Source organism: Apium graveolens, chromosome 6 (genome assembly GCF_009905375.1).
Source record: "Apium graveolens cultivar Ventura chromosome 6, ASM990537v1, whole genome shotgun sequence".
NCBI classification, from domain to species: Eukaryota; Viridiplantae; Streptophyta; class Magnoliopsida; order Apiales; family Apiaceae; genus Apium; species Apium graveolens.
Window position 1 is genome coordinate 225,359,740 of NC_133652.1, and position 72,089 is coordinate 225,431,828.

Sequence of the window (72,089 nt, forward strand, 5' to 3'; positions counted from 1 at the left end):
GTATTTTGTTTCTCCCGAAAAATTCGTAATATTTAGCTAGTCAGATATAGTATTAAAGCAGTTTCTCTTAAGATTCCTTTTTTGGATAAATTCCTCGGATTTTTTTAAATTAATGAAACAAATAAACATGACTAGACAAATAGGTTGTGGCATTTATGATCTCTTAATGTTATTCTCTTGTATCTTCTCTGTTCAAGCGATATTTGAGTATTACCGTAAGACTTTCCCTTGCACACATCTAGCAGCTAATCTATTCAATTGAATTCCTTTGCAGAAAGGAGAGCTGCTCAGTCCCAACAGGCGCCGTAGGAGTGGTGACACAAAGGTGTTGTACAGCTAACTGAGGGTACTTTGAGCTAAAACTCATTTCATATGTAGTTGTATTGAAAATAAAGTTGTTGCTTGTACTAGAAACTGTACATTCCGTAGTTCTAAACATTTAAATACATAGCAGAATCTAGTAAACCGAGGGTCAGATATTGAGTACAACTGATGCCCATGCAGAGGAGAGATATATTGACATATACTAGTTTAAACAGTGTAAAAATTGATAAATGTGAGTTAGTGTCTGTATCTCAATGTGAGTAAATAAATGTTTCCTTGTGAAGAGTCAAATGTTGTTTAGATGAAACAGATGTTTGCTCAATGTAACAGGTCTATTGATTTTTTTTATTATGCGATGTTGTTGCCTTGCTGGTTCTGTTATTTGTCTATATAGGGTGCTTAAGATATCTTATTTAATTTTTCTCATTACATTTGAAACTATACTTGTCATCATGAATACTGTTAATGTGCATCATGTGAGATATTTACCCCCATTGTTCGTTTTTCATTCAAGATTATAGTATTAAATGTTTTTACTTTTTTTGCAATTTTTTTGGATTAGAGACCTGTGACAATACACATCTAGCAGAAAGCCTAAAGCAGATCAATGCTAGTTTTTTCTTTTGTCAGACAGACCAATGCTAGCTTAAATACATCATTTCATAATTTTGTAATAAAAATAGTATACAACTATAAAATAGTTCCCTATTAGTCGGGTCTTGGCCAAAGCACTCTTTTCAGTCGAACTCTGAGCACTTGTAGTAGGTTACTTCTGGAAGCTTTAACTTTTCAGGAATAGAAGAAAACCAAAATCTGGCAGCGCGACCACAAGCAAATAGGAGACTACTATTGTCACTAAACTTGGACACCTCCAATGCTTAACAAGTTCTTGAACGTATTGAAAGCATCCCCTGTTCCAAAATTCTGCTCAAATCCATATATTATTCTAGTCCAGGAAACTACACCAGGCTCCCAAATCTTGCATCAACTGTAAAAGTTTAGTAACAATTGATTCATGCTAGCGATAATCCAGCTTTTAAGGTAATCCATTGCACTACATTTATTTTTTCCTTGAATTGTTTCAGTGTGTTATACCCAAAATTTGGCATTGAATTGACTCGGGTCAAACGCGAGCTAGTTACAATCAAACTCAGTATTGCGTTGTGAAAGTGAGGACGCGTCCAAGTGTTCAAGACACGCCTGCTTGAGAAGGGATATGTTACGAGACGAGAAGAGTGCATGGTAAAGGAAGGACGCGCCCAGGCTTTATGGACGCGGCAAATTTATGAAAGTGCTTGGCAGATGAAATCTTATGACGATGGACGTTATAGGACGCGCCTACTTTATCAAGGACGCGCCTACTTTATCAAGGACGCGTCATGGGAGGTGAAATGCTGTGCATGATAGTTTAGAGGAGACGGTGCGAGTCTAATAAGGGTGAGGACGCGCCCTAACTTCTAGGACGCGTCCTGTGTTTGTTCTATGTGTTCCTAATGGTAACCTCAGGAAGAAGCTTGCATGGAGAGGAGCAATAGAGGTTATTTTTGCTAATGTATTTGTTGTAGGTACTCTTTGAAGAATTCCCTCTTTGAGACGGTCAAGGAGGGGGATGTCCGTGAAAAGCTTGAAGGCCTCCAGGGGTATGCCTGATGATTGAAGGCCCCCTCCTGTATTCAACGGGTGTCCTCGTTAGGGATGCGGGGTTAATTTTGGTGTGTGTTTTGGGAGCTCTGTTCTTGTATTCAACGGGTGTCCTCGTTGGAGAACTTTTGAGTCAACCTGCACTTTGCACCCAAGAGCTTGGGATCACCTGTCCTACTATCTAGTGGGTTATCCTCATTCGGGGGACAGGGACGCGTCTGGCATTTGGGGCGAACCGTGGCTATACCTGCGTTCGTAAATCAAGGGAGATAGCTGTAGTGGAGTGTTATTCTTGCGCAGGGAGATGTACTATCCGTGAAGTCCTACGATTACGGACGAGCCTTAGGCCTTCGCGGTTGGGCCTCATAGTTGGACATTCCTAAAGCTAGCGGAAGACGGATATTTGATGGGCTTCTACTGGGCTTAGGAGTAAGAAGTCTCAACTCATTAGACTTCCTGTTCTACAAGAACTACGTCAGGCTTGATCCCTATATAAAGGGTACGTAGGCACATTGAGAGAGTAAGAAGTTGAGAGCTGATAAGAGAGCCACCACTTACTCTGATCAATCTCAGCCTAAAACAACCACAATCAACCACACACCGCTTAAGTTTCCGGCAAAAGAACCACCGTCACAGATCTTAGTTCCGGCGAGAAACCTCAATCTTTGTTGTTACCAGATTCCTCCGTCAACAAATTGGCGCTAGAAGGAGGGGCTGCTAATTAAGGTCGAAATCTTAGGAGGAAAAGATGTCTTACAATCGTGATGGAAGTTCTTATGATGGAAGTGACAGCAGGTCTGAAGGAGAAGGCGGGGGGCGCTATACTCGCAACGAACCTTACGTTCCCAGAAACATGGCGGATCCACCAAGGGCTCCGGATGTGGGGGGGACACCTCCAGTTCTCATCAGCAACGCCGATATATTGGAGCAATTATATCGCATGGGGGATACTCTTAACAGTTTTAACTCAAGACTGAACACGGTGGAGCGTCGAAAGACGAGGAGAGGTTGTCGTTTCCCCCGTCATGGTCATGCCTTGGGAAAAGCCCCTGTAGCTGAAGGAGATGCCCAGGGGAGCGGGGAAAACCCGCGAATCACTCCACGGCGTTTGGAGTACTCGGATGATGTAGAACCTATTGTGGAGCTTGCGGATGAAGACACTGATGGCAGAGAAAGGCCTCACTTGGGTAACCAAGTAGTGCCACACCCACATAGGTCTGGGCGTACGATGGACGAGCGTCGTCGTGCGGAGAACACTCAAAACAAAGACGAGGAAGGAAGGGATCTTTCAGCCTTGAAAAGGAGGCTTGGCATAAGGTTGGAGGACGACGATTTGAGGATGTTGCTGGTAGAATGGCAAAAGGAAGGAAACGCCGGAGAAGCGAGGCCCCGTGACACGACGCGTGTGCCCCCCGCATTCCAAAGGGATGACGGGGCGCGGCATCGCGAGCACGAGTGTGCCCCTCCGCGAGGAAGGCCCGGGAATTACTACCGCGGATATCAGAGGAATGGACGAGGAAGAATGGGATATCAATACGGAAGAGCCCCTTACAATGGTAGGAGAGGTGGAGCACACTCCGCTGGAGAAGTCCCCGCCGTTATTCCCGTAGCTTCCCACAGCGTTACTGGTAATGGGTCTGGGGCACGTCCTCATGACCAAGACGGCGGGCGAATCAAAATAAGAATGCAGAACAATGATGAAATTCCGCAACGCGGTCAAGATGAACCTCGCGTACGAGAAAATATCCAGGACCAAAATGGTAACATGCCACCGCCGCAGCTTCAGGGCGAGGGGCGGCGAGGTCCTCCGCCACACCCGGGGGGTAATCAAGGGGAATTTCAACAAGTCGCAGAGCAACCCCAGCAGCCTAATGTTCAAACCATTCCTGGGGTAGGGACGTTTAATGTGAACGACCTCAAGAGGTTGCTCAACCATCTTGAGAGAGGAAGAGTAACGGCGACTGCGCAAGCTCCTTCTCCTTTTGCTGCTGTTGTGAGGGAGGCGCAATTGCCCGCGGGATACAGGAACACAACCAATGACTTGTGTTTCCACAGGAACTCTGACCCTGTGGAGTTCTTGGGGCGTTTCAACATTGAAATGGACGTATATCAAGTGCCTGATTTGGCTCGATGCCGTCTCTTGGCAGCCACTTTCAGAGAAGGCGCTCAGCAGTGGTTCCAAAAACTTGGTCCAGGTGTAATTACATCCTGGGAACAGATGAAAACTTTGTTTTTGACACAATTCCAAGCCGCGGTAAAGTACACACCACCTGTTACCACGCTGGTTAATGTGAAACAAAAGGAAGGAGAAAGTTTGACTTCGTATTTCAAGAGGTTTAATGCAGAATCTACTTTGGTGAGGGGTGCAACTGACGAAACATTGAAAATATTGCTTATAGCTGGGTTGCGTGTGGGGACGAATTTCTGGAAGCACCTATAAGGGAAGGACCCAGTATCGCTAGCTGATGTGCTTGCGCAGGCGGAGTCGTTCAAAGCAATCGAGCAGTCACTTGCAGAAACAAAAAAGAATGACAATACCCATAACTCTAAGGGGCGATCCAAGAGAAGGGACAGATCCTTGAGCCCAGATTATCGGTGAAATGCCAGAAGCCCTAACAGGGTAAATGCTGTGAGCTCGCGGAGAGAATGGAGCCCACCATCGAACTACGAGAGAAGAGTCAGCAATTATACACCGCTGGCAGCGTCCATTGATCATATCTTCGAGGTAAATAAGGACAGAGGAATCTTCAAGAAGCCCGACCGTCTAACTTCATGGCAGAGCAGAGACAAGAAGAAGTATTGTGACTACCATGAGTCTACTGGCCATGACACCCATGAGTGTCGTCACTTGCGGGATGAGATTGAGGAATTGATCAATGCAGGATACTTAGGAGAATGGATTGATAAGGTGAAGCGACGCAGGGGACTCGATGACAAGGGTAAGGATGAAAAACAGCCCCCGCGGGCGGAGGATGTTGAAAAAACAGCAGAGGTCAAGTTTCAGAGGGCTGGCAGTATCAGGGCAATTTTCGGAGGACACCCTTTTGTTGGTGATAGTAATCGAGCACTGGAGAAAAACGCGAGAGAAGCGCGACATCCACCGCTCACCAACATCCACAGCGTGGAAGATAGACCACCGAAGGTCTTTAAGGGAGAGTCCGCTGATATTACGTTCAAGGAAAAAGAATCTAGGTGGGTGCATCACCCTCACAACGATACGCTGGTGATTACCATGCTCATTGGGGCGATGAACGTACATCAAGTCTTCTTGGATAATGGGAGTTCTACAAACATCTTGTACTACAGCACCTACAAAAAGCTGGGTTTCCCAGAGAGTGACATGTATTTCGAAGATGCGCACGTCTATGGCTTTACTGGGGAAGCAGTGAGGGTTATGGGTTCTGTCAGGCTTCCCGTCACGCTTGGGGAAGGAGCTTTGACGGTTACCCAAATGATAGATTTCAAGGTGCTAGACCAGGATTCCGCGTACAACATGCTGGTCGGCAGACCTTGGTTGCGAGCATTCAGAGTGATAACCTCGATACACCACTTGATGATAAAGTTCCCAACGCCAAACGGAGTTGGCAGTCTGAGAGGGTCACAGTATGAGTCACGCGACTACTATCACAAGGCTGTCAAGGAATTTCGCAGAAGAAGGTATGAAGGGAAAGGTCTCCCATTTGAGGATGTAGAAGATATTCATATAAAATCAAGTGGAGAGGTCCATGGCCACTACTTCGTTGAAAGCCCCGGAAAGGAAGAAACCAATATCTCTGGGAACTCTTTTTTGACGCAGGGACGCATTTCGAGGATCCGTAGCGTGGAGGAAGTGGTGGTGAACTATACCGAGGTGATCATACAGAAAGAAGTTAACGGGGAAAAGTTGGAGGAAAGAAGTGAGATTTTGTGAGGTCTCGGGAATAACCTCAAGGTGGATGCTCCTCAAAAAAAGGACGCGCCCTTGAATGAAATTGAGGTTGATGCTTCTCCAAACGAGGACGCGCCCTCAGATGCGAAAATGGAAGTCGAAGACCCCCGAGACTTTGATTTCGATTTGGATCCCAGGATCCTTATGCCCGCCGAAAAGACGGGACCGGCCGAAGACATAATATCTATTCCAGTTGATAAAAATGATCCGAGCAGGGTTTTGAAAGTGGGATCCCAGTTGGATGATGAGATGAGAGGAAGTCTTGCCCGCTTTCTAATTGCAAATCTTGATGTTTTCGCATGGAGTCATTCAGATATGATAGGAATCGACCCGGAGGTAATGTGTCACCGTTTGAATATCCTCCCGAATTGCAAATGCATACGTCAGAAACGCCGCCCGATAAGTGGAGAAAGGGCAATAGCGTTAAAAGAGGAAGTGGACCGATTGTTAGAGGTGGGGCTGATCAAAGAGTCTTTCTACCCCGAATGGCTTGCAAATCCGGTACTGGTGAAGAAACCGAACGGGAAGTGGAGAACATGTATGGATTTCACAGATCTCAATAAGGCATGTCCAAAGGACAGCTTCCCGTTGCCAAGAATCGATCAGTTGGTTGACGCAACGGCGGGGCACGCGTTGTTGAGTTTTATGGATGCATACTCCGGTTACAATCAAATTCCGATGTATGGCCCCGATCAAAAACATACATCTTTCATTACTGACAGGGGGTTGTACTGTTACATAGGAATGCCGTTTGGATTGATTAATGCTGGCGCGACCTACCAGCGGTTGGTAAACATGATGTTCAAGGATCAAATCGGAAGAACTATGGAAGTGTATGTGGATGATATGCTGGTAAAGTCCAAGGTAGCGGGTGACCACATCAAGCACTTGATGGAAATGTTTGACATTCTGAGGAGGTTTCGTATGAAATTAAACCCGCAAAAATGTGTGTTCGGCGTGGAGTCGGGCAAGTTTCTTGGGTTCATTGTCAACCACAGGGGAATTGAGGCCAACCCCACAAAGATCAAGGCATTGATGGATATGAAGTCACCCACCAATGTGAAACAACTGCAGAGTTTGACTGGGAGAATCGCCGCGTTAAATCGATTTGTTTCCAAGTCGTCCGATAGATGCAAGGAATATGTACCTCGAACAGCGATAAAAAGGCAAGCCTTAGCCGATTTCTTGTTGGAATTTGATTCTGAAATAGATGATAAAGCTTTGGTAATACTGCATCCGTCTCATTCTGAGGAGTCTTTGGAAGAGTTTCCGCATCCTTGGTGGATCTTGCATGTGGATGGGGCGGTTAACCATGGAGGAGCGGGTGCGGGTATAGTACTTGTATCTACGGAAGGCCACCATCTGATGAGCGCCATTCATTTCAAGTTTTATGCAACCAATAATGATGCGGAGTATGAAACGCTGATTAATGGCCTGAAAATCGCTTTGGAAATGGGGGTGCGGAACTTAATTGCAAGAAGTGACTCAGAGTTGGTAGTGAATCAGGTGAACGGGGGATTTCAAGCGTGAGGCCCACGAACAGAATTATACTTGAGATGTACACAGCGCCTGATTGGAATGTTCAAAGAAGTTAGATTGGAATGTGTTCCGCGAGAGAAGAACAATAATGCGGATGCTCTGGCAAAAATGGGGTCGCAACAAGAGGCTGTGTTGTTAGGATCCATCCCCCTTGAAATCCAGGAGATTCCTAGTATCCCAGAGGTAGAAACTATGCAAGTGGATAAGGCTCCCAAGGAAACATGGATGACGCCCATTCTAGCTTACATTCGCAAGGGAATACTCCCCGAGGATAAGTTTGTGGCTCGCCGACTCCGCTATCAGGCTGCAAGATACGTGATATACGACGAAGTCCTGTACAAGAGAGGGTTCAACCAACCTCTGCTCAGGTGTGTTGAAGAAGAAGAAGGAAATTACATCCTAAGAGAGGTGCATGAAGGAATCTGTGGCAATCACTCGGGGGGTAGTTCGTTGGCAATGAAAGTTTTGTGCCAAGGGTATTATTGGCCCACAATGAGAGAAGATGCTACAAATTTCGTCAGGGCATGTGATCGCTGCCAGCGCTTTGCAAATTACTCGTCTATGCCGGCGACACTCTTGACGCCTATGGCAAGCCGGTGGCCGTTCGCCATGTGGGGAATTGATCTTATCAGGGAATTGCCGAAAGCTAAATGAGACGTCAAATATGCAGTGGTTGCGGTCGATTACTTTACTAAATGGGCGGAAGCTATGCCACTGGCTACTATCACCGCAAAGAAAATCAGAGATTTTATTTTCAACTCAATTGTATGTAGGTTTGGAATCCCTTACAAGCTTGTCTCCGACAATGGAAAACAGTTTGATAACAAGGAGTTGCGACAGCTATGTGAGGAGTTGAAAATCAAGAAGGAGTTTGCGGCAGTCTATCATCCTCAAAGCAATGGATAAACAGAAGCTGTTAACAAAATAATAAAGCATACCCTCAAAACCAAGCTGGAGGAACGTAAAGGGAATTGGCCTGAAGAACTCCCGAATGTAATGTGGTCATACAACACTACGCCGCGATCTACTACGGGAGAAACGCCGTTTATGCTAACTTACGGCTACGAAGCTATGGTCCCCGTGGAAGTTGGATCGGGATCACTTCGCAGAGATTGTTACGGGAAAGAAGATGCTGAGGTTAATCAAAGGCTTCATTTAGATCTCTTAGAGGAGACGAGGGAAAATTCTCAGCTAAGGCTAGCGGCATATCAGCAGCGCGCCGTAAGGTATTATAACAAGAAGGTAAAAGGACAATTGCTGAAGGTGAGGGATTTGGTACTTAGGAAAGTGATGCCCAATACAAAGAACCCCCAACATGGAGTGTTTGGAGCTAATTGGGAAGGACCGTACAGAATAAAGTCCATCCTGTGGAAGGGGACTTATCACCTTGAAGATATGGACGGGAAGCTAGTTCCGCGAGCTTGGAATGCGGAACATCTCCGAAAGTATTACCAGTAAGGCGTGGCTTTGGCCCCTTGCATATTTCTTTTATCATTTTGGGTTATGCCCAGATTATAGGCTAGAATTAAATAAATTCCTCCTAGCCTAGGGGGGTAGTGCATGTACTACTTACCTTGGAACTAGTTGAAGGGTCATTTTTTTATATTTTCCCCACGGAGCATAGTAGCCGTGTGACTGGTGCACTTTTGACACCAGAGCGTATTAAAAATAAAATTTTGAAACTTTCCAAAGAGTTATTTGCTTTGTTTGCTTGGTTGGATGGCGCGTCCTAGCTATAGGGCGCGCCCTGATTGATAGTTCTATATGAATGTTAACTGAAGTAGTGGCTGCTAAAAGGAACAATAAAACTTGAGTAAAAATGGAACTAGGAAGTGTACTATTTCCAAGGACGAGGAAGTGTACTATTTCCAAGGACGCGCCCAAGAAATATTGGTTGATGCTCTTTCAGTTGAATATTTCCTTAAAAAGTCCCTACCGAGGACGTGTCCTCCCTGAGAGAAAATATTTCTGAGAGAACGTTAAGGCGTGTCAAACAGTTAGGACGCGCCCCATTGTGCCTTGTGCCTTGGTTAAACACACAAGTACAACGTATTGCCGTGCTCATGCACTTTCCAAAACAAGCAAAGACGCGTCCAACTAGAGAGGACGCGCCCACAATGGATATTTGCTTGACGGGAGTAAAAATATTAACAAATTAGTCAAAGGTGACGCGCCCTAAACAGAAGGCGCGCCCATGAAAATGATTACTTGAGTAAAAAAAAAAGAGTGCAAGTGAATGAAGTTCAAAAATAGTCTTTACAACTTGCAAGGCTTCAAAGGGCCCGCGCCTTTAAAGATAGTTTAGGAAAAATACATGAAAAACATAGGACGCGTCCTAGGCAGGAGGCGCGTCTTGGGGCTTGTATTGGTCATCTGCAGGGGGAGGCTGAGTTTGGAGCGGAGCATGCTCAGGAGACGCGTCCTCTTCCTCTAAACCCAGAAAAATCCTTTTGTTCTTGATGGATTCTGCGGCCCTGACGCTGAAATTATTTACCCATATCTGGGTATCTGCATCAAACTTTGAGAATGTATACTCTGGGTCGTTGGCAATGAACCCAGAGCACCATTCTTCAAACCCAGCCTGGAAGCCGTGCTGGTAAACTAGCTTTTTCTCCTCTGTCCATCCGTGCAGCCTATCATCATTCAGGATGTCAAGCTCCAGCTGTATGGTGGAATTCAGGGTGATGACGCTGTCCATTTGCTTCTCTATTGAGGAGACATTGCCTTCCAAAATAGCTTTTCCTGTTTCTAGACGCGTCCTCTCCCCCTCCAGACGTTTGATCTCAACATCTTTTTCTTGGGCAAGCAGGGTAATGTATTTTTCCAGAGATTTAACTTTATCTTCGGCCTGGCTCTTCGCAGTATCTGTAACAGCAAGACGCGCCCTGAGCCTGGCGGCCATATTAGCACTCTGTCTGGCATGCAGGTGAAGCTCAGCTGCAGCCCTCACCATGGCCTCCTCCGTTTGCTGCTCCGTTCTAAAAGTCCAACCTCTGACTTCATCCTCTGTGAAATCCCCAACAGAGGACGCGCCCAGGTATCTGAGAACGAAAGACTGGTCATCAGGAACTACCTTTTGACGCTTCGAGGGCGCGTCCTCCACCTTCTCGGGAATGTCAAACACGGTAGTGTCGATTATCTTTGGTGGAGGAGAAGGAGTTGCAACAGGAGGTGGGGTTTTTGCCTTTGAATCGACCTTTGTAGGAGCCTGTTTCCTTGCCCTTAGTTTTTTGGAAGCCCCAATTGCGAATCCTTTGGGGAGTGAGGCCATATCTGTGATATAAACATAAAAAAGGGATTAGTTATGTACAAGAAGACGCGTCCTGAAAGTAGGACGCGCTCATATCATGATATAAAGGTCTACGTGCATGACAGATATAGAAAAACGTAAAGATGTATAAATGAGTGTGAGGATGACGCATCCTAAAGAAGTGACGCGTCTTACCTAAGACGTTTTTTTTGTAATAAAGAGACACGCCCGGGGGGTAGGGCGCGCCCAAGGTGATAGTGCATATATAAAGTAACGTTTATAAATCATGCTAAAATTAAAGGAAAAAGGTGAGCATAAATATGACGCGTCCTAAAGCCGTGACGCGTCTTACGTATAATGATTTCTTACCTTGCTCTAAATCCACCTTCTTGTTGACGTCTGGCTGAATAATTTCTGTGGCTTGGAGCCCTTTGGATTTTTCGGAAGCGGTGAGGATGGGTTTCCCATTATGGAAATCTCGAAATTTGCAGAGAGAACCCACCCGTGGGGACAAAGCTCCTATTTTCTTCAAATTCTCCTCGGTAATCATGTCCTTGAGGTTGAAATGTTTTTCAGCATACTGTAAAACCTTATCTGCTCTCTTCTTCTTCTCTCCTGCTAGCTCTTTCTGGGTCCTTTTGTCTAAAAGAAGGGATAATAGGTTACAAGGAAAATAAAGAAAAGGTTATAAAAGAAAAGGCGCGCCCTGATAGAGAGGACGCGTCCTAAATGTTGAACTCACTTGGTTCCAAGTTGAAGCGAATGCGCGTCCTTTTGACGTCATAAATGTAGAAAAATGGCTCCTTCCAGTCTCTTCCGTGGCTAATTTTACCTTCATTAAATCCTTTGTTGTTCAACCATTTGTTGACTACCATAAAATGGTACCCGGGAATTGATTTCCTGATGCTGTAAAAGAAGCTGAACTCTTTCATTGAGGGCGCGCCCGGCCTCAAGTTATGGTACATAATGTACAAAGCCCAGGCTAGCTTGTATGAATTCGGTGATAGTTGGACTGGAGCCACGTCGTACCATTTTAAAATTTTCTTAATGTATGGGTGCAAAGGCGCGCCCACACCCAAAGAAATTAACTTTGGAGTAAGCACCATTCTTGGGATCCTTTGGTTCCCAATGTTGAAAATGTGCGGCCTCATGGTATGAAGAGGGCGCGCCCAGATGCCCTTCATGTCATAGTATTTCATGTGCCATTGGATTTCCCAGTCGGTTGCGATCGAGTCAAGGGCAACACATGCTAGCTTACCTTCTTTCTTTCTTCTGGCATTTTTCTCTGCCTCAGTTAGGGCGCCAAGCCTAGCCCAGTCACAATCCACTTCAACATCTGAAGGATCCCAATGTTCCAGAGGAGAGTCTAATTTCTGAGGGGATACGGGATATGTCTCGGGGTCAGGAACCCTCCTTTCAAATTCGCTTACGCTGAGAGGTGACGTGTCCTGAGAAGGAGCCGCGCCTTGGGAAGCTAACGCGTCTTGAGAGTAGGATGCGTCCTCGTCTGAAACAGCTATTCCTCGGGGTTTTTGACCTGTGATAGGAACAATTTCATCGTCCGTCCAATCTTCGATGGCAGCCCTAGTATGGAGAACTGGAGTTCTTTGCCTTTTAACTCCCTTCTTTTCCATTCTTGAGCTTATGGGAACATGGTCCATGGAATCGGAGCTGGAATCAGACATTATTGAGTTTTTTGATTTAAGGGAACGAAAGACGCGTCTTTCTGCTCTAAGGAAGGAATTCGTCCTGTGGATGTTGGGAAAGTCGGGTTTAAAAGAGATTAGGTGTGGGGAATAGATTCCAATACGTTTGTTGAGTGCCTTAAACGGGTGAAATGGTGAGGAAGAAGACGCGTCCTCCAGCTGCAAAATAAGGAATAAACATCTGAGGACGCGTCCATATATAAAAAAAGGGATACTGTAAAAGCGCGTCCTAAATATCTACCGCAGGGGGTGTGCTACAATGACGCGTCCTAAAATGCATCTGGCCTTATGTTACACTTGCTTGTAACAGCTTAAACGTGTCTTAAGAGGATATAAGACGCGCCCTGACGGGAGGACGCGTCTGTTATGGTTGCAACGCATTAGAATCTTAATCGATTACAATCAATTTTGGGAAAATTCTCTAATAAACTAGAAACATGCGACTACAAGATTGAAAAAGCAAAGTATGAGACAATAACATATATACACACATATACATACAAGGAGAATTAAGAACGATGCATGGAAACTTGAGGTATATGAACGGGTTTTTTGCTCATTAAACTCGATTTACTCAATTAAATAAGAAAGTAAAAGAAGATTTGTGTACTTTTTGAGTTGAGGAGTGGATTGAGCTAAAGAAATCAGGAAATGACCCGCTAAATCGTCGGGGTTTTGAGCTCAAAAGCTTGAGAGCAGCGGTAATGGTGGTTTCCAGAGAAAAGAAGATAGAATAAGGTGCAATTATGGTGAACCTAGGGTATTTATAGAAGGACGACCCTAAGGACGACAGCTGTACACCACATGCAGAAGGTGAAAGTAAGATGCGTCTTCCTGTCATGACGCGTCCACCTGTTTTGAGCCAAATTTCGCTTGGAAAGAAATTCCAATTTTGTTTTTAACTGCAAATGGAATTTGGGGGGTAGTTGTTATACCCAAAATTTGGCATTGAATTGACTCGGGTCAAACGCGAGCTAGTTACAATCAAACTCAGTATTGCGTTGTGAAAGTGAGGACGCGTCCAAGTGTTCAGGACGCGCCTACTTGAGAAGGGATACGTTACGAGGCGAGAAGAGTGCATGGTAAAGGAAGGACGCGCCCAGGCTTTATGGACGCGTCAAATTTATGAAAGTGCTTGGCAGATGAAATCTTATGGCGATGGACGTTGTAGGACGTGCCTACTTTATCAAGGACGCGTCATGGGAGGTGAAATGTTGTGCATGATAGTTTAGAGGAGATGGTGCGAGTCTAATAAGGGTGAGGACGCGCCCTAACTTCTAGGACGCGTCCTGTGTTTGTTCTATGTGTTCCTAATGGTAACCTCAGGAAGAAGCTTGCATTGAGAGGAGCAATAGAGGTTATTTTTGCTAATGTATTTGTTGCAGGTACTCTTTGAAGAATTCCCTCTTTGAGACGGTCAAGGAGGGGGATGTCCGTGAAAAGCTTGAAGGCCTCCAGGGGTATGCCTGATGATTGAAGGCCTCCTCCTGTATTCAACGGGTGTCCTCGTTGGGGATGCGGGGTTAATTTTGGTGTGTGCTTTGGGAGCTCTGTTCTTGTATTCAACGGGTGTCCTCGTTGGAGAACTTTTGAGTCATCCTGCACTTTGCACCCAAGAGCTTGGGATCACCTGTCCTGCTATCTGGTGGGTTATCCTCATTCGGGGGACAGGGACGCGTCTGGCATTTGGGGTGAACCGTGGCTATACCTGCGTTCGTAAATCAAGGGATATAGCCGTAGCAGAGTGTTATCCTTGCGCAGGGAGATGCACTATCCGTGAAGTCCTACGATTACGGACGAGCCTTGGGCCTTCGCGATTGGGCCTCATAGTTGGACATTCCTAAAGCTAGCGGAAGACGGATATTGGATGGGCTTCTACTGGGCTTAGGAGTAAGAAGTCTCAACTCATTAGACTTCCTGTTCTACGAGAACTACGTCAGGCTTGATCCCTATATAAAGGGTACGTAGGCACATTGAGAGAGTAAGAAGTTGAGAGCTGATAAGAGAGCCACCACTTACTCTGATCAATCTCAGCCTAAAACAACCACAATCAACCACACACCGCTTAAGTTTCCAACAAAAGAACCACCGTCACAGATCTTAGTTCCGGCGAGAAACCTCAATCTTTGTTGTTACCAGATTCCTCCGTCAACACAGTGCATTCGGCAATTGCTTGCCCTCTATGTTAAAAGCTATAAAACGCAACTTTCGAACCAAACAACCCGGTGACAACCAGGTAGAGCTTTCCCTGATTGCAATGCTTGTGATCACGAAGGTACATTTCATCGAGTTTGGCATATTCATTAGAGAAAATGTGAAATAATTTATCATTGCTGGCTCTTCAAAGTTAAAGTACTAAGTGCATCTCCAACAATTTTTTACTTAACTCTTAAATATTAAATAAAATATTCGGCTCTTAGTAAGTTAGCACATTCTTAAGAGGCTCAACTCCAACAATACTCTTCATTCACTCTTAATTTATATTTTTATTCATATTTTGAACATAAAAGTCAGATAAAAGTGAGGTAAGAGTTGGAGGGAATGAATAATTTATTAATAAATAGAAGTTAAGAGTCATGCAGTGGCTCTTAAGTTTGAGCAGAAAGAATAGACTCTTAATTTTTTAAAAAGTCTTCAAGAGTCGGTTGAAATTTTAATTTATGCAAAATTCTTTATTTTAGAAGTTAAGAGTAAGTTCAACATATTACTTATATGAACTCTTAACTAAGATTATAAGGATTTTGAGTAAAAATAGTGCTCCAACGAGCTCTTAGTAATCCATTAAAAAGTTAAGAGTAACATCTCATACCTTATCAATAAGAACCTTACCTTATTTTATTTTTATCAATAAAAAATTCAATTCTCCCTCTTTTTTGGCCCCTTTTTGCTATCTTTCTTCCCCTTTTGTCCAATTCTTTATAAATATTTTATTATTATAATAATAATAAGGTATGTATATAAGGATAATTGTTGAAATTGAAAAACAAAACAATATCTTATATCACCAAGAATTATTATTTTATAATATATATGGAACACGCTAAGATACCGTTGGGAGTATATTGGAGATTCTCTAAATGACTGATGCCATGTAAAGATTACCGCTATTTTTCGCGCTCGCCAAAATTAAAATACACTCTGAAGTTTTCTTTGATGGGGCACATTGTCAAGCATCTGGAGTGCATTAGTAACCCTAACAAATCCATACAGTTCCTGCTTCAAAAGTACAATTAAAATATCCTATGTTTTAAAAATCGATCGATAAATTTCAGATCGATATTATAACTAAATAGTTCCGATTTATAAAATTTGTAAGAATGATTATAACTACATAAGATGGGTAGTTTAGTAAATCGAACAACTGACCAATATACTGTATCTCCACTAGGGGTGTAAATAAGTCAAACTATTCGTGAGCTACTAGAGTTCGGCTCGTAAAAAATTTGAATTCGGATCGAAAATAATCGAGTCGAACTCGAGCTTTTCGAATTTTTAACCGAGCCGAGCTCGAGCTTCAAATTATTCGGTTCGTAAGGTTCGCGAGCCTTATCGAGCCTCTATTATTTTTAATTTTTTTTGTTATAAATATATTTTATGTAAATATTTAATATTTATTATCTATTATTTATTTATTATTGAGTCGAACTCGAGCCGAACTCGAGTCGAACCGATCATATTTCGAATTTTCTTTAATATTTAGTGAATTAATTATAACTTTCGAGCCGAACTCGAGCCTATCGAACCTTTTACGAGCCGAATTTCCAACTTGAAATTAAAGGCTCGGTCGAGTTCAAGTTCAAATTCGAGAACGAACTATTTTAATCGAGTTGGAGTCAAGCCCGACAGTATTCGACTTGGTTTGTCACAGTTATACCCACTTTATAGGCAAGCATTGCCAACCACAAAATTGTGTAAAGGTGAAATACATACATGTTCATGAATTAATGACCATGCACGTATTTTCTCTCTCTAAAGCCCCAAAAAATCCCATCTCTCTCACCCTTTATCTCTCTCCTAAATCTCCCATCAATCTCTCCTTTGTTAAGAAAATCTCTTCAATACCCATTTGCTGCATTAGAAATGGAGCCAAAGTTAACATCTTTATAAGCTCACCTACTTACTTAACTCACAAAAACAAGAAAAAAAGATTAAATTTCAAAACCCAAGTTAAATCATCACCATATGAAGTGCTGGGTGTGTCTCCTTATGCAACTCAAACTGAAATCAAGAAGGCCTATAGAAAACTTGCTTTAAAGTATCATCCTGATGTCAACAAAGAGGTACTTATGGACGGACATATTTAATCAATTTATGTTTTATTATTTATTATTTCTCAATCAATTTCAAGGACTTGTTGTTTACAATCTTTCTTGATTACCTGATTTATATATATTTTGATGGTTGTTTTCGGTTTTCCTATTTCGAATCGTATTCCTGCTTGCCTCTATATTCAACATATTTCCAGTTGCAAGTATCAACTGTCTTTAAGAGAGTAGATCCCTAATAATACTTCCATGATTTTGCGTATTTTGGGTCTTTCGGTGCTTTCAACCACGGGGAAGTTTTTCACAACAAAAATTTCCTCTATTTTGGAACCAATATGAAATTGATTCTATTATGGAAGTATGGACTGTGTCACTAGGCCCGTCTTTGGGTCCGTCGATACATTAACATATTAATCTACAGCCCTTCCTAATTTGATTATTAACCGGTGCCTTGTGGTTGTGGGTGATAGGCTTAAGACCTGCCATAAGAGAGTGAGTATGAGCTTGGGGATTAGAATTGAAAGTGGCGTGGCACCTAATTATAGATTCTATTTCGGTGTTGAACTGTTGTAGCATGAGTTTGCAAATTTGTTGAAAAAAGAGCAGATTACACTGTCCCTTTATAGCAGATGATATACAACAAACTTCCCATGTTTTCTTTTGCCAAGGCAAGCTTCTTATGTGTTGGTTTTTTGGAGAAAAACAGGAGAAAGTAATATATTAGGAAGAATTCTACTTACTATTCTCATTTCTCAAGTTATAAATTTGCCTTTTATAACATACGGATAACCAAAATAGTCATATATTGACTTCCAAGAACAATCACTACTAACTTATTCATTGTAATCATTTAATTACTTATCCTACTAACAATTAACTAAAAAAATTATGTAATATCAAAACAACTCAAATTAAATTTGGAATATTCTCAACACAATGTTGCACAGTTTTCCTCTGTTGTGACGCAAAGAGAACTTCTGCATCACTAAATAGTGCATGTTGGTTTGCATTCTAGCTTGTCATTTTGCATGACATACTAGCGTAAAAAATTGAAAGCCTCAAGATATACGTTTTTTTTCTCCCTTTCTCCTTCAGTGCTCTTCCTGTTTTCCCTTTCACGAATTGTGGCTAACAAATTGTTTCATTTTTTAGTCTATTGATTTCCTGTTTTAAGATTTTAGATATCTTTTGTTTCTTTAGTGTAATAGAAAAAAGTATAACCCATGCTTGACATGCATTACTATCTGCTACAACGGGGATGAGTTTGAGATATACTCTTGTGTGCAAGTTAGGCAAGTTCAATTTTTTTTTTCTTTCCCAAATTTGTTCTCATTCAAGTTTATACTCAGATGTACACTTTGAAAGAAGAAAGCAGAACTGAACTAAGGTAGTTTAGATTCTGATCCCCACCCCTACAACAAGAACTTCCAAGTAATAATTTTTTGTTTTCTTTTGGCAGATGATAATGACTGAACGTAATTTGTACAGTACTTGCATGTATTTTATGGTGCAATCCCACTTAGATTGTTAGCATGAGACTGTTTTTTCTTTTTTTTTTAACCTATTAATCTATTATTCATATTGGATACAGGCTAACGCTCAGCAGAAATTTATGAGGATAAAGCATGCATACAATACATTGCTGAACTCTGACTCCCAGAGGAAATATGGTCATAGAAATCAAACATCTGACTACTATTCCGCAGCTGGAGAAAACAGGCGCAGTAAAGATGAGGAGGAGTTTTATGGATTAGGTAACACAAAATTTTCTGTTAGATTATTTTTTTACTGGACTGTAACTAAGTTGAGTTCTTTGAACCTTAATGCTAGTAATTGTTCAACCACTAGACTATCACGCAAAGTAGTGATGACCTGAAGACAAATAGTGGTGTTTCCTGATTAGTAAAGAATCAGTATCTATTTACTCACAGAATGAATTACTGGTTAAATATACCTCAAACAAGACTAATACTGTCGTCGGATTTACGCCATGACAACTGGATTATGAGCAGCGTGTACATCAGTACATTTTGTGTATTTTCATGTATACATGAAAAGTAAAGGTTCATTTTCGTGTCGGGTAATGGACTACATGAAATTATTACATAACGTGTTTGGTTTTGGATAAAAGTGCACAAAATACATCTCTGAGCTATTACATTACATATTATATTGCTGCGATGTGCATCATTTTGGTGTATATGCAAACAGTCTATACATCCAAGATAGTTGAAGTTATAGTTCATAGTAAGATATGGGTAGAAATGTATTTACTGGGCAAGTTTGGACTACCAACTTACACTTTGCTAGTACGATAAGATAACAATTCAGGAGAAGTGGTGACAATTATTGCTGATATGGCCTATTCTCTAGGCTCAGTGTAACTTTGCAGATACTGAGAGTGACAATCATTGGTGGGACCAAAGAGTACACTAAACCTTAGTTTGGTCCTGTTATGTAAGACTAATTTTTTTATAAGACTCAAGACTTAAGTTGTGCTTTGCAAAATATTCAGCTAAATATGAGATCATTGCACTGAAATCTAAACATAATGACAGTTTCAGGAGTTTTATATAGGAATAACTTTTGGTTGAAATGAATTATGAAATTAAGCATCAGTGGCGCTAATAGTATGTATTCAGAATGGTAAATTTAAATTGTTAAATTAAGAGATGATTTATAAACCCTGTAAATTTAAATTGTTAAATTAAGAGATGATTTATAAACCCTGTATCTCATGCTGTATATTCTTATCCTCACTGATTTCACTAAATTATTGTGTCCCAGAAGGACAAACTATATGTATTTGTGTGTATAATATAACCCATAAATATTCATCAACTCTTAATGGAAGACAGGAGGTTGGAATCATTGATAGGCGTTGGGAATTGGGATATTAATAGCAACAATTTATAACTAATTACAAAATACAAACTCTTCTGTAATATTTGTTAAACTACAGTGTGATAATTTCTGGGATGTTATCACAAGCTTTTGAGTGTAATAGCAGACATGGTTAGTATAGTCAGAACCATTGACATTTCCACTTGGCCCCTCAAGTCAATGAAAATGTCTTATGTGTAGATTCAAAAACTTTAGATGGTTGCTTACGTAACCAAATTCAGATTTGCATTTGTATCTGTCTCGAACATGTTTTGTTTTCTTAAATGTTCACACATAACCGAAGCTAACTTGATTTGTAAATTTAAGCATACGTGACTGTGAGGGATGAAACAAATGCTTCTGATCATGTCCACCATACATTAGACATTTCAGTTTCATTCTCTTATGTTTAACTACTTCAAAATGCAGGTAATTTTTTGAGGGATGTACAAATAACAATAGGTAGAATGTTACTCTTCTGTGAAATCCTAGAGGCTTAAGCTACATTATGTCACCTTCCGATCTCATTGAGAGTTTTTCTTTATCATGCAAGTGAAACAATGTGCTGCTGATGTCTTTTAACTTCTCTCTCCAGGAGACTTCTTTAAAGATCTTCAAGAAGAATTTCAGAACTGGGAAGCAAGTGCCAGTTCACAAGCAAAGCCAAAGAGCTTATGGGAAGAATTAGCTGTAAGATATTTACTTGGTTATCCTTAATGAATTTGCTTTTTTAACTAGCTACATGATTGTAGATAGTGCTTCAGGAATTGCTTTTAAAAGCCAGAACTAGAGATGCAATTCGCAAACCTCTAAATCATCCAAATACGTCAACATTTAAAAATTTAATAATAGTAACATAATTACATATCAGAAACTTCACGCTACTTGTTCTAAATTAATTTCAGAAGAAATAAGATAAAAATCATAAATCTTATCTTTACTTGTTAATATTTTTTTCTCGGTAGAGAGGTGGCATCTAAAACATTTTCAGAAGTAGAATTGTCTTCACTTGTTTTCTCAATCTATTTTCTCTTGGTTGGAAGGAGACATGACACCTTTAATAAGGTAGCGTCATTTTCATGTCCGGATCCTTCCTTGTGAGTACGGCTGTAATTCGAGCCGAGTCGAGCCGAGTTCGAGTTTTTTACAATCGAGTTCGAGTTTTTTACAATCGAGTTCGAGCTTTTTTTTATCGAGTCGAGTCGAGCCTGAAAATAATCGAGTCTGAATTGTGTGTTCGAGCTCGGCTCGGGTAATACACGAGCCGAGTTCGAGCAGTTCACGAGTTTTCGAACTTAACGAGTTTTTCAACGAGTTTTCGAGTTTAACGAGTTTTTAACGAGTTTAACGAGTTTTTAACGAGTTTTCGAGTTTATCGAGTTTTTTCACATATTTTCGAGTTATCGAGTCCTTATCGAGTTTATCGAGCCTACGAGTTTAACGATTTTTTTAACATGTTTTCGAGTTATCGGGTTCTTATCGAGTTATTCGAGTTTTATTTTTACTCGTAAAAATATATTTTTTTGAAATTTTGACTTACAATTTAAAAATATTAGTTTCACTATTAATAACAATAAATAAATGTTCAAAATAACATACATGTGTTCTGAGGTAAATCTAACAACATATTCAAATACATGTATAAACTAGAAAACAAATAACAACACCTTTGTTAGTATAATTTTTCAAGTCATATATGTTATTAATTTTGTTTAACTCTATCTTCATATTTCTTAAAAATGTACTTATTTTTCTATATTGTATATTGTATATCTTATATATATGATAAATAAAGTAAAATGATAATTTTATTATTGTCGGGGACTCGTGGGAGAAAAGTAATTTTTATCTTTTTTAAAACAAAAGTACGCAATAGACATTAAATCATTAATAATAACAATTATAAAAATAATAATTTTAATTAATAGCAATACATCATAATAAAACTTTTTTTGGTGTAATTTATATCATAGTTGTATAATATACCTATTAACTTATCACTAAATTATAAATTTAGATCTAATTAGTTGATATCTCAATTAGAATTTAGACAATTATCAAAAGTATGAATCGAATTTATAATAAAATATCAATATAGTAGTAATACATTATTATTATAAAGGACCGTTAGATTTTGAAATAAATGATAACTTTTGAATATAAAATAAAGGAATATTTTATAGATTCATGATTTAAACAAAAAAATAGAAACCCTATATTGAATAGATTATTTGATGTAAAATTCGTAACTGTCCTTTTTATTTTAAAATAAAATCAAACGAAACTCGATAACAATTTTACTTGCTTCAACTCCAACTTGATTCTTTTTTGTTTTACTCTTTCAAATTAATAACTTCTTATTTTTCTATAAAGTATTAATAATTGATGCAATACAAATCTAATTCAGTTCAAAACAAAATTAGTTTTGACTTATTATTTTATGAGTTTATGTTTTTATCTCTTCTGGTTTTGTAGAATTTAATTATGTGGTGGATGATATAATATTCTGATTTACTTAGTGACATTGTTACTTTTTACAATCATAGTACAATACTACACTAAATTTCAGGATTTATGTATCACTATTACAATGTTAAGTGTTAAGTTTGTTAATCAAATATGGTAGAATCGTAATGAGGTTATGGAAGACATGATTAGTATATTAAGGTTGACCAAAAAAATACCCCTGGGTAGAAAAAGCAACTGATTGAAGAAAAACAAATGCAAACATTTTCAAACAAATAAAAGTATGGAAGGGGTCCCCTCACATATACACAAAGTGACAAAGGACTACCAATATCAAAATATATATACATATCCAGAAAAAATTATCAATCATGTAAATAACAAATATAGAAAGACATAAGTCATATTAATAATATAAGTAAAATAAAATATCATTAATCATGTAAATAACAAATAAAAATAGCATCAAGTTATATTAATGAAAAAAAATAAAATATAGAAAAACATAAGTAATATTAATAACATAAGTAATAACATATATAAAAAATAAAAATATTAATTAAATATAAAAAATTAACCGAGTTCGAGTTTATCGAGTCGAGCTCGAGTCGAGTTAAAAAAAACTCGGCTCGGCTCGAGTTTTTAATCGAGCCTAAAATCTTGTTCGAGCTCGAGCTCGATAACGAGTTCGAGTCGAGTCGAGCCGAGTTAATCGAGTCGAGTTCGAGTCGAGCTCAAGCTCGACTGGAATTACAGCCCTACTTGTGAGACACGCATGTGGATGTAAATTATAATCTTTTCTTGTCTACCTCTTACCTTGTTTTACTGAACTCAATTCTTTATAATTTGTGGTGTAAAGGATATTGGAGAAGAATTTGTAGAGTTCCTAGAGAAAGAACTGAACATCAACGATGAAGATAGTGAAGACAAGAGGTATGGAAACCCCAAAAAGAGCAATGGAAATGCAACTTACGAAACAGAAAAAAGTGGAAAGGAAACTGTCCAGGGAAGCAGCATTGAAGATAATTTAGATGATATTGAAGCTGCTCTTACTCAATTAAAAAAAGAGCTGGGCTTATAAGGATAAGATGTTGCTTCGGAATGACAAGTGACGAAGCTGATTCTTAATTCTGATAATCTCTTTTTGGCTGTATTTTCATTTTGAAAAAAGAAATGTATATATATCTTTATTTTAACAAAAAAACCATGTTCTATAATATTAATGTATAACTTAAGGGTCCCCTTCCCCAATCATGATTGGTTGAGATTTATTTCATCTGCAATGATTCGTTGCAGAAGACGGGAACTGATATATTTTATTTTCTGTAGTTAACAGATTTTAGTCGATTAAAACTCAAAAATAGGTATAACCGAGACAATTTCGAGCTGATATCCTTATGATTTTGATGATCACATTGTTAGCAAGTTCATAACTTGTAATTCTTTTCTAATTCTTTTCTATTAGCAAGATGAGTAAAATGTATATAAATTTGTGACTAACTTTGCCTCACAGAAATCAATATTTTATCTATTAGCAAGCTAACAATGTCTTTGATAGTCGTATCGGCGAGTTTACAGTTATTGCCAGAAATAGTTCAAGATATGTCAGAATTGAGAATTTCAAGTAAATGGATAGTAATGAGTTTTTGTAAGAACTTTACTATATATTTTACGTGTTTAAATATATTAGAGTTCCTCTGATGTTTAAACTCTTTTCAAAAAGCTATTTGCTATTTTCTAGGAAGTTGTTAACAAGCGTTTTTATTCTAACTACTTCTTATCAGATTGGTATTTGAACTTAAACTAAAGATATAAGTTTTTAAAACTTTCTAATCTATATTATCTTTAATTTAAATGTGTTTCTAGATTATCTTAACGTTGAATTAAAACAAACCAACCGTGAGACTTGGTCAAGATCGGAAGTTGTGTTGTTCATTCGAAAGTTAACTTAATCTATAAATACCCTTGGGTATACTTGCTTTTGAGCTTGATCTACGAAGTATACACCATACCATCTGAGAAAATACAACTTGCATTCATTAAATATTCTTTTTCTGAGCTCTAGTTTAATCACGTATATCTATATACATAGAGTTCATAGTTTCTGTTGTAATTTCTATTTAAATTTGTATTGTTCAAGGTGTAAACATTTGTTGCCGAGTAGTTGAGTTTGGATAACAAGGGTTCTGGGAGTTAGATTGCTACAAGTTTGGTATAGAGCTTGGAGGGCAATTTACTCAATGAAACATGTGTTATCAACAAGCTGTTATCAGGAACAAGGGATAAAGGGAGATTTATTATTGAATCTCGTAATCGTTTCATTTCAGTGACTAATAATATATTCTCTTATCAAGTTATTAAGGGACCAATACGTAGACCATTAGACATAGGGGTCGAACCTGGCTAAAACTCTCTGTGTTATTTACTTGCTGTTATTTATTTTTTTGCTTTGCATATCGAGTGGCAGCTTGCTCACAACATATATTCGAACTTAACAGTAAACTGTCTGACATTTTTGTAAATAATCGGTAATATTTTAAAATTGGTTTTAATTAGCCATAACATCTATTCACCCTCCTCTAGGTTTAGAATTTCATTTGGTATCAGAGTTTTGGTATACTAACATTTCTGTAACAGGAAAAGTATCAATCAAATGGCTGACTTATTTCTTGGTAAGGCTGATTTGAGAACTCCTATTCTCACGGGAGCTGATTACAACTGGTTGAAAGGTCAAATGGAAAACACATTTATCCAGAGATCCACTTGTTTAAAGGGTTGTTCAGAAAGGACCATATGAGTTCAAAGATGACAAAGGGAGAGTCAAATATGTTGATGCACTCACTCCTGACGAGTTGTTAAAGATCGGCTACAATTAAAAAGCTAGGAGAATGCTTATCATGTGTCTAAATCAAGCTGAATATGGTAAAGTATCATCTCTTAGGATTGCAAAGGAGATCTAGAATGCTCTTGAAACATATCATGAAGGATCAATGTTAGGTCACACAACACTGTAGAAGGGGGTTCAAAACAGTGTTTATACAATCAAATCGATTTTAACACAAGTATGTAACAAAGATCTAGTATATTCAATAAACTCTGTTACAATATGAACTGTTGTTCTCTCTCAGTGATGAATAAATATTACTAAGAACTGCTAGGTTACAATGTATAATCTTCTCGATAATGATAACACCTATAGTGTAAACCCTAAGCTGTGTTTATATAGTACACAGTTACAAGATATATTCAAATTGATATGGAATACAATTCTGTCTCCTAAAATATATCAATCAGATATCTTCTACAAGTCTTCTAGTCTTCTAACTCTTTCCATGCATATCTTCTATTGTTTTAGTCCAGATCTTCTCTCCTGTAAATCAGCCGCATTCCTTATATGAAAGTCTTCCCGCACAGTACTGATATGTACCTTCTGAACCTTAAGTTCTGATATTAAGCTCTGACTTCAGTAAGTCCTGATTTCAGTAAGTCCTGATTTCAGTAAGTCCTTATATGTCCTGTTGTTAAGTTCTGAAAACTAAACACAAATCATATTAGACATGATATCTCAAATATATCTAACAATCTCCCTCAACTTGTAAATTATGCAAAATATATAAGTTAATAGATTTGATGATGTCAAAAACATTTTAATTACAAATGCAATAAGAGTTTAATAAAATAATAACTACAACTTATAGTCCTTGTAGCTTTTACCAATCTCACTGAGTCAATCTGAATCCAAAATGATTCTTGACAAAATTTGATATCAGCTTTTCTTCTTTATTCCTCAGGACTTGAGCTATTATAGTCTTGACTTGCTTCATCTCTTCATTCTAACTTCCAATCTGGTAGATTGCAGTCCTTAAAGCAGAGATATGGTTTCTTTCTAAACCATCACCCAGTCTTATTACCCTTGGATGAGAAGAATCTTCATTGTAGCATAGACATTTCTCTTTCAGTATCACTTCAAGTTTAGCAGAATCCTTCTTCATTGGAATTTCACTTCCATCATCTTCAACTATGTTAGGAATGAATTCTGTAACCCTTGAACCAGAAATTCTTGCTTTATCTCTTATGATCTTCAATATGAAATTTGACCATCTCCTGGTAATATCAGACTTTATCTCTAAAAGATAATGAAAGAATTAAAGTTCTTTCAGAATTTTGTTCAGCACATCTGATTCTGACATTTGATATGTCCTTCCATCTTCAAGAAATGGAATCAGATTTTCTTTGACATTATGATTATCATGAGCATCCAGTACTACTTGAACAGAGATAACCTTATCAAGGTGTTTCTGTGTAACATCTTCAAGAGGTCTGTCAGTCAATAGAAATGGATCTCTAGTAGCAACTTCAACTCCTGTCTTGATCCTAGCTTCATCAGAACCTAGTCCATCCTGTCTCTTGGTTCTCTTGCATTTAACCCAATAGTCATGAAATCAGACAACAATTGGCTTTTCTTTGGATATGATGATTTGACATTTTTCCACAGAAGCTTCTTTTTATCAGCCACTTTCATCTTGTCTAAATCAACTTGAGCTATGTCAGAGGTTGATGTCTTGATGACTTTATCAGAACTTGTTGTTTCTTCTGTAGCTTGCTGTTCTTCACTCTGAACAACTTGAGCCTTGTCAGAGGTTGTCTTGGATTCTTCAGTTATCTTCCTTCTTTTCAGAGTTTGAACATCTTCATCTTCAACAAGAGTATCATCATGAACTTGAACCAGTTTGCACACAGGTTTTATCAGGATTTGAGGAATTTTCATCTCCTGTGGCTGTATTATTTCATCAACTTTTCCCGTTCCTTTATCTTTGGGATCAATCTCAATCTGTGATCTTGTTTTGGGCTTTGATGCCTCGGTATTTGATTTCTCCTTGATCACAATGCCTTTTTCTTTAGGACTTGGAGGTTTCTTTGCAACAGAAGCTTTTGGCTTTAGATCTGTCTTTTCAGCTTTAAATCTAGCTCCTTCTTCCTTGAGATTTTCTAAATCCATTCCAGGATTATGCTTCAGAAATAATCTTCCAGCAATCTCTTCATCAAGTGTCTGAATCTTGGGATCCTTATAGTAGACAGTAGTCTGCTTTCCCTTGAGCTTCATAGTTTGCGAAATTTTTTGAGAGTCTTTACTTCCTCCTTGAATTAGAACATCAGAACTTAAGATCAGATTTTGAGTATCAGTACTTGCTATCAGATTTTGAGTTTGAGTAGCTTCAGAACTTGTATTCTTTTGAGTAGAAGATTTGCTTGCATCAGAGATTAGTTTCCTAGAAGAAACCTTGTTGCTTTGCCCTTGACCTTGATCTCTTCCATGACCTCTACTCTTATCAGAGATTCCCTGGTCATCACCTTTGTCATCCTTCTTCTTTAGTAATAGAGTAGGTGAGCATTTGGACTTAACTACCTTCTCCCCCTTTTTGGCATCATCAGGTAGTAGAAGAGAGAGAAGAAGTTCTACTGAAGATTGAATTTCATCCAATTTGAGATTTTTGAGAGGCTTGATTTTGCAGGACCTCAATAATTTGGGCGTGTTGTTGCTCTTGAGCTTTCCCAATTGCTTCAACTTTCTCATGTATAGGTCTGATAATCCTTGACTTGTCTAACTTGAGAGTCATATCTAGCTTTTCAGTTGACTCCAGAAGTTTATCAACCTTGGCATGAGTTTGAGAGTGTAGACCTTGAAGATTTTTAGTAGATAGATATGTGACTTTGAGTTGAGTCTTGAAATCAGAACTTGTCATCAGCTCATCAGCTTTAGCAATGTGCTCAGTCAGAACTTTAGAGCTTGGAATGAAATCAGTTTCATTCCACTTCTTGGTCTACTCACTCCTCTGTGAGTATCTTCCCAAGGAATAGGAGCATCCTTTTCAACAAACGTTTGGATTAATGCCTCATTTCCAAGAATTGGAGCATTTACTGGAGCTGACTCTCCAGAACTTGCAGAAAATCCATCATCTTCTGACAACACAAGAGTGTGTGTAACAGAAGGAGAGTCTGTACCAGCTTCATCTAAATTCTGAGCATCAGAATTTATCTCCAGAATATGAGTTGTTGGTATCTCAGCCTGTAAGATAGGAGAATTGACAGTAGATGGCTGAGTTGCTGTTGGAGCTTCCAGATAAAGAACAGTAGGAATATTCAGATTATGAATATCTATTTCAGAACTTGTGCCTTGTTCTTCAGTATTATCTGTAGCTTTGATTGGAGAGATAGGGGGTGTGAGCACTGTGTCTGGAACAATGTCTTGAGCTTGAGTTGGAGATGGAAAAGTTTCAATTACAATTGGCTTTGAGATCAGAGATTCCTGATCCCCTTCCTTAGCTTCTTCAGTGTCCTCTGATGGAGGCTTAGCCATTTGCCTTCCTTCCCTCATTTTCTTTAATCTCCTTGATAGAGAAGGAGTTTCCTTTGCAGCATCAGAACTTACAGTTCTCTTTCTCTTCAAAGTATTAGAACCCTCAGCTTCAGCATTTATCTGATGGGTTGACCCTTCAGCTTCTACTTCTTTCTGAAAAATCACATTTTCAGCTTCAACAGTCACAAGTTCTGATACATGAACTTGTGCTTCTTCATCATCCTCAGATTCATCCCTTAGAATCATCCTTTTTCTCCTTGGTGGAGATCTAGGAACATACTTTTCTCTCTTAGGCCTGGAAGATGAAGGTCTGATGGTAGGTGCTCATGGTTGTTGTTATTGGGATTGAGCTGGTTGGAAGTATGTTCTGATGGTAGGTTGAGTTGGTTGTGGTTGAGAGGTGGTTGGTTATGTAGTGGTTGGAGGTGCTGATGGAGGTTGGGATGGTTGGACATCAAGATATATGGTAGAATAGGTGATTGGGTCAGAGTTTACTAAAATCTGTTTGACTGATTATGGAATTTGGAGGGGTCTCAAAACAGTTTTCTTATTATCAGTAGATAATAAGTCAGTAAAAGCTCTTTTAGCAAGTTTAAATGGTTCGATTAACTCACTTGCTAGTTGAGGTGCATCAGAGCAACATAAACTGTAAATAAGCTGACAGATTCTAGCAAAATAGACTGTATTTCTATCTTCTATCATCCTACCACCTATGAATCCTAAACCAGCATATGCATAATCAAAATGTGTTTGATTCAAGAGAGCATACCCGATTTGCTGACTCAATATGGGTATAACATCAAAATTGGAGCACTTGTTGGCAAAGGCCTTTGTGATGCAATCAAAGAAGAAACTCCATTCCCTCCTGATGTGAGGTCTCTTTAATTGACCCATCTTTGCCAAAGACTTCTCATAACCCAGGTTGGCCATCACCTGTTGAAGAGCAGACTCCTCAACTGTTGAACTGTAAACACAGTTTTTTGGCAAATGTAAAGCCTGTGTAACTGTAGCCAAAGTCATTACATGATCATCCTCCCCCGTTGTGAAGATAATACTAGGGGACCCATGTGCACCACCATCATCATACATACCACTCCTCCAGAACTCCAGCACTTGAGTTCCTGAGATTGCTTCTGGTTGGGTCAAAGCATACCCAATTTCACTTCGAGACAAAAAGTCTTGGATGAAGTGAAGTTCTGATGGAGCTTCATCCTTGCTCAGAATAGCCAAGTAGTTGTTAGGAACAAACTTAGCTCCATTGAAAACGATGTCTTTTGGTGCCATTTCTGTTAAGAATTAAGTGAGAAAAAGAGTGTACACAAAGTGTTTGATAAAATGCCTGTGAAAAAAATAGAGCTTCAGAGAATATTAGTGGGTGAGAGAAAATAAGAGAGATGAGAGAATGAGAAAAGTAGGTAAAAGATTAGAAAATCTTTTAACTTTCTTATTTATACAGCTCACGTGATAACAACTATATTTGTGAAGCATGGCAGACAATTTACACCTGGCAACATGTGAATAGTCAGTAAATAGTTAAAGCAGTAGTTAGTGGGCACGAGAAATAAGCAATAATTATTGTGCACATGCAGTTTTTCAAGACAAACACGTTTCCCACTAACCAAATGATTATGACTGTTTTTATCTCACTTAAATATATTCTGATAAAATATGATCGTTTCAGTTTTTACCACAATAAAGTCAAGTAAATAAATAATGCCATGTAAGCATCAGAGTTTCCATCAGGATTTAATATCAGATCTTGACTATTATCAGATTTTAATGGTCATCAGAATATGGCTTCTATACTAAAAAAGTGAATGTTTGTTTCTGTGATTCTTCATACAAATACTGACTTGTTTCTTTAGAGTTTAATCATCAGAACTTCCATCAGAACTTGTCCTCATAATTTATGCAAATGACACTTAACTGTTTGTCTGAAACAACTTAATCACCACAATTATTTTCATCATTCATATGGAGTGAGAGTGTGTGCATTAGAAAAATATCAGATAAAGATTAAAGTCTAATAAACTTCAGTACATCTTAGAAATAAGGCAGAACTAAGAAAAGTACTTAAAATCTGTCATTAATAATGAAGTCTACTATAGAATAACTTTATGCAAGAATCCACCTCAACTGTTTGTGTCAATTTTATGCATCTTTTGAAATTCCTTTTTACAATGGCTTCTCAGTGTAAGTGAGTCATAACTGCTATCAGAATTTATGCTATTATCAGAGTATTTCTCCAATAATAAGAGAATATGAAAAGTCACCAAGAAAAATTTATTTGCTTTTCTAATGCATATAACTTAATACCAGCAATGCACTTGGTTCTTCCCTTCCACATATTTACTCTAGATCTCAAAGGAGTACCTGACTTCAATTTTCTTTTTTTTCTTTTCTTCTAATAAGTGAGGCTTATCAAGCATGTGGTTCATTCTTAAGATTTACTGACATCAGAATTTGACAGATAAGAAGTAAGAATCTAGTTTGTGACTTAGTAATAAGATACACAAATTAAATTTGACTAAGCTCGAAATCAAAATATGCTTGTGTTAATGAATTTCCACATAAACAACTAATTCAAACATGGGATTTCCAGTATGTTAAAGACTACCAGGTCAGCATCTAGCACAGTAATCCTCATTGGATTGAATAGTCACAGAACATTCAAAACACTATCAGAGTATATAAATCCACATCAGATAATAATAAGTATTTCATGTATTACAATTAAAGCACAAATTACATGTAGATAAGACAATTTGTAAACAATGATCATAAAGTCTGATGCATGAGAACAAAAACTAAGCAGATTTTGAGAAAGAACCTGAAACCATTCCAAGTTCATTAACCATTCTTGTAAAAGTAGCTTCACATAGTAATTTTGTGAAGATATCTGCTAGTTGTTGATCTATTGGAACAAAATGTAATTGCATTGTACCTTCCATCACATGTTCCTTTATGAAATGGTACCTTATGCTAATGTGCTTTGTCATTGAGTGTTGAATTGGATTACCTGTCATAGAAATAGCACTTTGATTATCACAGTAAATAGGTATTTTAGAAAATTCTAACCCATAGTCCAGTAACTGATTCTTCATCCAAAGAATCTGTGCACAACAACTTCCTGCAGCAATATATTCTGCTTCTACAGTTGATGTGGAAATTGATTTCTATTTCTTGCTAAACCAAGAAACCAATATGCCTCCAAGAAATTGACAGCTTCCACTAGTGCTTTTCCTGTCTATTTTGCATCCTGCAAAATCTGCATTCGAGTAACCTATTAGCTTAAAATATGATTCTCTAGGATACCACAATCCTAGATCAGCTGTACCCTTGAGGTACTTGAAAATTCTTTTTATAACTATTAGATGAGGTTCTCTTGGATCAGCCTGAAATCTTGCACAAAGACAGGTAGCATACATGATATCAGGTGTACTTGCAGTTAAGTAGAGTAAAGAGCCAATCATACCTCTATAGTTAGTAATATCTACTGATGAACCAGTATCTTTATCTAACTTGGTTGCAGTGGCCATGGGAGTGGATGCAGTTGAATAATCTTGAATTCCAAATTTCTTCAGTAAATTTTTGGTGTACTTGGATTGATTTATGAAAGTACCTTCTTCATTTTGCTTGACTTGAAGTCCCAGAAAATAGCTAAGTTCTCCCATCATACTTATTTGATATCTTGACTGCATTAGCTTTGCAAACCTTTCACAGAGTTTGGCATTTGTAGAACCAAATATGATATCATTAACATATATCTGTACCAAAAGTAAGTCCTTTCCATGGTTGAGGTAGAACAATGTTTTATCAATTGTACCTCTGTGAAATCCACTTTCCAGAAGGAATTGAGTTGAAGTCTCATACCATGCTCTTGGAGCTTGCTTAAGGCCATAAAGTGCTTTGTCAAGTCTATAGACATGATTTGGAAATTTTGGATCTACAAATCCTGGAGGTTGTTCAACATATACCTCTTCTTCCAATTCTCCATTGAGAAAAGCACTTTTCATATCCATTTGAAAAACTTTAAACTTCTTGTGAGCAGCATAAGCCAAAAAGATTCTTATGGCTTCCAATCTAGCAACTGGTGCAAAAGTTTCATCATAATCAATACCCTCCTGTTGAGAGTAGCCTTTAGCAACCAACCTTGCTTTGTTTCTTGTAATTATGCCATAACTGTCAGTTTTGTTTCTGAACACCCATTTTGTGCCAACAATTAATCTGTTCTTTGGTCTTAGCACTAGGGTCCAGACTTTATTTCTTTCAAATTCATTTAACTTTTCCTACATTACTTGCACCCAATCAACATCTTGAAGAGCTTCTTCCACTTTTTTTGGTTCAGTCTGAGATAGAAAGGAATGATGAGAGATACATTTGATGTTGCAGTTCTAGTTCTGACACCTGCTTCAGGATATCCAATTATTAAGCCAGGTGTATGTGATTTGGTCCACTTCCTTACAAATGGAAGTTAATTTCTGGAACTGGATCCTACCCCATGATCCATGTTGTCTCCATCATCATTTTATGATACTCCCCCTATAGTTATGCTCTCTGAGACTTCAGAATTTGAGTTGGATCCTTCAGGATTTGAAGAATCAGAGTTTCCAGAATTATCAGAATTTGGCTCATCAGAACTTGATAAATCATAACTTAAAGAGCCAGTGACAGGTTCTGAAGCTTCTTGAGAGTCTTGAGTTGTGGTAGGATCTTCAGCTTGCTCCCCCTGAACATGGGCAGTTTCCCTTGGAGTAGTTACCACAGTTTTAATGACATCAGAATTTAACCCGTCAGAACTTACCGGATCAGGATTTAAGCCATCAGAATTTACAGAATCAGAATTTAAATTTTTATTTTCAAATCTCAGCTTATCATGATCATTGAAATCTTCAAGTCCAGTAATCTTTTTATCATCAAAAGATACATTGATCGATTCCATAACAACCCTTGTTCTTAAATTGTAGACCTGAAGGCTTTTGTGGAAAGTGGATATCCAACAAAAATTCCTTCATCGGCTTTTATATCAAATTTTGACAGCTGTTCAGGATGAGTCTTAAGAACAAAACACTTGCATCCAAATACATGAAAGTATTTCAGATTTGACTTCTTTTTCTTCAGCATCTCATAGGGTGTTTTTCCATGCTTGTTTATGAGTGTAGCATTCTGTGTAAAACAAGCAGTCTGCACAGCTTCAGCCCAAAAGTAGGTTGGCAGTTTTTCTTCATCAAGGATAGTTCGTGCAGCTTCAATGAGAGTCCTGTTCTTTCTCTCTACAACTCCATTTTGCTGTGGAGTTCCAGGTGCAGAAAAATCCTGTTTAATTCCATGCTCTTTGCAGAACTCTTCCATGATTGAATTTTTGAATCAGTGCCATTATCACTTCTTATTATTTTAACAGAATATTTGACCAATTTATCCAGCTGTCTGACATGATCAGTTAGAGTAGATGTAGTTTCATTCTTCTTGTGCAAGAAATACACCCAAGTGTATCTTGTGAACTCATCCACTATAACCATAACATATTTCTTCTTTGCAATAGACATGACATTGACTGGACCAAATAGATCAACATGTAGTAGGTGATAAGGCTCAAGAATTGAGGATTCAGTTTTGCTCTTGAATGAAGATTTTCTTTGTTTTGCCTTTTGACATGAATCACAAAGGCCATCAGGAGCAAATACTGATTTTGGTAGTCCTCTCAAAAGATCTTTCTTTACTAGCTCATGTATGTTGTTGAAATTTAAATGAGAGAGTCTCTTGTACCAATTCCAGCTTTCATCAATTGATGCTCTACTTAACAGACAGATTGCAGAACCATCAGAGTTTGTTGAAAGTCTGGCTTCATAAATGTTACCATGCCTGTAACCTTTCAGAACTACTTTGCCTGTAGAATTACTTACAACTTCACAGTGTTCTTCAAAAAAATCCACATGATAACCTCTGTCACAGATTTGACTCACACTTAGCAGATTGTGTTTAAGTCCTGAGACAAGAGCTACTGATTCAATGATGACATTCCCAAGATTGATATTGCCATATCCCAGAGTTTTTCCCATATTTCCATCTCTATTAGAAACTTCTGGGCCAGCTTTCTCCACAAAGTCTGATAGCAGGGCTTTATTTCCAGTCATATGTCCTGAACATCCACTGTCCAGAACTAGGATGTATTTCTTGTTGCCCTGTAATCACAAAGACCACTATTGGTTAGTTTTAAGGACCAGACTTGCTTAGATCCTTTGGCCTTTTTAAATTTGTTAGCATTTGCAGCGGATTTAATTTCAGAGTTTATGCTAACATGCTGTTTATCAGAATTTATATCATACTTTACATCATACTTTACATTAGAATTAATAATACTAACTTTCTTCAAAGAAGGTTTAATTTGATAATAATCATAGTACAAACTATGATATTCCTTACAAGCATAAATGGAATGCCATAAACTAACACAATAAAAACAAGGATTTTGTGGTTTAAACCTAACAGACTGACTCTTAACTCCTGATTTAGGAGGTAAATAGTTTATATCTTTATTTTTCCTGCAAAAAGAAGCAAGGTGGTTAGAGTTTCCACAGTTATAACATTTCTTACTAGGAGCATTAGGAACAGGCATATAGTTATTGCTTTTATTCACACCTTCCTTTCCATTCTTATTTTTCCTAGCTTCCTTTACCTTGTTCATATTTCTAATCTCTTTCAGCTTATGCTTAAGCTGCTTCTTTGTCATTAAGCCTATGTTTACTTCAGCTAGTTTATCCTGTTCTAATTTGTCAGAAGTTGACTTTTCTTTGACTTCTGTCCTAGACTCTTTCATCCTTTCAGAATCACACTTTACAGTTTTTGCTACAAACTTAACAGGATTTACCTTTGGCTTAACAGTCTGTTTAACAACAGTTGGCTCAATTTTTGAAGTTCCTTTCTCACTTTTATCATCTCCATAACCTAAGCCCTCTTTCCAGTTTCCACTACTTAGTAAATTCTGAGTTGTTCTTCCATAGTTAGTCCAAGTTCTGATAATCTCTTTTTCCTTTTCTAATTCAGATTTTAGAGATTCATTCAATTTTAACACTTCATCTCTAACATACAAAGCATCATCTCTTTTTTTCTAAGTTTGATGAAGAAAAACTAACTCATTTTCTAAATAGTCATTTCTATTTTTAAAAGCAAGATTTTCAGATGTTAATCTTTCACATGTCAAAGTCTAATCTCTATAACTAATGAACAAGGTTTTAAGATATAATCTCAACTCAGTAATATCATCAGTATGAAAAGTATAAGTTGTTAGAGGTACCTTCAATTCAGAAATTTCAATACTGCTATCAGCATTTGCCATCAAGGCATAGTTCACCTCATTTTCAGAATCTGAAGTGTCTGTCCAGCTTTTCTTCTTTGTGACAAGTGCCTCGCCTTTGTCACTTTTTCCTTTCTTGCAGTCAGGAGATATGTGGCATCTTTCACCATAATTGTAGTATTTGACATTTGAGTTATCTCCTCTGTCAGACTTTCCTCCTTTGCCTTCAGACTTTCTGAATCCTTTCTTATCAGAACTTCCACCTTTCTTGGAAAACTTTTTTCCCTTTCTGAATTTCCCGTAGGCTATCTTTGTGATACCCTTCACCATAAGAGCACACAGTTGCATCATGTCTGCATCAACATCAACTTCAGATAAACTTTCAGTTTCTGAATCATCATCATCAGAATTTGATGACTCTGAATCAGACTTTATGATGAGAGTCTTTCCTTTGCCCCTCTTCGAGGCAACCACTTTATGAGATTCCTCCTCAGCTTTAAGAGCAACTGTCCTTGAATTTCTTCTATGCCTCTTGTTCCTTTGATCCATCTCAAGTTCATAAGTCTTGATCATGCCATAAATTTCATCAAGAGTAGTTTCAGTAAGGTCATAGTTGTCTCTTATGGTAGTAGACTTCAAATCCCAATTTTCAGGAAAAGCTAAAAGGAATTTTAGACTTGAATCTTCAAGATCATATTCTTTGTCCACCAGTGACAGATCATTCAAGAGTTTGACAAAACTGTCATATAAGTCAGTTAATGACTCATCAACTTTTGAGTCAAAGTGCTCATACTCTTGAGTGAGTATAGTCCTCCTGTTCTTTTTGATTGCATCAGTTCCCTGGCATCTTGTCTCCAAAGCATCCCATATCTCCTTTGTAGTCTTGCATCCAATTACCCTGTTTGACATGACATTATCAATGGTACTATGTAGCAAATGCCTTACCCTTGCATCCTTGGCAATAGATGAGATGTCTTCAGCTGTGTAATCACCTTTCTCCTTTGGTATGGACTTTGCTGATTGATCAGCAACTGCAACAGAGAGATTGGTAGGCTTATATGGTCCTTCATTAATTCTTCCAAGGTATTCTGGATTTGTAGCTTCCGGAAACATAGCCATCTTCACTTTCCATATGGGATACTCAGAAGGTCTCAGTATGGGAACCCTAATAGTCTCATATCGACTGTGGGTTTGAGTGTTTTGAGTTTCTTGAGTTTTGGTGGGCTTGGTTGGGGTTTGTGTTTCTTCAGACATGATTGTTTGGATCTTTACTGTATGTGTGTTAACAGAAAAGCTCTGATACCACTTGTTAGGTCACACAACACTGAAGAAGGGGGTTGAATACAGTGTTTATACAATCAAATCAATTTTAACACAAGTATGTAACAAAGATCTAGTATATTCAATAAACTATGTTACAATATGAACTTTTGTTCTCTCTCAGTGATGAACAAATATCACTAAGAGCTGCTAGGTTACAATGTATAATCTACTCGATAATGATAACACTTATAGTGTAAACCCTAAGCTGTGTTTATATAGTACACAATTACAAGATATATTCTAATTGATATGGAATACAATTCTGTCTCATAAAATATATCAATTAGATATCTTCTACAAGTCTTCTAGTCTTCTAACTCTTTCCATGCATATCTTCTATTGTGTTAGTCCAGATCTTCTCTCCTATAAATCAGCCACATTCCTTATCTGAAAGTCTTCCCGTACTTAAGGACTGATATGTATCTTCTGACACTTTAAGTTCTGATATTAAGCTCTGACTTCAGTAAGTCCTGATTTCAGTAAGTCCTAATTTCAGTAAGTCTTGATATGTCCTGTTATTAAGTTCTGAAAACTAAACACAAATCATATTAAACATGACATCTCAAATATATATAACAATAAAAAATATTAAGAAAAGTGAAGCTTAGTGCTCTAATGAATAATTTCAGAAACTTCAAGCTTAAATATGGTGAAACTATCAAGGAAGTTCAAGCAAGGTTTCAGAATACAATCAATGGTCTATAAAGATTGGGAAAGAAGATTCCACAAGAAGAAATTAATATGAAAGTACTTAGCTCGGTTCCATTTATATATCAAACCAAGACTACAGCCTTGGAATTTGTTGTAAATGATGATTCAATGGATCATCTTACTTTCTTTGCTGAGCTGGAACAATTTAAGACTAGAATTGAAGCTATTAAATCTGAACGTGTCAAGCTACCAACTGAGAAAATGAAGAATCTAGCTCTGCACTCTTTTGTTAGCAAGCTGGAATCAGATGAGGACTCAGAATCAGATGAAGAAATGGCTCTCATGTCTAGGAAAATCAAGAAATTGATTGAAAAAAAGAACATAATGAAAAGAGATAAAGGAAAAACTTTTGGTGCAAAGAAAGATTCAAAAGATGATACATGTTATGAATGCGGCAAGAAATGGCACTTCAAAATAGATTGCTACAAGCTGAAAAACAAGTTAAAGCAGCCTAACCAGCAAGCTGATTTCAGAGAAAAGAGAAAATCTAAGACACTTTTGACTTGGAGTGATGATGAAGATTCAGATTCTAACGAGTCAAGTAAAGAGATGGTCAATTTAGCTCTTGTTGGACATAAAGAATCCTGTGAAACTGATTACAATGGTTCAGAATCAAGTAGTGAGGTAAATTCTATTAACTCTAAACTACAATATGATAATTTTTATTTAGATGAACTAACCATGCAGGATAAAAATAGTCAATCTATGATTTTGCGCATGAATTTAAAAAAATGAGAATTATGAGGTTAGAATAAGAGAATGTTCATCTTCGTAAACTCATCCCAGATTTATTGGATTCCAAATCAAGTGTTGGAATGATAGAAAATTTCAAGGAACAGATTGTTCAACTTGAAGGAAACAACAAGCAAATTCTGAGAAGGAATGACACACTCACAAAAGAACTCAGTTCGCTGAGAACTTATCTCAAGGCTCGAAAATCATATTTGGCGGAAATTAAATTAAGCAAATCAACAAGCTTAATTGAGATATCCAAATAAGCAGTGAAGATCAAGGAACTGGAAAATGAAATCAAGAATCTTCAGAAAGGAATGGGAAAGTTTGTTGAAGGAGAAGTACTTAAAACCATGATGAAACAAACTCGGGTTCTATTTGATAGAGGTGGTCTTGGAATGGCTTCTACAACAAAGGATCAATCTCTGAAGTATGAAGGAAAAAATGGTATTTCATACAACTATACTATGACTTGGAAAGTTTGCAATACATGTGGGAAGAAAGGTCATCTAGCTAAGTACTGCACACTTAAGAGAGCAGTCTCAGCAATCTGGAACAGACAGACAGCTCACCGATAACAAGCTGTTAAGCCAAGAATGCAAGCTGACAGATGAGACAGAATAAAAAATCAAGCTCCTAAATTGATCCAAATGTGGATCACGAAATCTGATTTGAATGTTTTATATATTCTATCTACTAACTATGTCGGTCCCAAATCAAAATGGGTACCAAAATGTTGAGTTGTTTTTGTTTGTTTTGTAGGTTTGTCACGTGGCCAAATTAAAGTCAAATCAATAAGTTTTGGACACTGGTGCAACAAGTCACATGAGTAGAGACAAATCTCAGTTTCTTAGTCTAAAGATGAAGAAGGGTGGCAGCGTCACAATTGGTGATAGCAAGACTCTTCATATTCTTGGAAAAGAAAGAATGGTAACAATATTATGTCTTTAAATAAAGCTCAACATGTTAAAGGCCTTACTTATAATTTTCTTAGTATAAGTCAATTATTTGATGATGGTCATAAAGTAGATTTTGGTCAACATGATTGTACTATACTTGTTAGTTCTAAGAAAATTCCTCTAGTTGCTAGAAGGGAAGGAAATATATATATATATATATATATGTATTAGATTTTGAAGAACATGAGCAAGCATGTTGTTTAACAACAGTTGATACAAGTCTAGAATTTGGTATAGAAAGCTTGGACATGCTCACATGGAATTACTTAGCAAGCTGTCAACAAAACAGCTAACTCGAGGATTGCCATAACTAAAGTATATAAAGATGGAAACTTGTACTACTTGTCAGCTAGGAAAGCAAACCAGAACACCATAAATTCAAGAAAGTGGTATCTACTTCTAAACCTTTAGATCTTTTGCACTTGGATTTATTTGGTCCAGAAGCTTATAAGAGTATTGGAGGTAAACGGTATACTTTTATTTTTGTTGATGATTATTCTAGATATACATGGGTATTGTTTTTATCTACTAAAGATTGTGCTTTTAGTGAATTTGAGAAGCTAATCAAATTACTTGAGAATAAGCTTAAAGCAAGACTTATAGGCATACGAAGTGACCATGGTAGTGAATTCTAAAAGGACTTTATTTCTTATTGTGAAGAAAGAGGAATTACACATCAATTTTTTGCATCTCGTACACCACAACAAAACGGAGTTGTAGAACGTAAGAACAGATCATTATAAGAAATAGCACAGACTTTACTTTAGGAAAGCAAGCTGCCAAGAAGTTTTTGGACATAAGCTGTCAACACAGCAAGCTATGTTCTTAACAGAGTGCCAATCAGGCCATTACTCAACAAGACTCCATATGAATTGCTGAGGAAGAAGAAACCTAATATTGGTTATTTTAAATTCTTTGGTTCAAAGTTATTTTTACTCAAAACTTCTGAAAGGGATGGTAAATTTGATTCTAAATCTTATGAAGCTACATTCTTGGGTCATTCTTTAACAAGTCGTGCTTATTAAATTTATAATCTATCTAAAAATGTCATTGAAAAGTCTATTGATGTTTCATTTCAAGAGTCTAATGATGATCTATCAAGGGAAGAGGAAGATGTTATAGGTACAGGAACTGGCAGCGAGCTAGCAGTGAAGAATACGGATTCACAGCAAGCTGACAAGTCAAAAGATGCAACTCTAGACGCTGATAAAGAAGCTGGAACTTCTTCACCTATTGATGAAACTTTGGAATAGTTATCTAGACTTACTATATAAGTTCCAATAGGAAATATGGCTACTGGAAAGCTTCATAATATGTTTGATGGTGAAGATCTTTCACCTCATTCTAAGAGAATTTGGACAAATAAGGAAGTCATAGCTCAACATTCTCAACCAAAATCATCTAAGACATTGAAGAATCATCCTCTAGAATTGATTATTAGTGATAGATCAGAAGGAATCAAGACAAGAAAAGGAGCAACAAACATTTATGCTTTTGCAGTTTTTATGGCTAAGGAGGAACCAAAGAATATCAATGAAGCTCTTAATAATGAAAAATGGATTATGGAAATGCAAGAAGAACTTAATAAATTTGAAAGATGTGATGTTTGGGAACTTGTAGAGCCACCTAAAGATGCTTCTATCATTGGTACTAAATGGGTTTTCAAGAACAAAGTTGATGAATTTGGCAATGTCACTAGAAACAAGGCAAGACTTGTGGCACAAGGATACAAGCAACAAGAAGGCATTGATTTTGATCAAACATATGATCATGTTGCAAGATTAGAATCTATCAGGATATTACTTTCATTTGCATGCTATAATAAAATCAAATTACAACAAATGGATGTAAATAGTGCTTTCTTAAATGAAATTTCTTAAAGAAGAAGTTTATGTCAAGCAATCTCCTGGATTTGAAAATAAAAAATATCCAAATTATGTGTACAAGTTGAAGAAAGCATTATATGGATTAAGGCAAGCACCTCACTCTTGGTATGAAAGATTAAGTGAATTCTTGATCAAGAATGGTTTCATTCGAGATACTATTAATCCAACTTTATTTACAATGTTTAAAGGTCAAGATATCTTAGTTGTGCAAATATATGTTGATGAGATTATATTTGTTGCTACTAAGGACTCTTTATGCGAGTGGTTTTCTTAGTGTATGCATAATGAATTTGATATGAGCATGATAGGAGAGCTCAATTATTTATTAGGATTACAAATCAAGCAAACTCCTGAAGGCATATATAGACATCAATCCAAATATATCAGGAACTTACTCAAAAGGTTTGTCTATGATAATATCAAGTCAAATTCAACACCGATGTGTGATGTCAGCAAGCTGATAACCGATAAACAAGGTAAATATGTTGATATTCGGACTTATAGAGGTATGATTGGAAGTTTATTATATCTTACAGCCTCTAGACCTGATATTATGTATAGTGTGTGTGTGTGTGTGTTTGTGCAAGATTTCAAGCTAAACCCAAAAAGTCTTATTTGAATGTTTTTAAGAGAATATTCAAATATTTGAGTGGAACTATTATTCTTGGTTTATTTTATCCTATTACAAATTCATTTGATCTTGTTGGGTGTAGTGATGCAGATTATGCAGGTTCTCAAAGAGACAGGAAAAGTATAAGTGGTGTTTGTGCTTATTTAGGACAAACTTTGGTTTCTTGGTTAAGCAAGAAGCAAACATCTGTTGCATTATCTACAGCTGAAGGCGAGTATTTAGAAGCTGGAAATTGTTGCACACAAATGGTTTGGATGAGACAACAACTTAAGGATTTTGGAATTTCTTGTGGTCAAACTCCTATTTATTGTGACAACACAAGTACTAATATTTCTGAGAATCCAGTGAATCACTCAAGAACCAATTATATTGATGTTAGGCATCATTTCTTAACAGATAATGTTGCAAAAGGAAAAGTTAAGTTGATCTTTGTTTCGACTGATGCTCAAATTGCTGATATTTTCACAAAATCTCTAGCTGAAGAACGTTTCAACATGCTAAGAAGAAAATTGGGAATATACAATGTTCTAACCGGGTACTATCAGCTTACTCTTAAAATATTTAAATTTATTAATTGGTTTGCATGTGATGAGAATTGCGTTACAATTTTTGAATTTATGTGATCAATGATCTAACCATTATGTAATTTATATGTTCAATATCTTGATCTATGTGTTTGCTTAGTTTCAAGATTGTAAATTAATTTTATGTCATGTTTTAAATTTTGAATTGATTGTACTCTTATATAAATTGAGCTTTAGATAATAGATTGTTTTTGATTTAGTATTCTATTATTCTTCATTATGAATTTTATTCGAGGTTGGGTTACTTTAATTGTTTTCTTAAAACTACTTCCTGTTTAATTCTAAAAAGGAGTCTAAAAGAGGCTTATCACTCAAGACTCTTGAACTTCCTATATACGTAGTGTTTATAGATCGATTTATAATCCCTCGGAACACTAAAGATTTTAGAAGGTGTTAAACTATACTTCGTAATATTTATGTGCACGATATTTATTATCCAAGATCCAATTAAACAACGTGAAAGTAATTGGCTAACTCGTGAACGATATTTGACAAATTACGAAGTGTTTATAGATTTGAGGAAAATGGATGATGGATGATGTAAGTCACATGGATTGATGACATGTAAAGAAAAGTGTGTTAGTTGTGTTTCTTTGAAAATTGACATATGAGACAAACAACTTTATGGAGTTCGGCCGGAAAAATTCGTCGAAAAAATTCGCCGGAGGTTCGGCCGGATTTTGGCACTTTGGTCGAACTTGGAAAGCCCTTCGGGAAGCCGAAGAGTGGTAGTGGATGAGCTCACTTGGTGGGATAAATCTTGGTTGGGTGAAATTAATCTTGGGTTTCAAAAATCTTGTATATATGTGTTTAGAATTTGAAAGAGATGAAGAGATATACTTCTTGAAAAAATCCCAGAAATTTAGTGGCTCTTTTTCTTGAAGAAATTGGGTTGGGGTGGAGGTTTATTTATAGGAGAAGTTGGGTGGATTGAATGGTGGAGATTTAAGGAAAAATGTATGGTGGCTGATGTAAGTTATATGGATTGATGACATGGAAAGCAAAGTGGGTTAGTTGTGTTTCTTTGAAACTTGACATATGAGACAAGCAAGTTTATGGAGTTCAAAACTCAGCTAATTTTTGAATATAATAATATATTTTCCTTTTTCTTTTAATCTTTGTTTAATCACTTAATTAAGTATTAAACACCAATAATGATAACCACCTTACAAACTCCTAAATAAATATCATAAAAAATATAATAAATATCTAAATATTTTAAAATGATGTCCTGCAATTTTTGGTCAACCTTGGTCAATGGTAACTAAGTCAAACATGGTCAACTTTGGGACCAACTGTCTCGATTTTTGTGCCCGAAAAAAAAATCTCGAAATGTTACAAATTTTTTACCATACTTAGAAAATACCATTTAATGATCCATACCAAATTTCAAGTCATTCTATTATGTGAAAGTATTTTATCTAGATTTAAAACAGTTCTTTCAGCTTTTTCTTCCGAGTAAAAATACAGTTGGTTTTGAAATGAAAGAGATGGATCTTTTGACCAAATTTTTGAATTGAATAAAAGCTTAAAATATATTTCCTAATATATAAAAATATTTGGATGGTAGGAAATATTTTTGAGTATTTTTTTGATAATTTTCTCCGAGAAATGCCGATTTTACGAAACGAGAGAAAATTACTGTAAGTATACATCGAATGAGTTATAGAGCTGGATATTAATATTCCAATCATGAATACTAATAAAATTTAAATAAAAACTCTTTTTATAGATGTAGAAATATATTTTGGAGCAAAGAGTAAAATATTTTGATATAGCACGAGACTTCTAAAGAATATTTCTTTAATATCCCTTTTTCGAGCTTGTTGCCATATTGATTTTGCAACACTGATCTAAAAAATATCATGCCTTGATATTTCTTCTTTGATCATATTTCCTTAGAGATATATTCCATAAGAGATGGATTTTGATGATTCAGAATACTAGAATATCTCTGTTATATTTATATCTGTAATATAAATATATTTGAAAATTATTTTGCTAGTTTGACCATTTGACTTTGATTTGGATCAATTATATTCATGTCATAATAAAGAGGATCTACGTATAATTAAATTTTATGTTTAATCATACAAATACCAAAATAAATAATTTATCGAAGATATACATTCAATATTCCCTTTTCTGTTATTTGCCAAACAAACATAAAATTTAATTTTGCAAGTGTGTGCTTCCCCTTGATGTATGCATGAATTTTTGAAAAGTATTTTGCACATAAAACATTTAATCACTTTAGATATTTTATGCTCTTTCTTAAAATCCTTCAAAATAATTTGTTAGATGTATCATAAAATATAGAAGCACAAATAGATCCTTGTCTAGTTAGAAAAATTTAAAATTAGGGTTCTCTTCCCCTTTTATTTGTACATGCCAAAAAGAATATAATCATAGTTATCAATACATGTTTGTGGAATATTTTAAAAATGATCATATATTAACTTTAGAAGCATGACATTTAGTTATGCTATTTATGTTCAAGGTATGCATGGCAACAACATTTCATGCATTCATGTCATCATGTGTGTTAACATTTAACCAAATTGATTAAAATAAGTTTTAATAAACTATTGTTTTATAGAAGATGACTATAATATGAGTGATATTATAATGACCAGGTGCAATGCTAGAAAGTCATTTTTAGGTTGTGTTCCAAAAGGATGTGATGGTATAATCCGTAATATAAATTTTATCAAATGCGTAGATAGTAGTTAAAATCAATTTAGGTAAAAAATTCATTTTAACTTGTACTTTTGAGTCATTACGAACAGACGTGTTTACACTATGCATGGCAGATTATTTTGGACTTTGTAAAATTCTGTTTCTTAAGAGAATTTAATCTATTTAACACAAAATAATGATATTTTGTATTATACCTGCTCGAAATGAATTGTTAACATGAGTTCAATAAGAGAAGTTTAGTTCTAATTAAATTTCGAGTTCAAGTTACATAGATTTGGAATTAGCACAAACTGTGCTTTATGTAAATATGGATTTTTACAGCCTTGAGAAACTAATACATTGTAGTTGATATAAATACATTTCACACAGTCTAATACAATCTAGAATTTTTGTCTCAATTTGATACAAATCAATGACTAAGGCCAATAGTAGTTTATGAATCCGAGCACCTAATACATTCTAAGTTAACTGATTTACTAAACATATACTATCACTAGTACAAACTGTTCAAAACCAGAAATCATGCATGCAATATCTTCTAATACGTTCTATTAACTCAAGATACAATGTAGGGTTGGTTTGATTTTAAAATCCAATATATCAGTCTTGTGAGCATAGGGAAATAAGATCAGAAAGGAGTGAAGAATTTACCTTTAATACCTTAGACGAGAGGCCAAAGTAGGGCTTGCTGATTTAATCTGAGTGCTTGAGGAAACTGAGCTGATCAGACTTGCATTTGGAGCTCATTAGGTGCATTTGGTTGACCTGCGGTTTAGATTAGATGGCACAAGAATACCAGTTGTCTATTTCCTGCAATCATAACTTAATATTATCAACTAACTCATGTTCCAGCATAGATTTGATTAGTGATATATCTGTTTAGAAAAAAAGACATGAGTATAAGGTCCAAGAGCAAGTGAATCAAGATAATTAAGCCAAAGATTTCAGCATGAATTACTAAGTGCATTGCAGATTAGTAGTAAAGTACAGGGACATATACAAATGTATGTATCTTAGTTTTAATCTTAAAAAAAACTTTGAATTCATATATGAAATTTTCAATTTGAACCTGTAAACATAAGAACATATACCATAGTGTCTCATTTCTGCATTTTAACTTTTATGACATCAGAATTTGCAAAGCAACTGAAATTTACATATCAAATTATATCAAAGATTAAGATGTCAGGTTATCTTAAACTATTAGGCCATAATTCATCAAGTATACCAAATGTTGTATTTAGTCTAATCTGATTCCTGCAATAACTTGTTAGAGAATGAAATAGTAGTTCAGTTTAAAGCAAACAAGCCAGATATATTACAGTGAACAAAAGTGTTCTTATCAATCAGTGTGGTTCACTGATTAATTAGAATAAAATTCTGCACCTGTTTAAGTTACAAACCATTAAAAGTGCATCCACTTCTTAAATTCAAGTACCAAATAGCAAATTTATTACAATCATCCCACGTAACTAAAGAGTACAGACCAAATCATCTTGAACGATCACATAGTTCTCAAAGTTACATCAAGATAATACAATAAGCAACAAAATTAGTTAATCAGCAGCATCCAGCAAACAGCAGCAACAAGCAAAATCAACCAATCACATTTCCATCAGCATTACAGATATGAATCAAATCAGGCAGATTTTCAATCATTTGACCTCTAGCACCCACATCCACTTCTTCTAACTCATAGGGACTTGATAGGAATTAACAATTTCTTGATCGGTCATGCAATTTGTTCCTAGAGTAGATGCGGCTAGATTTTCTAAGTATGTGATCCTATGTTTGCAAGAGGCAGTGAGACTCTCTAACTTTTCTACTTTTTCCCTAATCTCAGCATTTTCATCCTTAACCCTTTTAAGTTCAAGTTTTAGTTCATTAAACATTGTTTTGACAGATTCAAACTTAGAGAGAAATACATCTTCCTCTCTGATGAACTGAGGAATTACAACAGGAGTAACCTCTTGAGGTTCACAGTGCATCAGGGGAACTTGTGGCCTAAAGTGGTCATTGGTGATTTGAGATTCAACCAGATTTGCAAAGATTTCAGGCCTGGGAATGTTGCAAATTGCAAAGAGAGAAGAGATCAACATACCATATGGCATATAATCAACAGGATAAGCATTAATCATATTCAGAAGAATGACATAAGAGATACTAAAATTGATTTTGTTAATGTAGAGAAGATGCATAATTTTCATATCAAAGAAATCAAAGTACTTACTTTGATTAGCTTTAGGCATAACATTTGACCTAATGATAAGAGCAAGATGTTGGAAAGTGCTAGTTAAATGCTTAAAGTGAATCCCACAGTTAACATCACAAAGACCATCAGGCACATCATAGTTACAAAATATACCAACTATAAGTTCAAATTCAGACTTATTAAACACAAACAGAGAAAAGATGTCCTCACAAGGCAACTCATACAGATAAAGAGATAAATGCAGTGCTCTATTGATGCTCTTATTTTCATCACAAATAACTTTCCTATTCACTGTAGTAGTGAAATGCAAGAAGCCCTCTACCCCTTTTATTATGCTCATATTGCAATAAAATTCCCCCATGAGATGAATGAAATACTGCTTTCCTAGATTGTACATTAGACCATCCCACTTAGCCCTTCTAATTATAAAATCCACTTCACCTTTAATATCCATACATGTTCCAGGTTGGACATTTTTTATCAGCTCAAGAAACTTTTTGGAGTTTGATGGGTTTGAGAGTTTTGGTGGTGGAGGTTTTGGTTTGTTCATGTTTGGGCTTGGGTTTGGATCTTGTATGATGTTAGCTTTTCTAGTGTAAACCTTGGCTTGAAAAGGTTCAGTAGGCCTGGGGTTAGGGGATTGAGGAACTTGGAATTTTATGCTTTGGTAAAAAAGGATGGTATGGTTTTTGTATCCCTTTCTTATTTTTCTAGGTAGGAAGTGTCTTTTGTGAAAGTGTTTGGGAAGTGAAGAAAGGACAGTTTTGAAGGATGATGATTTGTGATGGTGAAATTGATTTTTCTCCATTTCCTTAAGAAGATATGGATTTTCAATCAATGTTCTGGGCTTTGGGTAATATGGATTGACATTTGAGTTCATGTTGCAAGTGAAGTTATGCAAGTGTTTAATGCGTGAATGCAAACATGCAGTATGTTACCATTTAACACAAATGCAAAAAGATTTTGAAAAACTAATTTTTTCTGGATATTTTTTACTGTTCATGAACAGTGAATATCATTTAATGCAATGCAGAATACATGGTTGTGTTAAGCAATAGTCCAAGTCTATTATGCAGATAGAACATAGGATGATGTACCTAAGTGAGTGATGTAATGTACTTAGGATAAACAGATGCATGATTCAATACACAGCAGAGAATAAAGAATGTATTTATTCTTCGTTTTTGTTCTTAATTTAGTAAATAATACAGTGCAAAAGTACAAGTTTTTGAAAACTGTGTGACATAAAGTTGATTCAATAGCTTATTCTACCACATAGAGCCTATATTATCAGTACAAATGCATTTAAGGATGTTGCTGTATTTGAAGTGAGCTTGACAGAAAAACTTTATTTTTAAGTGAAGAAAACTTTGTTACATTTATTTCTCAAGGCAAATGCAGTTTAATGCAATGAAGTGCAGAATGCAACAATAGGAATGTAAGATCCATTTAACATTTAGCATTTAACATCCGATGATACGCACTATTTATTCATACCACATTTATATTAAATAGCAGTTAATGAATTTGAGAAACAAGAACAAATATTTGCACTTAAACCCTAGATATCGAGGTGGCCATTGATCACAGTAGTGATCCAGATACATGGATGCTCATGGCTTCCCTGTCAGGTTTTACTGTAAGGGCAGTGTGTGCAAGTGTACATTGTTTAGCTAATCAGAATTTGTATTCATTTACCATTTATAAAGATTCAAGGAAAGTAACTGTGATTACACATTAACAAGACAAAAAATACACCAAGCAGATAGTACAGAGAGACTGATTAGGTCAACAATGTTTAAGATAATTACATATATTTGTAAATACAAGTTAACACAGTCTATCTTTGTAACCATAGTTTGATTAATTTAGAGTCTGGGATGCAGGGACAATACTCTTAGCCAGGTCATAGGTCCAACAGATATACAAGCATTTTTAGAGTCAATAATTTAACCTTTTTAGAAATTATATAACTTATCATTACTGTGATTCACTAGTCATACCATTATTTATTTTAGCCAAAACAACTTTATGTAACAACAAGGGTCTAGGTGATATATTAATAGTTCAGGCATATGTGATCAATTCTCAAATATCCAATTAATTCTTTTGATTACTTATGCATAAATATACTTTGAGCTAATTTTAAGAAGCCAATAGTTTATCCACTTACTCACAAATATTACATTTAGAGTGAATAATTCATTCAAGCTAATCAATTTCAAAGATATTAACAATACTTTCTTGATTATCACAAAATCCCAGTAACTGACACATTTGAACACTAATTTTATCAATCAAGTAACAAATTAAATAAGCAACTCAACAGTTCATGGATTTCACTTATACAACCATCCTAATTTCCAATTCACAAACAAGGTAAATGATATCTTTAGAATTTAATCATATTAACAAATTCATAGACTCTTCAAAATTATATCAAAACCTGATTGATTCAATAATCAATTAGGCAGATTCAGTTCATTATTTTTCAATTATGTTCACAATATACTTATAAGATACATTTGAACACTTACACATTCATATAGATCGGATACCAAATTAACATTTCTTAAATTTTAACTTAAGCACACAAACCAATTCTCAATCCATTTGATACACACATAGCTTTACTTAACTTGATAGTTTTAGGACTTAATTATATTTAATCAACAAAACAAGTTAATAGAAATCACAATACCATATTAAGTATATCAAAACTTAGTTGGATTTAATAATCAGTTAACGAAATTACAAAGCTTTAACTATCAATTCTTTGCACAGTTCATTCACAAAACACATGTTAGATAATGAATCACACAACGGGGGGGGGGGGTGAATGTGTTTCTGTGTTTTTCTGCTTTTCTTGAAGTGTTTATGGTGATGAACAAAGTAAATTAAAATCTTGTAGTTAAATGTGTTAGTACTGAATTAAGACAGATAAAACAGTGAACACAAATCTTTCAAAACTCACTTAATTTTATATTAAAAATAAGAATGTTTTGCTACAAAAATTCTAGGCTCTTTGTTGATAAAGAGGTTAGCTTCTTCTTTAAGAGAATATAATATTTTTCTAATCTCAATTCTTTCTACTAACAAAGCATCTAGTGTTTACTTTATAGATCAGTAAACACTGGTTATTCCAAAGCATGCATTAGCATGTACTAAACCCTATTTTTGGATAATAAAATCTTTCTATTTCTGGATTAGTGTATCTTTGCTAATCTTGCACGCCTGTGACTTTACTTTTCCAGTTAATCTTGGCCTTTGATCTTGTACTCTTCAAGCTACTTTTATAGACTTGTCAATCCAACTGATTAGATTGTTTGTTGATTGATAATCTTGGATATTGGACTGGTCTACACTTTGTACTTTAAGTTTTACCTCGAGATCTCCAGTTTGATATATAGAGAACTTGACATCGCGATAAGTATATTGGCTTATCGAGATCTCTAATCACTTTACAGTTATTTTGACTTATCGAAGTCTCTGAGTTTTCTACAAGAGAATTTGGCTTGTCGAGATCTCTTATCTTCATGTCTTCACTTTGGCTTATCGATTAATCTGAGTTCTCTAATTAAAAGTTGACTTATTGATAACTCTGAGTTCTCTAGTGAAGAAATGACTTGTCGATATCTCTATTCTTCATGTCTTCAAATTGGCTTGTCAATATCTCTGAGTTCTCTAGTAGCTTTTTCTGACTTGTCGATAAGTCATTCTAGAGTTCTCAAATGACTTTTCTATAACACTTAATCTGTGACTTGTAGAGATCTTGACTTAGAATATTTTTCCCAAAATAGATTTATTCCACTCCAAGCTTCTTCATAATTCTTCTGAGACATGATCTTCTTGATCTTCTTCCAGATAGAATTTTTAGGCTTGATACTATTTATAGAAAAAGACTCCAGTCTTCCCTTGAACAGTTTTACAAACTTAAGTGGTATAATACAAGATGCAAACTTAGATTACAATACAACTTACTTAGGGTTGTCAATTTGAGTTAGTCTTGTTATTGTACATGCATGTCTTGCCCAACAATCTCCCCCAATTTGTGAGAAGTTTTCTTATCATAAATTCATGCCTGTTAACAAGACTAACCCCAAGCTAGAATGGAAAATAAGACTAATACATAAAAATTGACACAATTACAACATTTATACATTAGGTGATTTCTTGAGTTTAAATAGTTACATGCATCAGACAATGACTGTTTTTGCTTTTGTTTCTTCTCTAATAAGGTCCTTTAGATATACAAGAATTTCAAGTTCCTCCATGATTGGTGTCCCTCTTAGAGCTTCCACAAGTTTGAGTCTGTCTGGATTTAGATAACCATCTAGCAAATCAATCCTAAACTTTGCAAATGTGCCAACTTTGACATTTAGAAATCTTCCATACTTGGAAATTCTGCTCATTCCTTTTTCCTTGAGTTCTTCTGATCTTTTAATGTACATTTCAATCTTCTCATCATACTTCCTTATCTTCTCCTTATATTCATCCTTATTCCCTGCTCTCTTTTCCTCCCTTACTATCAACCATTCAGCTAAAACAGATCTCCATGCTCTTGTAGAAGTATCCTTATCCTTCAGTAAACTTATCACTCTCTTGATTTTTATGGGTGAGAGGGTATCCATTAAGTTGCAGCCAAGAAATGTGAAGGACCCATTTTCATAGTAGATTCTTACTGTCCTTAATGTTACAACCCAAACTCTAACTATTTCCTCAGCTAGTTGTTAAAAGTAGTCTTCATCTAAGATGCACCAATTTAGAGGTAGAAAATCACTTTTCTTGTAACAGTTCCAGATGGACCTTTCAGTAATTTGCACTTTTTCAGTATGCTTAGCTTTCTTAGATTTCCTCCCAACATACTTGTAGTTAAGTTTGAGTGACGGCTTGACAGAAGGTAGGTTTGTAATTTTCTTGAGAAATGTTTGGCTTGTGGTGATTGATATTTTCAGAAAGGTGTTAGCAGTTTGTTTGTATAAGAATTTAGGCTTTGAGGTAAGAGGTGGTTCAGTGTATGAGTTGGTTGGCTTTGAAGGTTGAGTTTGATTTGTTTGGATTTTTAGGTTTTGTTTTGGTTCTGAGCCATCTTGCCTTTTCTTGCTTCTCATTTCTTCTCCTCTTTTCTTGTCACCATCCTTCTTCTCATCCTGCTTCTTATTCTTGCTACCAGTTTCTCTTGATGATTAAATTGGATTTGAGCCAAAAGGTTTTTGTTCATCATGCTTCTGCTTATCATCATCCTTGTCATTTCTTAGATTAAACTGAGTGTTTGGCAACATGGTGTCAAAAATTTATTAGGTATCTGTCTAAGATCTGTATCATCTCCTCATCCTCATTCTTCTTGCTCCTTTTTTACTTTAGATCAGACTACAAAGTCATGATCAGCCTGATGTTTGATCTGACACAGTTTTTAGGAACAAGGAAATGTTTGCATTTCTTGGTTGTTGGACAACTGTAGACTAATCCTTTATTTGGATATAGATAGGCTTCAGGAAAAGCTGCTATTTGTGCATTTTTGAGCTCATGGAGAAGTTGGGTGTCTTCTGGAATCACTGGATTTACTCTGTCAATCATTACATCTAGTTCAGATGCACTTAAGGTTTTAAGATTTGGAAGAGACACCTGAAGACATCTGTCCACACCACCATCATTGATATTCACAACAATTTTTTTTCTCTAAGAAATTATTAATTTTTACAAATACTGCCCTGATGAAGTTGATGTTCTTGGGTAAAGCTTTCTTGTAGGTCATGTAATTGTTTTAAAGAGACATTTTTTGTACTGCAAGAAGTTCACTGAATTCCTGGTCTTGATTAGGTCCTTCTGCAGCCTTTAGAAGTCTTTCTTTTCCAACATCAACTTGAGAACTTGAAAAGCTTTGACCAACCTGAATAGGCTCTTTAGAATTAGATTTAGCATCCCTGGATTGTTGAATCCTAGCCTAAATCTCCTCCTTAGTCTTGGTGACAGGCATGAGGAGGGGAATTGGTAGTTCTGGCCTTATTTCTTCAGGTAGTGATGGCAGTGGGATGTTGAGTTTCCCCATGATGGCTCCCAAAGCAACATAATTCTGTATTTGGAAATGCTTGTGAGAGTCCACCAGGGTCTTGATATCTGATTGTTGACTCTTTACTAAAGAAGTCAAAGCCTGAACTTGAGCATTGAGGGAGGCATTTGAAGTCTCTAGAGAAGTAACATGTGCCTTGCATCTTAAATATCTTGAGTAGAGGAGTTGGAAGTAAAGGTTGAGGTAGATGGTATAAATTAAGCTTCAACATGCTTCTGTATTTCATCAATGACCAAAGGGGAAGAAGTTTATCTTGCAGTGTGCATTTGATCCAACTTCCACCTTGTGTCGTTAGAATTTTTTATATGATCTTGAACTACCTTGTGCAAGGGTACAAAGGATTCCTTGAGCTGTGTGACACTCTTATCTACCCTGCTTAGATCATACCTTGACATTTGTTCTGAAAAGGTTTTGAATTGATTCTTGATCTCCTCCTGTTAGGGGATTATTTCATCCATCTTTCTTCTCACCATTCCCATTATTTTGTCTACATGATCAGTCAACTTGATTGCTAGAGCTTTTCCAAAGAGATGGAAAGCTTTGAGTTGAGCTAGAGCTTTGGCATTGCTTCCCAAAATGGTTAGATAATCTTCCCTGAATTTAGCCAAAACATCCTCCATCTCCAGACTATAGTCCTTGTTCAGCCAAGCATCACAGTTGCCATCCTGTTCAACTTCATTAACAATTATATCTTGTTGTTCTTGGACATCTGTTTGATATGAGAGCATGATGGCTTGGTAATCCTGGTTAGACATATCTGAGGTTAGCAGCCATTGAGAGATGTTAGCAAGTCCAGACAACTGATCCACTAGAAGATCATCCACAGTTGTTGGTTGAGCTTCAGCTGTATGCAACCATTGGGAGATGAGGTGAGTTTGTTGAGATTGAGATGTTGAGGGTTGAAGTGTAGGGTCAGAACCACCTATGAAAGGAGTCACAGTTTCACTCACAGATCTCTCTGTGTTTATGACATGATGTTGTTCCTCACCAGTTGTGGGAACTTCCATTTGAATTGGAGGAGATTTGACTGTGCTACTGTCATTTGCAGTAGCCTCAAACCCTTGTGTGTCTTGCACCACACTGTCACTTAAATGTGCTATTCTTGCCTCCTCTATGATAGGATCATTGACAATTGTACTCCCAGCTTCAATTGTCAAAGTAATTTAAGCCAGGGTTTTGAGGGGAGTTGTTCCTGGAACTAGAAACTCCAATTGACATGGAGAGGATTTAGATAGCTCCCCCTCAGGAGTACTATCCTCAAACCTTGCAGTCTGTGAAGACTGATTTGCACATGAAGGTGCATTTGTGACCTCCATGGGGTCTTCAGTAAAAACTGATGAATCCCCTATGTCTGTGTTGGTGTCATCAAGGTCTACCCCAACATGTAGCCTCTCACCAACTAATTATGGTTTCTGGGTGGTGAGCAAGGTTTCTTGGACCAAGTCACTTGATTGGGGCAACACTTGAGGATTTGATTCAAGTATTTCAGTATAGGAAGAAGACATGTTAGATATAAGAGTTTGAAGTTTAGGATTGAGTGTTGGCAGCTTCCCCTGAATGAATGAGGGAGCTTCAAAGGATGTGCTCTCCTTGTGTGTGCCATCCTTATTTCTCCTACCATACACTTGGATTTGTTCAAGTGTTGGCTGTGCAGACTCTTTACAAGGTGCATTGGGGAGAATGCTCTTTTAAATAGAAACACCCTGTTGAGAGGATGACTGTAGAATCTATTTTGGCCCCATTTTTACAACTGCATCCTTTAGGGAGGATACAGAGGTGGTTTGAGTGGTCAACTCAGTTTTCTTAGCCTTATTTGTTTTTCTGACCAAGGGTGACTCAGGTTGTCTTTGTTCCTCACCACTCTCATTCATTACTATAAGGGTTATCCCATTTCTCTTCTTTTTACTCACTTCATCCTTTTGAGAGGATGAAGTGGTTGGTTTCCTATTTGCTATTTGTTTTGAAGAAGTGGTCTCAGCTTGGGAAGGCCCCTGTTGGTTTTTCTGTATTTGAACTTCTACAGGTTCAAGAACCATAGCTGTACTAGATTGAGCATTTGATCTCATATCAGGCATAATGTAAGGGTAAGTCTTAAACCTCTCCATCATGAATGGAGTGATTTTCAGACTCACATTTACCTTATTCTTTGTAGTAAATGAACCAAATATAATTTTGGACACTTGCTTACAATTGCCTATTTTATTGTTGTCTATACCATCCAACAAATGTATGTCTGTTACTTTATGATTTAAAGTAGAAAAAATAAATCTAGGAAAGAAAATTTCCTTACCTCTAACAGATTGGGGCATGGTCATCCTGGTTGCAAGTTCTTTCAGGATCAATAGACCAACATTCAAGTGTCTGTCGTGGGCTATTGAGAACACCAGCTTCTGCACCACACTTGAGATGTTGTCATATCCTGTCTTCCTACATGTGAAGGCCCTTACTACGGAATCAAACACAAAGGACCATTCCTTCCTTAGGTTTGTTCTGTTCAAGCTTGACAGGTTAATTCTTCCACCATATTTGATTAAGTCCATGAACTCATCTAGTTCATCCTGTGTTGACACCTCCACTAGATTTGCAGTTGGAAGACCCAAGGCTGCATTCACATCTTGCTCATTGAACTCTATCTGTTGGCCTCCAATTGTGCAAGTTATCACCAAAGATACAGAGTTGTCATTCATTATAGTTCTCACCACAGATGTTGTCCAAAACTCATGCAGAACATCCAAGTACAGGAATGGGCTAGTAGTTAAAGCACCTGCAAGATAGGATTCAGACAGAAATTTCACAAACCCCTTGAGACTGTCAGGGGCTTGGTTATAATCAGTGAAAGCTATGTAGTTGGTTCCTTTCTCTGGGATTACATCTCTAACATTGTTGAGTGCCATTGTTGTTGAGTAAGAGTGAATGGGTAAGAAAAATTAGTGAAAAAATGTTTAAAACGAGAGAGAAATCGGTTTGGAATTGAAAAATCTATGTCCTAGAGTTCTCGAAGGTGTAAGTATATGTGTATCGAGATGTCTGGGTATTTATAGTAAAAGTAGATGACTTGTCGAGAACTCAAAAATAGAAGTTTGGACTTCGTCTATCGAGAAGTCATTTTGAAATGTAAAAAACCTATTGATAATTCATTTTGTTTTATTCTTGTAGAGAATTAAAATAAACTTATCGAGATGTCAAATAAATACCTAGTTTGTCCAAAAGTGGACTGAATTGATTCCAATTTTTTTTATTTGAATAAATCAAAATAAAATCAGAGTCATATTATCAAAAGCATTTTACTAAAATAATTTACTGGATTAAATTATTTCAGTTCTGAGTTATTCATAAGTCTAAAATTATACTTGTAGAGAACTCTGTAAGTTAACACTTATAGAGAACTCTACAATGACTTATCGATAAGTCATAATAAAGCTTATCGAGAAGTCACTCGAGAAGTTAGTAAATTGACTTATCGAGAACTCACTTGAGAAGTCTTAAAATGACTTGTCGATAAGTCAGTTAGACTTATCGAGAACTCAGTTCTCTGTATACTTTTGATCAGTTTGATTCTGCCTTGTGTTAATTTTACATATTGAAAATGTAAATCAACAATTAGACAGTTTTCTTAAAATTTAAAAAAATCCAAGTTGAATTTTGAATTTTGAAAAATCATTATACAGAGATTTCTGAAATATTTGTAATTCATCTTTCAATTAATTTTTAATAAAATCAAATTATTTTTGATTTACTAGAAATTAATCTGCTGCAATATATTAGCTGAGTTCTTGCCTTAGGATGAAGAATTTGGCATTCCCATTTCACCTACAAGTCTAGTGAAAGTTACTTCATCCAAAGGTTTAGTAAAAATATCAGCTAATTGTTTTTCTGTTGGAACAAAAATGAGCTCAATGGTACCATTTGCAGCATGTGCTCTAATAAAATGGTACCTTACATCAATGTGCTTTGTCCTAGAATGATTAATTTGATTAGCTACAATAGATATAACACTAGTATTGTCACACATGATTGGAATTTTGTGTAACACTAGACCATAATCCATTAGCTGATTTCTAATCCAAAGCACTTGAGCACAACAACTTCCAGCAGCTATGTATTCAGCTTCAGCTGTGGAAGTTGACACAGATTGTTGCTTCTTGCTATACCAGGATACAAGTTTTGGTCGAAAAAACTGACAACTTCCACTAGTACGTTTTCTGTCAACCTTGCATCCAGCAAAATCTGCATCTGTGTATCCACCAGCTTCAAAACCAGTTCCCTTAGGATACCATAATCCCAAGTTTGGGGCCCTTTCAAGTATCTGAAAATCCTCTTCACAGCCATCAAATGTGATTCTTTTGGATTGGCTTGAAATCTTGCACACAGACATGTAGCAAACATGATGTCTGGTCTACTTGTAGTTAAGTAAAACAATGATCCAATCATTCCTCTATAGCTTGTAATATCTACACTCTTACCCTTTTTATCTTCATCCAACTTTGTTGCTGTAGATATAGGTGTAGATGCAGGTGAACAATCAACCATGCCAAATTTTTTCGATAAATCTTTAACATACTTAGTTTGGCTGATGAAGATCCCATCACTTCTTTGACTGTCTTGAAGTCCAAGAAAATAACTTAATTCCCCCATCATTACTCATTTCATATTCACTCTGCATAAGCTTAGAGAGTCTTTGACACAACTTCTCATTAGTAGAACCAAAAATGATATCATCCACATAAATCTGAACTAGGATCATATCACCACCATGCTTCTTGTAGAAGAGTGTCTTGTCTATTGTTTCTCTAGTGAAACCATGCTTAAGTAGAAAATCTGGCAGTGTGTCATACCAAGCTCTAGGTGCCTGCTTTAGTCCATATAGAGCCTTGAGTAACTTGTACATAAAATCTGGAAATTCTGGATCTTCAAAGCCAGGTGGCTGTTGCACATAAACTTCTTCCTGTAACTAACCATTTAGAAAGGCACTCTTGACATCCATTTGATACACTTTGAAATTTGAATGTGCAACAAATGCTAGAAAAATCCTTAGTGCTTCAAATCTTGCAACTGAAGCAAAAGTTTCATCATAATTAATTCCTTCTTCCTGAGAGTAGCCTTTTGCAACCAATCTTGCCTTGTTTCTGGTAACTATACCCTTTTCATCCATCTTGTTCCTAAACACCCATTTTGTTCCAATTAAACTTCTGATTCTAGGTGCAGGAACTAACTCCCAAACTTTGTTTTTTTCAAACTGATTAAGCTCTTCTTGTATGGCAGATATCCAATCAGGATCCATAAGAGCTTCAGTTTTCTTAGGCTCTACTTGTGACAGAAAACATGTATGTAGGCACTCATTAGCAGTTACACTTCTAGTCCTTACACCAGCATTGGGATCACCAATTATTGCATTTTGATTGTGACTCCTATCCCATATTCTGGTGTGAGTTTGTTGACTAGTGCCTTCATCATTTTCTTTATTATTGGTATGACTAGTAGATCCTTATTCTCTTTCTCCCCCTGAGTTTGTGCTATCCAATTCAGATGTATGAGATGAGCTTCTATTTTCATGATTTTCTTGTTCAGTATTCTCTTCATTCATCATCTGTTGTACATTGCCTTCATCCTCTTCATCAGAATCACTATCAATGTTGAGATTTTTAAATGCAAGGACTTCAGCTTCATTATCATCAAGGCATTCCAAGCCTGGAAACTTGTCATCATCAAAAGTCACATCTGTTCTCTCCATGATTTTTTTTTGATCAATTACATAGACCTTGTAGGCAGTTCTCTCCAACGAATATTCTAGAAAAATTGCTTCAAAAACCTTTGAGTCAAATTTTCCCACATATTTAGAGTTGTCTTTTAATATGTAATACTTGCTTCCAAACACATAAAGATGCTTTACAGTAGGCTTTCTCTTAGACATGATTGAGTAAGGTGACTTTCCATGAATCTTGTTGATGAAATATCTGTTTTGAGTGTAGCATGCGGTATTTACAGCTTCTTTCCAAAAACTAGTTGGCAGATTGGCATCTTGCAGCATTGTCCTTGTAGCTTCTACTAATGTTCTATTCTTTCTTTCAATTACCCCATTTTGTTGAGGTGTTCTAGCAGCAGAGAATTCTTGAACAATGCCTTTGTATTGCAGAATTCACTTAATGTTACATTTCTGAGTTCCGTCCTATTATCATTTCTCAATCTTTTTACACAATTTTGATCTTCAGCCTATTTTTCTATCTTCTTTATGTGCTCAATTATGATGTGTGGAGTTTCATCTTTAGAGTGCATGAATTCTACCCAAGTATATCTTGAGAAGTCATCCACCATCACAAGTGCATATTGGTTTCTTGAAATTGATAGGACATTTACTGGCCCAAACAAGTCCATGTGAATAAGTTGCAATGGTGCACTTATGGAATTAACAGTTTTTGACTTGTGAGTTGATCTTTTCATTTTTCCTTTCTGACAGGCTTTACAGACTTCAATTTGAGCAAACTCTAATTTTGGCATGTCTCTCACCAGCTCTTTCATGATTAGAGTGTTGATTGCCTTGTAGTTTAGATTTGAGAGTTTTTTATGCCATAACTTGCTTTGCTCTATGGATGACTTGGTGTAGAGGCAACAAATTCCATCCTCATTTGTTGAGTTCAAGTCTGCAACAAACAAGCTTCCTTTCCTTGCTCCTTTCCGAGCAACTTCATTGGTTTTCTTACTGATAAAAATACATTCTTCTTTATCAAATAGAACTTTAAAACCTTTGTCTGCAAATTGGCTGACACTGAAAAGATCTACTTCAAGACCAGCTACCAATGCTACATCATTAATGACAACATTTCCAGAAATAATCTTGCCATATCCCATTATGAATCCTTTGTTGTTATCTCCAAAGGTCACCAAAGGGCCAACTTTCTCCTTAAATTGTGATATCAGGGCCTTATCACCTGTCATATGCCTAGAGCATCCACTGTCTATGATCCATATAACCTTCTTCATTTTTCCCTGCACACAATGAGTTTTAAGTGTGTTTAGCAACCCAAGCAGTGTTGGGTACTTTCTTCTTGTTAACTGATTTAGCAGAGGCAGAGTTAGAAGTCTCAGAAAGAATAATATTCATAGATGTTTGTGCATTTTTCCTTGCAGCTGTAGATCCAATAGTGAATTTTTTGAGATCTACTCTAAGCTTCTGGCAACTTTTTATTACTTTTAAGTTATAGGGAATGCAATTTAACTTATCGCAAAATGAATTGGGATCATTTGCCTTGGCTTCATTATACTTGCAGGCTCCTTCAGCTGGCTTGCTAACAACCTTTTTACAAAGGTGAGTTAGGTGATTCATAGAGCCACACTTTTCACATTTATTCCTTGGATCATCTGCAACATAAGCAAAATTTTTGCTTTTGTTTATCCCAATCTTCCCTTTTCTATTCTTCTTCTTCTTTTTTACATCTTCAGTTTTTGTTTCCTTGACAGGTGTCTTGGAATCTTGGTTATCCATGGGCTTCTTTTTAGCTTTTGAAGTTTGAGTTATTTCTGCATTTTTCTTTTCATTGTCTTCATCAACAATTTCTTGCTTTATGATCAACTCCTCTTCACTGAAATCTACTTCACATGCTTTAAAAATAGGTGAGCCAACCTTTTTTAGCATAGCTGGAACATCTTCATTTTCATTTGCTTTCCCTTTTTTACCTACAGCTTTCTTCTTGTTGTTCAAGGCATCATAATCAAGACCAATAGCAATATTTGCACATGGATTATTCTTCTCATGGTATTGTCCACCCAACTCAGATGCATTCCCGAAAGATTTCAACTTGACTTCATTCTTTTCTAACTTCTCCCTTAACACAACTTCAATCTCATTTGCACACTTGAGCTTGTTCTTCAGATATGCATTTTCTTGTTTCACAGCTTCAAGCTCTACCAGTAATAACTCAGTTTCTTATTTCTCATTTGTAAGCTTCTCATTTATCTTTGTCAGTCTGCTAACCTCTTTATTTACAGCAACCATACTTGTATGAATGTGAATTCTGAGCTCATCTTTTCTACAATTTCCTTATATTGACTCACATTTAAATCAGTGGTGGTAAGAGTTGGTACTGTGTTTTTAATGAGGATGACTCTTCTTGCTCCAAGGCCATAAATGCATAATTTTTAACTTCCTCATCTTCATCATTATCAGAATCATCCCAATTCTTTTCCTCTGCAGTATAGGCTTTGCTTTGCTGTTTCTTCATAAGAGCTTCATATTTTGCTTCCAGTTCAAGATAAGCTTTATCTTTCTTTGCTTTCTTGGTTTCCTGCATTCTGTAGCAAAATGACCTAGCTCATCACAGTTATAGCACCTTATCTTTGATCTGTCAACAGATCCAGTTTTGTAACCATTTTTCTATTAGATGTGTACTTCCCTTTTCCTTTCCAACTGTTGTCTTTGTTAAATGATTGTCCTTTACCCTTGAAGAATCTTGGCTTCTATACTCTAATGTTAGAGAATTTTCTTGCCAGATAGGCCATTGACTAATCTAGCTCATCAAGTTCATCCAGGGTGTAGAACTCATCTTCTTCCAGTTCCAGTATGACTTGTTCCTGTGAATCATTATTTTTTTGCTACTTGTTGAGGCAACTGGAGGCTTTCATTAACAATTAGAGAACTTTAACCATCTACAATATGCCCTTGACTAGCTCTTAATGATTTCCTTCAAATCATTTTTAATTCATATATTTTTAAGATTCCATATAAAACTTCCAGAGTTAATCTGCTCAAGTCTCTCCAATCTCTGATTGCTGAAATTTTCTGTTCCAAATGATCAGGGAGTGTTAGAAAAAACTTCAAGTTCACCTTTTCAGCTTCATAATATTTATCATGCAACTGCAAGTCATTAATCAGCTTGTTAAACCATTCAAACACATCAGTAATACTTTCCTTTGGCTTAGCCATGCAACCCTCATACTGTGAAATCAGTATCCTTCTTTGATTTGACCTAACTTCCTCTGTTCCTTCACAAAGTATTTCAATCTTCTCCCATATCTATTTAGCAGTGTCATAGTTGACAATGTTATTGTACATTACATTGTCAAGTGACTCTATCAAGATCAGCTGCAAGCCACTGTCTAAGGAGACTTTTTCTTTCTCAGGCTCAATGTACTCTGAAAGATCTTCAGGAGCATAATGAGCTGGAATGACCATATCTCCATCTATAGATTCCTCAACTCTTACCATAGGAGTGAAAGGCCTATTCTTGAGAATCTGAATATATAATGGATTGGCCATCCTAATAAACAATAACATTTCTTCTTCCAAAGAGTGTAGTTAGTTTTATCAAAAGTAGGGATTTTGATGCTACTGATTTTATTTGTATTCAATTTTCCAAGATCTTGAATATGTTTACTTTCAGATTTTGCTCTGATACCATTTGTTACATAATGAATCACATACAGAAGTGGGGGGGGGGGGGTGAATGTGTTTTTGTGATTTTTTACTTTTCTTGAAGTGTTTATGGTGATGAATAAAGTAAATTAAAATCTAGTAGTTAAATGTGTTAGTACTGAATTAAGACAGATAAAACAGTGAACACAAATCTTTCAAAACTCACTTAATTTTATATTAAAATTAAGAATATTTTGCTACAAAATTTCTAGGCTCTTTGTTGATAAAGAGCTTAGCTTCTTCCTTGATAGAATACAAGATTTTTATGATCTCAATTCTTGCTACTAACAAAGCATCCAATGTTTACTTTATAGATCAGTAAACACTGGTTATTACACAACATGCATTAGCATGTACTAAACCCTGTTTTTGGATAATCAAATCTTTCTTTTTTTGGCTTCGTGTATCTTTGCTAATCTTGCACGCCTGTGACTTTACTTTCCTAGTTAATCTTGGCCTTTGATCTTGTACTCTTCAAGCTGCTTTTGTAGACTTGTCAATCCAACTAATTATATTGTTTGGTGATTGATAATCTTGGATATTGGACTGGTCTGCACTTTGTACTTTGAGTTTTACCTCGAGATCTCCAGTTTGATATATAGAGAACTTGACATCTTGATAAGTATATTGGCTTATCGAGAACTCTAATCACTCTATAGTTGTTTTGACTTATCAAAGTCTCTGAGTACTCTAGAAGAGAATTTGGCTTGCTGAGATCTCTCATCTTCATGTCTTCACTTTGGATTATCGATAACTCTGAGTTTTCTAATGACAAGTTGACTTATTGATAACTCTGAGTTCTCTAGTGAAGAAATGACTTGTCGATATCTCCATTCTTCATGTCTTCAAATTGGCTTGTCGATATCTCTGAGTTCTCTAGTAGCTTTTCCTGATTTGTCGATAAGTCATTCTGGAGTTCTCGAATGACTTCTCTATAACACTTAGTCTGTGACTTGTAGAGATCTTGACTTAGAATATTTTTCCCAAAACAAATTTATTCAACTCCAAGCTTCTTCATAATTCTTCTAAGTCATGATCTTCTTCCACATAAAATCTTTAGGCTTGATACTGTTTACAGAAAAAGACTCCAGTCTGCCCTTGAACATTTTTACAGACTTAAGTGGTATAATACAAGATACAAACTTAGATTACAATACAACTTACTTAGGGTTGTCAATTTGACTTAGTCTTGTTATTGTACATACTTGTCTTGCACAACAACACATTCGACCACTTACATTTTTAACATAGAGATTGGTCAGATAATCAAATTAACATTTCCCTTATGCAAACAAACCAATTTTTTATCAATTAAATATACACCCGATCTGTAAGGTCCCGTAAGAGGGCTATTTTAAGCTAGAAGGGGGGAGTTGAATAGCTTAATTACCGATTTAAAAATTGTTATGGCGTTCTAAAATAATTTATCCCTTTTTAAAACTTTACCGAGTGGTTATACAGTTTATATGTGTGGTAAATAAAGTGCAAGGAAAGAAAATAGCACACGGTGATTTTATCCTGGTTCGCGATGGCACAACCTCTAATAGATTCGCTCACCCCTACATCTAGTCCCCGAGCTCCTATCCTGGACTCAGAGTTTTTCCTTATAATAAACTCGTTCCTTTAGTAGGCGGAGAAACCTTTACACCCTTACAAGTATTTTTCTTGGTGCGTAACACAAGGGTCACCATCTCAAAATAAATTTGTAAAACCGATATTGCAATTTTTTTGGAGTATCAACAGGTCTATCAGTAACACATGGAAGTATACTTTTGGTCTTTAAAAGTAGGGTATTTTCTGAAAATTTGGGCATTATCTCCACTGTATTATTGATTACCAGTCGGACTCAAGCCGACACCAACAATTAACCAAACCACCAACAACCATATGAATCCACCACCATCCACCAACCTCATCATTTCACAATAATTCAAAACATATCATGCTGATAACCACATATACTACTAACTGACATAGCATACATCTTTTAATCGAAATAAGGTCATAAACAAACTATTAATTAATATAACCATAACTTTTCTCAATTCTTTCATAATATCACTGAATATTACTAATGAATATAAAATTATTCTACTATTTCTCTAAAACTTTATTCCAGGATTCTTCTAGTTCATTTTTCAATTCAAGCTCCCTAATTAAAATTCAAATTACTTATACATGTTCATAAATCCGTTTTAAGGATATCTTTTAATCTTAATTTCTACCGTTGACACTTGTATATAATTACTTTTAAGAAATTATACTGAACCTTTCAACTGATGGAGCAACTCACCTATTCTTAATAATATGTATTCATTCTCATTAGTTAACTTGTTTAACTTCTAATAACCAACACATGGTCTCAACAAATATTATCATAATCTTGTGAAAATTCAGTTGGTTTTAAAACATTATTTCTTCAAAGATTTCGCGATTGGATTACCATTTCTTCATGTCCACATATGTCTTTCCATACGGAACCTTCGTCGTTGGCTCAGTTATGAGCGTCAAATTCACCATAACTCACTTACTTGAGTTGAAAAGCCTAACAATTCCTCGAAGAACTTGCTCGAGATTTATTCGTAATTATAAATTCTTCATTTCTCAAACCTTCATGAAAAGTATCTCCCACATAATTGAGGTATTATTTGCCTTCTTATGAACTAATTGCTTGTCTGGGTCATAATTTAGAATTCCTCCATCTTCTTCTGCTATCCAGTCAATTTTTTACTCTGTCAGGTATACACACTTTACTTTCTTATTTCTATGGTTAATTTACCTAATACGATTCGTTAACTAATCCATTTCATGCCAACATCTTAGTCTTGAATATATCATGTTAACACATTATAGTGTTGCGTTAAAATTACCACAACAAAGCAATCATGTATAACAAATATCTGCTTCCGATTTGATGTCTTTACAATAACCACATTATCTGCATAATAATTCTTCTTTGCTTGTAACACCATTTATTGGCTTGTAATCATATCTATACTCAACATGTAATTCCATCTACCATACGAGATTATTTTACTGCTTTTAAAACCTTAAAAGAATAGAGCTTACACAAGAAGAGAATTTGGGTATATGATTCTGATTGGAAAGCTTTGTAAAGAACAATAGTGCAACAAAATAACTGAAAGGATCCATACGATAATAAATTTGTAGTTGAAAATAAAAGAATGCGTAATGATTTAGATATGAATGAGACAACCATATTTTTACTCAAGATGGTCAGTCTTTCATACTATATGACATACAACAAATGATTAGGTGGCTTTCCACCAGACTCTTCGTCATTTCGACAAAGCGTCACACCAGGACACTATTTATCCCAAGCAGGAAGCAAAATTCTTAGAAGAGAAATGATTTGAAAGGAATACAATAAGTTTTCTTTCCTTCTTGCATCATATAACTTATCCATGAAAGAAGCTCATGCATATTCAAGAATCAAGGAAAAATATACGTTGCCATATTATACAAAAGAATGATACCGTGGTCGTCACCCACATTTTACTTATAAATATCTTCAAGGCTTGTTCAATCAATAAATCTCAAATCCACGTCATATAGTAACTTCGGAATTTCCTCTGGAATGTCTTCATAAATTGATCAATTATAATAAATTCCTACTTATTAAGTCTTGTATTTTTAGCTTCGTGCCTCCACATTCGATACTTTAATAATTCCATCATAACCGCGTTCAAGATTTACAGTCATAACTTCTAATTTCGTCTATGCCGCGTATAATAATCATCGATCATATAGCACCTCGACTTCGTTGATAGTAATAATATTCTTCTTCAAATGTTTAAAAATTTCTCAATCCTCTTCGATCATACCCTGGCTTCTTTTGAATCAACGAATTCTTTAAACTTTAATAGTTTCATACATTGAATAAATGATGTTCCAACACGTTGAATCTATTGTTGATACTATTAAACATGGTTTGCACTCTACTCTATCGAGAAAATTTTAACTTCTCTGCAATAACGGGTCCACTTGGCACTTTGGATTAACAGTACTGAATCTAGATCAAGTATTTTTCTGGGTAATCTAATGCTTATAAGAACAAGAAACTTAAGTAGTAAATGACAACCAAATTTTAAAACTCATTCTGGTTTAAAGAACTTTTAGAAATTTTGTTAAGAAAATCTTTTTCAAAAACTTGTTTCAAAATTTTAAAAATCACACACATGGTCGTCATTACTATATGAGTTGGTTGTTGTTCTCATAATCTATCAGTAGGTATCTAACTAAAAAAACGACCACATAAGGGTCTATCCACTTCAGTATATCTTCCGCCCCTCCTTGGGTCCATTTCGCCTTCATTAGTCGGCGAGAACTTCATTTACCGTTGCATACTATCTTTTTCGCAGCTCTAGTTCTAATGCTGACATCTGGTACTAACTTTGATAATTCTATCATCATCTTTGATGTCGTAGTTACAACCAAAGGACGCCATTTGGCATTCTTCCTATAGATAAGGTCGTATCTTCTTATTAACTTTAAGTATACCTAGTAAGGTAAGTGATGTTCTTTGCGCGGCGCCAAAAAGGTGGTTGATAATATTAAGAACTTCTCACAATAGTGATGCCTTTCGAACTTACAAGTTTGGCTCTCCCATCAACTCGCTTGGCTACAAACTGATAGCTTTTTTCTCTTAAGCAATCCTAAACCGGATCATACTGAAACTCATCCACCTTTCCCTATACACAGTTCTCAAAAGACTTACTCACAATTTATTTAAAACCCATAAAAATCAAGGTAGTTCACCCAATATCCATCGAGTTGTCGAGCTCTCATAACTGTAGGGTCAAGGTACTAATATACCTATAGCGTCAATATATTCGCCTCACACCTATCTTAACCACATCTTATCTTAATACACAATATCAAATCCGATAATCTTAACTCAACTCAACATGAGTTTACTGGGTCTTCCCTATCTTATCTGACCTGTCAATCTTATCTTAATTTCTACCTATTCCTAATTTAAGTACCAATAACCTGTGGTTCTGATGTCAACTTGTAACATCCCCAAATCCGGGATCAGGATTGGTGTCACCAAATAATTTTAATAAATATAAACCTGTATATTAAAATAAATATACAAATGACCCCTCAATTCTGGATCGATTACAGGTTATGGTATGAAACAAGAATCCAAACATCTAAACTCTATAACAACTAACTCAATATTATTATCTTTTTACCATCTTCCCTGCCTTATTTATTCTGACATGTCCAACTTCCTGCAGCTCGGATCTCTTCATTATTGCTATTTATCGTGAGCTATTTACTTCTATCCTCATGTTTTACTGAAAGAATAATGAATAATAAAGCAAGAGTAAGCCAAAAATACCCAGCAAGTATCATAGTTTGATTTCCAGATATTTGTATTAAAATAAACCACTGGAAATAAATTTTTGAATTATTTTATAAACATCTCTGTTCATTTAAATAGTTGAACAAATAAAACATCGGCCTTTATCAGCCTTTCATCGTAAATCATATTTCTTTGTAAAAAAGAAGGCACATTTCACTGATTCAACTCATGAATCAATTATTTGTTCGATTTTGTAATCATAAAACTATTGAAGAAGAAATGCCGTTAATGGCGATCAACAATAAATTAGACCGAACACTAGAACCAATATATGCACTATACTCTGCTGATAAGTAAAAATATAGCGTGAATCTATGCCCCTCTGCATAGACCCACCATCACATCGGGTACCCAGGCACTATGGCCTAATAAACAAAAGGACTGGTCCATCTCCGACCCTTAGGATCTAGTCCATCTTTGGACCTTATCGTAACCATCCAGTCCGTAGAGTATTTTGATGTTAAATCATTTTGATTTTAAAATATCATGATTCAGGGTTCGTAAATAACCCAGAACAATAGGTATTTGCTCAAGAGATAAAAACTAATAATAAAAGAACAAGAATAAAAAGGCAATTGCATAATTAAGAGTAATTACAGCGAAATATTAAAACATTTAACTATTCTGAATTTAGAATACGGAAGAAATACTTGCCTCAATTGATCCGCTTTTTAAATTTCAATCATCATTTATGTTCGCCTCTATTCTGTATCTACTCATCTCATTATCATACATATTCAGGCTTTACTTTTACTATCATTGTCTGGCTTTGAATGCCTCGAACTATGTGTATCTATCATAGAAGATACTAATTTAATTAACTGAAAATATATAATTGTCTATTCTATATATTTATCCTTATCGTCTACCCACCCAATAACAGCAAATAAGGGTCACATTTAGTCATATAGAGTTTAAAAGACACGTGAACTCATAATTTACATAAAACGTAAACACATAAGGCACATATCACATATTTCATATAAGATATAACTCAGTTCATCAAAACATTCGACTCGATGCGTTTAAAATTGAAATCGAGTCGAAATACAAACTTTTGATAATTACGTGACTTAGAAACATTAACAATATCACGCGACCTTTCGAAAAAAAAGATTTTATGTCTCAAAAGTAGTTTTAATAGAAGCAGAATATTTTTCTGAGTCTATACGCGTTCGTTTCGTATTAAATGGACGAGCAGTCTATTTATTATGAAGAAGATAAGAATAATTCAATTAATAATAATATTAATTGAATTTTTAAAAACCTTTATATATTTTTTAAAAGCTCAAAATGTTTTTTTAAATCATTATTTGGATTAATTATATCATTTTGGGCCTAATTTATCATTTAATAAAAATAATTAGCCCAAAATTAATAATTAACGGGAAATAATTTTTAATCCAATAAATACAAAAATTATGTCAAAATTTCCCAAAAATTACAAATAATCCAAAAATGCAAAAATATTGAATATTTTATAGTGCCACAATTTTATGAAAATAAAAATACGATTTTTGTGGGCTTTGACGTCCCAGTAAGGGCCCGAAAAAATCACTTTTTATGAGATAAAATATTTTCTAAATTAACTAGATGTTCGGAAAGTCAATATGGTATACACCATATTATGCAAAATAAGGCCAATTGCTCTATAAGAAATATCAGCTATTAAAACGAAACCTGGATAGTGTAACTTTTAATATAAATCCATTTTACACATAATAAATTACCCGAAAAATATCCCAAACCACACAAAACACATATGACACATAACAGATAACCTTTTACGACCAATCAATAATTTATAGTATCATAAATCACATAATGTGTCACAAAACAGTCAAAATTTCTCGGTCATTACACATAGGGCCTAACTGACTGGACAATTATGTCCTGTGGGTTCTCAATTTAAACAATAACCCTAGCATCAGCTTTTGATGGTTTCTTCCTTTTTACAACAGGTGTTTTTGGGAGGCATCTGAAGTGGATTGTGATTGAGGAAGTGTTTGGGTTGCAGTGCTGGGGTTAGCTACAGGGGGGTTACCAACTGTTATTTCCTGTAACTTAGCACTTTGTTGGTTATGTAAACCATAAGTCGCATGAAGTCTTGCAATTAGCAAGTTCCTGGAAATCATTGACAACCTCAAAGGAGCTAGAGCAATCTTTCTAAAGCTTTAGAAATAAGATAAGAGAAAGCTCTCTTGGTGAACTTAAAAATTAACACAATTTGGTTAGCAGAGATTGGGGTATCAGGGAAACAGACATTAAAAATCATCTGACAAAATCTAGCATAATATACTATGTTAGGTCACACACACTGTAGAAGGGGGTTAAATACAGTATTTACTACAATCAAATCAAATAAAAGAACTCAAGTAACAGAAAACAGATTTTATTCAACACAATAAACTCTGTTATAAAGAACTGTCCTCTCTCAGTGATGACCAAATTATCTCGAGAGCTGCTAGGGTTATAATGAATAATAAACTCGATTATGATAACACTTATAGTGTAAACCCTATGTCTGTGTTTATATACTACATAGTTACAAGATAATCTTCTAATTGATATCGAATACAATTCTGCTTCCTAATATATATCAATCAGTTATCTTTTCTTCCAAGTATTCTATTCCTTATAGAATTCTTCTCCATGCATATTTCTTCTTATGTTTGTCTTGAAGTCTCCTTAAGTCCTGATATTATCTCTTGATAAATATCTCCTGATAACTTAAGTTATGACAACTTAAGTTCTAATATCTTAAGTCCTGACTTCAGTATAAGTACTGATTTTCAGTTAAGTACTGATTTGTCCTGTTAAGTAAGATCTGAAAACTAAACACAAATCATAGTAGACATGACATCACAAATATATCTAACAATCTCCCCCAACTTGTAAATTAGGATAATATACAAGTTTAACAGATATTTGATGATGTCAAAAATATTAAGTACAAATACATGAGAATTTGACTAGATAACTATAACTTACAATCCTTATAGCTTTACCATTCTCAAGGTCTGATAACAGCTTTAGTCTGTATACACTTCAGAATTTAAGCAGTTTTAGATCTTTGACTTGGCTTCAATTTCTGATCTCTTTGATGTCAGGAGTTGTCCAGAGATAGTTCTTCAACAAACATCTCTCAGCATATTCAAGTTCATTAATCATCCTCCTTTTAGCATTCTTCAATTCAACTGTATCTTCACCAGTTTGAAAGATAGCAGCCCTGAGATCATTTATTTTAGCTTTCCTTATATCCTGATCTAGTCTGATTATGTAGGCTTTGTCACACTCAAGATTGAATTCAAGTCCCTTAATACTAGAAAATGTAGTGATGGTTTTAGCAGTATTAGGCTTCATTTCAACAATTTCTCCACTATGAGATCTGTACTTGGGACAATATGGGCTATCAGACTTTACAGAGTAAAGCTTCTTCTGTCTTTGAATATTTGATCTTAAATAATCTGCAGAACCATCTGTTGATCTGTTTTTCACTTGAAGTAGAAATAGAACATGTTCCAGTTCTTCAAAATACTTCAGTAGAATAACATTCTTCCTGATCTGGAATACCCTCCCATCTGTCATAAAATATAACATGATATGTTCTTTCAAAACAGAATGGTAAACCATTTGTACAGATTCAAGTTGATTCAATCTCTCAGGAGTTGCTCCTACACCTGGTTCACTTAAGAAAGTTGAATCATTGGTAGTATTGCTTACTCTTTTCTCTTTTGAACTACCCAATCCAGATTTGTCTCTTGCTTCCTTTCCTGTAACAACTCTTGCTTCAAAACCACTTGATATAGTCTTTAAAGGTTGAGTCTGT

At 36.0% G+C, this 72,089-nt stretch overlaps 1 protein-coding gene across 2 annotated transcripts; it reads left to right on the forward strand.

The window, feature by feature from the left end:
- The first annotated feature begins 16,292 nt into the window (after nt 1–16,292).
- Nucleotides 16,293–23,330, forward strand: LOC141667188 (uncharacterized). 2 transcript variants are annotated; one of them, XM_074473581.1, is made up of 5 exons: nt 16,293–16,668; nt 18,245–18,407; nt 19,966–19,998; nt 20,132–20,226; nt 22,862–23,330. In XM_074473581.1, the coding sequence occupies exons 1-5, from the start codon at nt 16,333–16,335 to the stop codon at nt 23,081–23,083; spliced, it is 849 nt and encodes a 282-aa protein (XP_074329682.1). In that variant the 5' UTR covers nt 16,293–16,332; the 3' UTR covers nt 23,084–23,330. The 2 variants fall into 2 exon arrangements, with proteins under 2 accessions (XP_074329682.1, XP_074329683.1); XM_074473582.1 differs by lacking the exon at nt 19,966–19,998 and having other exon boundaries at nt 16,294–16,668.
- The last annotated feature ends 48,759 nt before the right edge of the window (nt 23,331–72,089 follow it).

Coding starts and splice junctions, on each gene's coding strand:
- LOC141667188 (XM_074473581.1), top strand. CDS start 16,333: ATGACCATGCACGTATTTTCTCTCTCTAAAGCCCCAAAAAATCCCATC. Junction 16,669..18,244: donor ATCCTGATGTCAACAAAGAG/GTACTTATGGAC, acceptor TATTGGATACAG/GCTAACGCTCAGCAGAAATT. Junction 20,227..22,861: donor GCTTATGGGAAGAATTAGCT/GTAAGATATTTA, acceptor TGTGGTGTAAAG/GATATTGGAGAAGAATTTGT.